The following is a 70815-nucleotide window of genomic DNA, read 5'->3' on the forward strand; positions in this document are numbered from 1 at the left end:
TAACCATCGTCTGTGACAAAGTCAGCGAAGAAGGCGGTAAAGCTATAAAACTCCCTTGTATTATTCACCAACAAGTTCTCTGCGACAAACATCTGAAATATGATCATGTTTTGAAACCGGTAATAAAGGCTATTAATTATAATCGCTTTAAAGTTAGTTAGTCAGATTTGTAGAAAATGAGACAATCCTATTGAAAATGGGTGTAGTCCATGTGCTCCTTTCACCACTTTTTTTTTCTCAGAGCTACAACATGCATGATGATGATGATGATGCTACCACTGGGGGGCGTTGGAAACTTCCAGATGACTCAGGACCTCAGATATGAAGCATGGTGAATGTCCACATGAGTCACACAGAGAGGTGGAAGGGGGTATTAATGATTGCTAAAGCATCATCAGAGCCAGCGCTGCGGTGCTTTCCCAAATGAATCTAATCTACTGTACCTGCAGGGACCAGCCTCATTATGTGGACTCAAAGAAAATATGACTTTGCTTCCTGGAGGGACATCCAGGGGAAAACTTCCTTCGAGAAAGATAACCCTAACAAAGGAAATCTGCTCCAAGTAGAAATGACTCAGAGTAGTAGACCAGAAACAGTTTTACTTGCAGCTATGACTAAATGATGGCGAGATAAGGACCCACAAACAAAAGGAGAGTGGACAGTGATTGTAAAGTAAATGTTTGATTTGGAAAAACTGACCTTTTATTTATGACTTTGTAGTGATTAAAAATATTGGTCACATAGGCATGAATATGGACATAAGTATTTGATTTACTGGAATATTAACATAGTTGTTTTTACCTTTTTTTCCCTGTAATTTATCTGCCTTGGTGTGCTGGTTGGTTGGAGCTGTAACTGTTTGTCAGCGACGCCGTGTTCTTTACTTAATTGTGGAATGTACATATCGTTCCTTACGCAAACGGAAAACGTTTTTATTATTTGTTTTGTGTTGTCATTATACTTAATATATATAATCTAATAATATAATCTGTATATATATATATATGAGTGTGTGTATATATGTGTATATGTATATATATGTGTATATGTATGTATGTATATGTGTATATGTATGTATATATATACTACCGGTCAAAACACCCCAATTTTTCCAGTTTTTTACTGAAATTCAAGCAGTTCAAGTCAAATGAACAGCTTGAAAGGGTCCAAAGGTAAGTGGTGAACTGCCAGAGGTAAATAAAAAAAGGTAAGCTTAACCAAAACTGAAAAATAATGTACATTTCAGAATTATACAAGTAGGCCTTTTTCAGGGAACAAGAAATGGGTTAACAACTTAACTCTATGGAGTCTTGGGCTATTTTGGCCATTTTTTAATTCTTTTCATGTCTTTGTAAGTCATTTTGTGTCTTTTTTTGGTCATTTTGTGTCTTTTTTTTTAGTCATTTTGTGTCTTTTGGTGTCATTTTGTGTCTTTTTTTGGTCATTTTGTGTCTTTTTTTAGTCATTTTGTGTCTTTTGGTATCATTTTGTGTCTTTTTTGGTCATTTTTTGTCTTTTTTTAGTCATTTTGTGTCTTTTGGTGTCTTTTTTTGGTCATTTTGTGTCTTTTTTTAGTCCTTTAGTTCAACATAAAATGTGATTTTGAATCTTTTTTTTATTTTCAAAACACTATCATGCTCAATAAAGAATTTTAAATGTTGCAAATGTGCATTAATTTCAGAGTACACTGAGACATTAAACTGCATCATTTTCAATTAAATTCTGGAAAAGTTGGTGTGCTCTAAAACTTTTGACCGGTAGTGTATGTATGTATATATATGTGTATATGTATGTATGTATATGTATGTATGTATGTATATGTGTATATGTATGGATACATATATGTATATATATATATATATATATATATTTATTTATTTATTTATTTATTTATTTTTCAAAACAGACGTGCAAAGTCGCCACATTGGACTCTCAGTACATTTTTTCTTTTCCCAATATAATAGACATTTAGAACAATTTATAGCCAATTAAATAATCATATAAATGAATATACATATAATTCTTATATTACAATGATCAGAAGATTTGTCAAAGAATGAAATCATAGTCAGTTACAGCCATAAAAATTAAACAAAGGAAAACCTTACCGTCTGAGATCAGAGCTTCGTGATACCTGACAGAACAGAATCCAACTGAGTGATGTATTAAGTGAAACTGTGCGAAGGAAGTCTTTATTTAATTTCAGTGGAGGCGCGGCTGTAGTAAAGCTTTAAAAACCATAAAATGAATAGAAAGAGGTGACATAGTCCCTTATTCAGGGACTTTCCCTGACTGCTGTGATTAAACTTCCTCTACTGCATTAGCTTCTGTTCTTTCCTGCCCAGTGAAAACCATGTATATCTGAAGACAGGCAGGTCTGACCCACAGGATTAATAGCCAATAAGGTTGTAAAAATATACACTACTGGTCAAAAGTTTTAGAACACACCAACTTTTCCAGAATTTAATTGAAAATGATGCAGTTTAATGTCTCAGTGTACTCTGAAATTAATGCACATTTGCAACATTTAAAATTCTTTATTGAGCATGATAGTGTTTTGAAAGTAAAAAAAAGATTCAATATCACATTTTATGTTGGACTAAAGGACTAAAAAAAGACACAAAATGACAAAAAAAGACACCAAATTGCCAAAAAAATAAACAAAATGACCAAAAAAAGACACAAAATGACTAAAAAAAGACACAAAATGACTTACAAAGACATGAAAAGAATTCAAAAATGGACAAAATAGCCCAAGACTCCATAGAGTTAAGTTGTTAACCCATTTCTTGTTCCCTGAAAAAGGCCTACTTGTATAATTCTGAAATGTACATTATTTTCCAGTTTTGGTTAAGCTTACCTTTTTTTATTTACCTCTGGCAATTTGCTCAAAAATGATGGTGATTTCAGGGTGATTTCTGTTTAAAATGAGCTGAGGACCAAAATGCTACTTGATTCTAGATTCTTGATTATAGTTTGTGTCTTGTCTTCCTCTGTGATGGCTCTATAAATTCAATATGTTTGTGCTGCTGGGAATAGGTGTTGTTAAATAAATATTGGATGCTTTGAAAGTGGTTGCTTACTTATTTTTTTGTGAAAATTGAGGACACTTCCTTCCCGATCTTTTTCTGTCTTTTTGTACGGTACGGTGTCCTTGAGTGCCAAGAAAGCGCCTCCCAAATTAAATGTATTATTAGTAGTAGTAGTAGTAGTAGGAGTAGTAGTCGTATCTATGTAGTGGGTAAATGTTGCCAGATTATACTGATGCTGATGTGTTTTGTTTTCATAACATCATATGTGAGTGAGTGGCCTTGACAAGAGGACGTCGTGGTGCATTTGTAGTTCTATGAGCGTTTGCACATCTGTACAAGAAAATGCACTTGATGACAGTTAGTTATTACAAAAGAAATCACAAAGAGCAAAAATACCAGTGCAGGCAGTTGGGAAATATTTATTTTGCAGATTAAATTAACAAACACCTAATGTAGAATTTTGTGTATTTACTGAATGCATCTATTATTTTGAGCTCAAACTGAGTGGTGAACTATAGCTTTGATGTCTAAAGAACCGGTTCTGTTCAGGTATTCTCAGTCCAATAACAGATAATAACAAGAGATAAAAATGAATCCACACCAGGGGTTTTCCATTTTACAGTAATCTGATCTGCTCTGCTTCACAGTGTCTCCATTAATCTTACAGCTTTAACTTCACTTCTCAACCAGACTGGCGACTGACTCAGATTCCTTTTGTACAAACACTGGCCCGACTGTAGAACAACACTTTCCATTACAAAATACTAAAACATGACTGTGGTCAACAACATATTTTATTAATTTTAACATTATTAATGATTCTGGAGTCTGAATAACAAGCTCTTGTTAGATCGCCCAGTGTTACATGTTGTTGAAAAAGAGAAAATAAAAGTTAAAATATTTACTTCAGAGGTCCTGTGAGGCCAGATGTTGAGGTGAGTGGGTTAGATGTTGGAGTGGAACATTAAGATGGAGGTCAAACAAGACTAGAGAGGGCCAGATGTTGATGTGTGAGGGGCAGATGTTGAAATGTATTGTCCAGATGTTGACGTGTGAGGGCCAGATGTTGATGTGTGAGGGCCAGATGTTGAACTGTGAGAGCCAGATGTTGACGTGTGAGGGCCAGATGTTGATGTGTGAGGGCCAGATGTTGATGTGTGAGAGCCAGATGTTGACTTGTGAGGGCCAGATGTTGATGTGTGAGGGCCAGATGTTGATGTGTGAGAGCCAGATGTTGATGTGTGAGAGCCAGATGTTGAAGTGTGAGGGCCAGATGTTGACTTGTGAGGGCCAGATGTTGACGTGTGAGAGCCAGATGTTGAAGTGTGAGGGCCAGATGTTGACTTGTGAGGGCCAGATGTTGACGTGTAAGGGCCAGATGTTGACGTGTGAGGGCCAGATGTTGACGTGTGAGGGCCAGATGTTGAACTGTGAGAGCCAGATGTTGACGTGTGAGGGCCAGATGTTGATGTGTGAGGGCCAGATGTTGATGTGTGAGAGCCAGATGTTGACTTGTGAGGGCCAGATGTTGACATGTGAGGGCCAGATGTTGAACTGTGAGAGCCAGATGTTGACGTGTGAGGGCCAGATGTTGATGTGTGAGGGCCAGATGTTGATGTGTGAGAGCCAGATGTTGACTTGTGAGGGCCAGATGTTGATGTGTGAGGGCCAGATGTTGACGTGTGAGGGCCAGATGTTGACGTGTGAGGGCCAGATGTTGAACTGTGAGAGCCAGATGTTGACGTGTGAGGGCCAGATGTTGATGTGTGAGAGCCAGATGTTGACTTGTGAGGGCCAGATGTTGATGTGTGAGGGCCAGATGTTGATGTGTGAGAGCCAGATGTTGAAGTGTGAGGGCCAGATGTTGATGTGTGAGAGACAGATGTTGAAGTGCGAGGGCCAGATGTTGAAATGTAATGTCCAGTTGTTGATGTGTCATGGCCAGATGTTGAGATGTGAGAGCCAGATGTTGAAGTGTAATGGCCAGATGTTGATGTGTCAGGACCAGATGTTGACCAATGAGAGCCAGACGTTGAAGTGTCAGGGCCAGATGTTGAAGTGCTAGGGCCGGATGTTGACGTGTAAGGGCCAGATGTTGATGTGCGAGGGCCAGATGTTGAAGTGCTAGGGGCAGATGTAGAAGTGCTAGGGCCAGATGTTGATGTGTGAGAGCCAGATGTTGATGTGTGAGGGCCAGATGTTGAAGTGCTAGGGCCAGATGTTGAAGTGCTAGGGCCGGATGTTGAAGTGTGAGGGCCAGATGTTGACATGTAAGGGCCAGATGTTGATGTGTGAGGGCCAGATGTTGATGTGTGAGGGCCAGATGTTGTGTGAGGGCCAGATGTCGAAGTGCCAGGGCCAGATGTTGAAGTGCTAGGGCCAGATGTTGAAGTGCTAGGGCCAGATGTTGAAGTGCCAGGGCCAGATGTTGAAGTGCTAGGGCCAGATGTTGAAGTACGAGGGCCAGGTGTTGAAGTACGAGGGCCAGATGTTGAAGAACGAGGGCCAGATGTTGACGTGTGAGGGCCAGATGTTGATGTGTGAGGGCCAGATGTTGACGTGTGAGGGCCAGATGTTGAGGTACGAGGGCCAGATGTTGATGTGTGAGGGCCAGATGTTGAAGTGTGAGGGCCAGATGTTGATGTGTAAGGGCCAGATGTTGATGTGTGAGCGCCAGATGTTGATGTGTGAGGGCCAGATGTTGATGTGTGAGGGCCAGATGTTGTGTGAGGGCCAGATGTTGACCTTTGAGAGCCAGATGATGAAGTGTAATGGCCAGATGTTGATGTGTGAGCGCCAGATGTCGAAGTGCCAGGGGCAGATGTTGAAGTGTCAGGGCCAGATGCTGATGTGTGAGAGCCAGATGTTGATGTGTGAGGGCCAGATGTTGAAGTGTGAGGGCCAGATGTTGACGTGTGAGGGCCAGATGTTGAAGTGTGAGGGCCAGATGTTGATGTGTGAGGGCCAGATGTTGAAATGTAATGGCCAGATGTTGATGTGTGAGAGCCAGATGTTGATGTGTCAGGACCAGATGTTGAAGTGCTAGGGCCAGATGTTGACGAACGAGGGCCAGATGTTGAAGTACGAGGGCCAGATGTTGAAGTACGAGGGCCAGATGTTGAAGTACGAGGGCCAGATGTTGGAGAGGGGCAGTTGCAGTGTTTAATCTCCGGGTACAGATCAGTCACGGTGCTCTGGAGGGGACACTGAGTTCCTGGAAACACTTGAAATCCAGAATCCGGCGTCCGCAGTTCTTGATGGAGTTCTTCCAGAGTCTTCGTCTGCAGATGTTTGTCCGTAGGTGCAACGTTGGCGCCCCAGTGAGCGCTGGCTATCCATGCCGCCATGTTGGAGCTGTAGCAGCAGAACGCCGTCCAGAGCGTGGCGGGAATATTAACCCTGTTCCGGAGGATGTTGTTGGTGCTGGGTTGCGCTCCCGTTACCACGAAGCCTTCGATGACACCGTTACTGTTCCTGCAGTGTTTGTCCATCACACATTTGATGCACGACTCCATTCTGCTCCAGCTTCCCTTGTTGAACTTTCCCGCCTGTGGAACGATGTTGGTGAGGGTGAAGGTGGACACTTTGTCAGATCTGTTGAAGGCGTGAGAGCTCGGAAATAAATGGCCCCTGTCGAACACTTTATTGCGTCTGTAATTGGTGTCCACAGCCTGGTGATGGTAGGTCTTGTTTTTGTCCCCAGCCTTCATGTTCTTGTCGTCTTCTTCCTCAAGCTGTAAGAGTTAAAAGGGTTAGAGAGTTACTGATGCAGGTAGAGGAGCTATAAGATTAAAAAAGTCTACAGTTAAAACATTCTTTAACCCCTTGGTTAAAGGGCTGTAGCGGGCTCAGTTTCACAGCATCCTGGTTCCCTAAACCAGTAGTTCTCAACCTTTTTGAGTGGCGACCCCCAATTTAACATCCATGTTGTCCGCGACCCCCACTCACTGAACACAATCTCACACGCACAGTTCAGATCACCCAAAAAAGAAACAAAATGACCAAAAAAAGAAACAAAATGACCAAAAAAGACACAAAATGACCAAAAAAAGAAACAAAATGACCAAAAAAGACACAAAATGACCAAAAAAAGACACAAAATGACCAAAAAAAGACACAAAATGACCAAAAAAGACACAAAATGACCCCAAAAAGAAACAAAATTACCAAAAAGACATAAAATGACCAAAAAAAGACACAAAATGACCAAAAAAGGGAAACAAATTGACCAAAAAAGACACAAATTGACCACAGAATGATCAAAAAAAGACACAAAATGACTTAAAAGACACAAAATGACCAAAAAAGACACAAAATGACCAAAAAAAGACACAAAATGATAAAATGTATTAAATATAAATGCGTCCTTGATTTTGAGGCAGTTGTTTGAGTAACTTTAATATAAAATGTTTGAGATAGAATCTACTTATTTTGATCACATTAAATATAATCTTTATGTGTCTGTAATTCTAAATCAAGAGAATTTAGAATTAATCCAACACAATAGAATTAGTCCGTTATTAATTGACAGGCACTTCCTGTTAAGTTGTTATTAACTCAACTTGTAACGTAGTTAGATTTCATTAATAATATTGCGTGCAATCTGTTGCCTCAATCTTTTTGAGTAGCTATTATTTATCTTTTTTTTTTACAGTGTACACATTTATGCAGAAATAACTATTTGTGTCCAAAATTTAATTTAACTTACAAATCCCATAGCACAATTTAGATTTATTATAAATTACACTTCCCAACAATGTATTTATCTCTGATAAATACTCTGATCTCTGTCTATCACTAATGACCACAAGTTAATCTGTTAGAAATCATAGAAAAAGACTTTCTTTTTGAAAGCAGAATTTGACTGCAAAATTCCAAAAATGGGGATGTTGCCTGAGGGAAACACCGTACCATAGAGGGTTAATTTATTCTTGTATCAAGAAACAAGAAGAACCAACCTGTGGCTCTATCTTCCAGTCGTTGGACGGTCTCTTCCCGACTCCTCCTCTGTACTTGTAAGCAGAAAACACCGGAATCTTGTTCTTTTTGTCGTAGAGCGTCACAAACCGTCTCTGGTTCTCGAAGGTCTGGCAGATGGGTTTGTATCGGTTCTGGTCCAGGATTCTCCCAGCCTCCAAAATGCCCGGGACTTGCGGCGGAGTTTCCTGGAGAAGAAACTCTTCACAGTCGCTTATGGACATCACCACCTCGGCCGCCATGGGAACGACAGACAGGACGGTGAAGGTGACGAGGAGGAAGAGAGGTCTCGTCTTCAGGGACGACATCGTCAAACACTTTGGATCATCAGGACAGAGGAGAGAAGACAGACAAACAGAGTTGCATATATTTAGTTTTGATAAATAATCTCTTGAATTGCATAGTTGAACATTTTTCTCATTATCCTGGGACATACATAGTCAGGCGGCTTAGCTAAATAAAGGGGACACGCTGGACAAAAGCACCAAATTTTTTCCACGTGCTCTCTATCACCATAGGTTTCAATTTTAGGTAGGAGCCACTTCATCAAGATGGCCGATCCGAGATGGCACCCATATAAAGTCTATGAGAACCAATACATCTTCCAAGCCACTCAGAAGGTCAATCTTTGTGTCAAAATCTACATTTTCTGGGTCAAGGAATCATTTAAAGCTGTTGAGAATATCACTAGATGATTATTTGATCAAATAGAAATGTTCATTTTCACCCAGACTGGTAGGCAACTCGCTTCAAGTGCTGCAGCAGAGAATCCTGAGCTGAAAATGTTCGGAATCTAATAATTATGTAAATACATGGCCAAAATGAACATATCTATTTGATCATCTAGTGATATTCTCAGTAGCTTTAAATTATTCTTTGACCCAGAAAATGTATATTTTGACACTAAGATTGACCTTCTAAGTGGCTTAGAAGATATACTGGTTCTCATAGAATTTATATGGCTGCCATCTCCGATCTGCAATCTTGATGAAGTGGCTCCTACCAAAAATTGAAACCTATAGTGATAGAGAGCATGTGGAAAAAATGTGGTGCTTTTGTCCGACGTGTCCCCTTTCTTCCCAAATCTGGTCCTAAACCGCCTGACTAATACTAAAAACCTGGATTAATCTGGTTAGTCACATTGGACTGCTATTATATTGAACACTACTGTACCTGTGAAACTTTGTTTTACGTGTTAAAGTGGTTTGTCTGTGGCTGTTATGAGGGTGACACATGTCAAAAAAACTCTCCATCAACTAGAAACTTTATAAAGACTTTCCAAAACCAAAAACACGATGATTAGAAATATGGAAAGAAACCACGAAACGACTCACCATTAAATACCAATTCAGAGGGCTGTGATGCAATTTTTTTTGTTTTTCTCACTGTGTTAGTAATTGCTCCTTTTTAAAACAGTGTATTTCTGATGATGAATACAAATGTTTCCATGGTTCAGCTGTTAAGAACTAACAGCCTGATATTACAAAATTGTCAAAGATGATCTTAATGTAGAGAAGTGGGATTTATTGCTGAGTAAAATACATTTAAAGTAAAATAAAGAACATTATTTATGGAGACAAATGAAGCTCTCAAGGCTTGGATCATGGCTGTGGCTTTTTTCTTTTTAAAGGGAAAGAATACATAATCAAGAAAACGAAGAAGTTCAAAATTTAAGTTAGTTCTTTTAGATTAAAATAACTTCTATGAGTACATTTAATGTTATTTTCAACAAATGAGTAAATGTGACAGTTTAAAGTAGAAAACAAACAAAAAAAAAACAAAAAACTTGGTAACACTTTACAATAACCAACTAAATAATGTTTATAAATGGTTTATAAACCAATTATTAACATCTTAAAAAAATGTCAACCAATTTCTTAGTTATATGAATCATTTCAAAAATCATTAATATACTTAATATGGTGTTAAAAATGTTAAAATGAGTGCAACTAAAACTATTAATAAACCATTAATTTTAATTTGATTGTTTGTTAATGGTAAAGTAACTATAAACTTACATTAATATACCGTCTATTTGCCATTTATAAATGAAGTAGTTAGTTAAACATTAATAAATTATCTATTTACAATTCTAAATGGCCTATATAGGGTTTATAAATTATGATTAAACATTAACAAACTATCTGTTTACCATTTATAAATGATGGTTATTGTAAAGTGTTAGCAAAAACTTACCACAGCATAGACGAGTTCCCCAGAAATCATGCAGACGTCTCGGTGTTTCTGCAAAAGTGGTGGAAACCAAAGAACTTCCTCAGAAACAGTCAGAGTTATACTGAACATTCAGCAGTTTATGACCATGAAGGAGAGGATCTGATAACTATCACATACAGTGCTCTTAATAGTCTAGACAGATTTCAGAAAAAGGCCCTTCTATAAGAAGTGAGGAGCATTTATGGGTACAAGTCATTGGTCATTGCTCAGTCGTTGGACCATTGTCCCCTTAGTTTTTTTGTAAGTAGGCAATCAAAGATGAGGAAATTAATTTTCTGGATCTATAGTCTAGGGTCAGAGCAAGAATATAGTGGAGGCTCAGTGCCTTTTTATGTATATATATATATATATATATAAACAATCTCATGTGAAATAATTACAGCTTGTTTGGGGCATTAGCAGACTGCGTTCTATCATATATGTCAACAGATTGTAATGAATCAGCTAATATGAAATATATTACACAGGCTCACTGGGAAATAAGCTGAATATCACTTCAGGGTGAATTGACTTATAATGCTGGGTCATTTAACACAGATACATTTTTGTTTTTGTAAATATATGCTGTATTCTGAGGGCTGAGTCGTAAGATTGTGATCTATGGTCGACATCAGCATGAAGCACATGGAAACGGCTAAAAGTGTTTTTTTGGGGGGGAGGACATTTTAATGCATGGCTGTGGTGGAAATTTACTTTTTTGACAAAAGCCAAATGCATCTTCTCACAGATCTGAAGTAACCTTCCTGAAACAAACATAATTCCATCAAGTTTTCTACATTGAGGTTCGATGACTTCATCTTGTAGCGTCCTCTTCTTCTGCAGTGATATCAGTGAATTGGCGCCACCTACTGTTCATCTCAAATCCTAATGATCCTGAGAGGATAGAAGAGTATTCACTGGTCATCTACTGGATCAAAATGGGATCAAACATTGGGACATATCTGGGTAGAAACCCGCCTACTTGTAACCTGACCTCCCACAAGCTGATTACTACGGTGGCCCTGAAGTGCAAATCACAACGGCAAATCAGAAAACACAACAACAAATCAGAGAACACAACAACAAAACAAAAAACACAACAACAAATCAAAAAACACAACAGCAAATTAGAAAACACAACAACAAAACAGAAAACACAACAACAAATCAAAAAACACAACAACAAATCAAAAAACACAACAGCAAATTAGAAAACACAACAACAAAACAGAAAACACAACAACAAATCAAAAAACACAACAACAAAACAGAAAACACAACAACAAATCAAATTGTGTTTTCTGTTTTGTTGTTGTGTTTTTTGATTTGCTGTAACTTACGACAAATGCTGGTTAAAGAATGGGAGGCCATCCCACAGCAGCGTGTGATCAGCATGAGGAGGAGGTGCCAGGCTGTTGTGGCTGTATATGGTTATTAGGGCCTCGGGGCAATCGCACCGAGCACTGGTCCCTACAGCAATATCTGTAGGGACCAGTGCTGCACTACTGTTATACTGTGGATTTCTTCTTCTTCCTCTTCTGGACGCAATTTCGTCCCGCTACTAGTCCTACAACTTAAAGAGTTGCAGGACAAATTTTATATCAAAACGTGCGGTTTGATTGGGATCGGTGTGCTATTACTTTTCTCTACAGAATGCGAATTTTTCGCGACGTAAGTCGCTGCTGTGGGATGGCCTCCCACTCTTTAACCAGCATTTGTCGTAAGTCAGCCAACCTGGTTGTGTTGGTCACTCTGGCACCAACAGCACGCCCAGAATGTGGAGATATAGGATTGCCACTGGTTGCAGAATCTCATCTCGATATCTCTCTGCATTGAGATTGCCTCCAATGATGACTCGCCTCGTTTTTCCAGTGAGGGAGATACCGCCGAGATACACCATCACAATGCGACGTAAATCGCGAAAAACTGCCCAAAATTTTGCATTGAAGTGAATGGGACGGCCGACAAAAAATGAGCGAAAAAGAACAATAATTGGAGATTTTTAAACGTCTACTTCTCCGGCATAATTTCACCTAGAGACTCCATTTAAACTTTAAACAGTAGACACAAGTCTTGTGTATCGGTGTATTAATCCACGTTTTGATAGGTCATGTAGTTTTTTATCAATCCCTGTTCAATGACCATGATCATTTTTGGAGAAATTCTGAGATTATAATGGGTGTGTATTGCACGGAATGTTCGTGTCACAGTGTGTGACATCATCACCAGAGTGTAGAGGGAGAGAAAAAACTGTCAAAAAATAAATTTGAAAACTGCGCTCCAGACCGCAAATTCCACTCTACAGAAATAATTTATACATAGAAACGTAGGAAAATTAGTCTTCTCCCTCACAATCCTCTGGTAAAGCTGTCAGTTATAGTTTGGGCGTAGGACGCACAGATGATCCACCAACACCACCAACAGCCTCATTGGCTCCCATATTAAAAACGCAGGGAGATTTCGGGAAAAAGGAAGATGGAACAGTTTTTTTAGATGCTCTAACAAAGCTATTTTTTAATTTTTCTTCTGAAAAATCATATGTAGACATTCAGGAAGAACGCTCGGGGCGCTCAAAGTGAAGTCGGATCAATGATAGGTATTATGGTTTTGCCAAAAATGCTTTCTGTTCGAGGCCAGAAATTCCACCTGTCAATGTTCATTAGCATTAGCAGGTGTCAGTTAATTCTGTTGATTGCTTTGATCTGATTGCCTTTGATCTTTGATGTGATTACAGTTACAGATACACACACACATGCACGTAAGCACGCACACTCCTCACACATGCATACACATGCTTCAAATGTTCCACTATGTTTGTGGGAAAGATTCAGTCACCCAATAGTAAAAAGAAGAATTTTAAACCACAGCAATAAGCAGAAACGTCACACATCTAGAAGTGTCAGCGAGCTTAGGGGGCCTAAAAGTTTAATATAACTGTCAGGTTCGTATCATTGTAATACTGTGACAGAAATCTTCATTTGAGATGAAGTTTGATGCTAAAAAACCTCTTGAAAAAGTCAACAACGCTGTAGATGAGTAGATGAGAACACCTGGTGGACAGAAGGAGAATGGCAGTTTAAAAGGCGTGAAGGCATGAGGGGGAAGTCTGAGACAGACAAACTGCCTCACCAGCTGAGGAAAGCCACAATGTGATAGTAAAACATGCACAAGGAAGATAAGTTTCACATCTGCATCATTTAAGCAGCATTTAGCACACAGAGGAAGACCAGCAGGTAGGAACTATGACTTTAAAATTATTTTTTTATCACTCCTACTATGTTTCATGACTACTGTGGTGGGAAAAGGGATCAAACACTTGCAACACGGAGCAGAAGTCGCCAAACTACAGACTACTCTGCAAATACGGCATTTTATATGTCAGCACTTTACTTTAAAGTTAAAGTAAATATGTATAAGCTGTGCAAAGAAGTTTATGTAAATATGAAGAGTTCTTATTTTGAATAATGGTTCTGTCAGAGTGTGGTGACGCAGTATTTATTGTTGCTGCTGCAGCAGAGAGCTTTACTCTTTGGGGGTTTTAAAATGATGAAGCATGTTGTTCTGGTAAATATCTAGAGTTATACTGCTCATCAGTTGGAGGACTTAAACAGAAAGCAGTGCACATTATAGAACTGGCTTTGTTTGTTTTGAAAGCACCTCGTGTCCTATGTATTTTGGTGCGTCATCTTGAGAGCATGGTGTGAAACAACAACAAACCAAGACAGAGCGACTGTGAACAACCCGTGACTGACTTCCTTTAACTAACCCTGTTGACTGCAGCATGCATTTAAAGCACAATTGTCCTCTGACTTGTAGAAAAGATGCATTACTTGTTCAAAAAGAACCTGTTTTTGAGTTTTACCCATTTTACGAGAGGATATTGGACAGAATGTGAAAAGATAAACCTCGTAGTAAAACAAAGACGTGGAAGGGAAAAAGAGAGAAATTAACCTGAAAACTTTTATCTTGCCAAGTAAACATTATATCTGTCTTTATCTGAAGTGTTTGTATTGTCTGAAAACAAACATTTCCTTGTGTAGAGTTCATAAATACAACCATTATAGTTGTTTCCTTCTTCTCCAGTCACAGCATGTTCAGCTTGGCTGATGCAACTCAGCCATGGACGTCACTGACTACTGCACACTTCTGCTTCTGCATCACGTGACCATCTTCCTCTTCCTATTTCACTCACTCAGAGGTAACTACAGTACACAACATCACTTCCATACCACTGTCAAATGACATGACTCAAGTACATTAACGCTTTAAAGAAATGTATGAATCAAATTCTAGCTAATTCCAAGCAAACAGCCTGAAAGGTGCTGAAAAGTGAAGCCTTGTGAGAGAAATTTCTTATGAAGTGTTGAAAATTACTACTTCCCTGAATAAATACAGACCCACTGTGATGAATCAAAAACTGTAAATACACTCAGCGTGGAGACTTGTATATACCACAAGCAACCTGGTCTCACAGGAATCCGTGAAATAGCCACGGATTTGCTTAACTCAAAATCCGTGGAATAGCCACGGAATCACTCAAATTTCCGTGAAACTGACACGGATTTCACTACAATGCAAGTTAATGCCAGTCATATCCCGTGGCTATTCCAACATACAAAGTGATTATGTACATTCACTGAGTGAATATTTAGAAAATAAAACATATATTTCGCGCTAGAAATGTGATCAAAATCCATTTCAGTCAAAATATTGCTTTTTTTTCACTAATAATGAGAGAACTGTCTGCCATGTTTTTGGTTCTGAAAGTCACGTGACTTGGAACAAACCAATAGGAACAAATATCCATGGAATAGCCATGGGATATGACTGTCATTAACTTGCATTGTAGCGAAATCCGTGTCAGTTTCACGGAAATTTGAGTGATTCCGTGGCTATTTCACGGATTCCTGTGAGACCAGGTTCCCACAAGGTGCCCAATTGAACAACAGAAGTAGAAACACTAAAGGACAGCCATAAAACCATAAAGTATTAAAATAACAGAAAACCTAAAAAAGGCCAAAACATCCTTTTCTCAAGTTTCAACTGCTTCAGTCATTTAAATATTGATGACTACACCTCATACCCCTCACAAAAGAAACTTCAAATATAACCCCCAAATTCCCCACAGCCTTCAAGCCAGAAACTGGCTCCAGAGTGAGTGAATCCCTATAGACCGCCATGTGAAAATGCTTTCACAACCCAAGTCTGTCTGAATCAGTGTGGAAATGTAAGTGGACCAAAAGAAAAACAAAAGATTTGTGGAGGGGCGTGTACGAAGGTTTAGGGCTGAAAATATACTCACAGTATTATTTGTTATTGGTTGGAAAGTTGACAATGGATATAAAAAAAGCAACATGGAGCTGAACACAATATGATATATTGATATATATTTGATGATTTTACCTTGACTCTGCACTGATCTATCCTGTGCATGAATCTTTTCTCTCCCAGTTGATCTCAAATTATTTGATAAACGTCATTGTTTTGTGGACTTTATTCAACATCCCCTGTATTTTTTTCTTCAGGCCAGATGTCAAATGAACATCGGACTTCAGCAGAAGTTTTGGTTCATTTTCTGTAATTGGGTCAGATTGTGTTCACAGTGCAATAGAACTGCACCAGGGTTAGTTTATAAAGCCCTCTCACAAGAGGTCTGGGACCGGATGTTTTGGTCTGCACCAGAGTACGGTTGGATCGTTCACAATCAACCAAACGAACCGTAACAACGATTTAACCGCACCAGAGTTTGAGTAAAATGGAGTGAACTTTGGGTTGTGAAAGCGTTCTGTGTAAATCATTGGTGGGCTCAGGATGTTTGAGGTCTATAATAATCACTTAATCATTGATAATGGAATGAAATCCAACCTAAACTGATCTACAAAGAGCCCTGGAGTGTTAAATGGCTGTCCAGGAATTCAACCACTGATCTGTTTTCTCCGCAGGTCAAATTCAGGTGACTGGTCCGTCCCGACCAATAGTGGCAACAGTCGGAGACGACACAATCATACCGTGCCAGCTGAAACCTGCTGTGAATGCTTCTGGCATGAGGCTGGAGTGGGCGAGACCTGACCTGAGCCCGGGGATTGTACATGTGAGGGCAAACGGTCAAGAATATGCAGCCCACCAACAGCCGTCATACAGAGGGAGAACATCAGTGTCCATCAGCAACCTGCAGCATGGAGACCTTTCACTGAAACTGTCCAAAGTGAAAGTCTCTGATGAGGGCATGTACAGATGCCTTGTTCCAAGACTGGGTCTAGCTGTTTATATACAGCTTGTTGTTGGTAAGTGACCTTTAAATGACATGACATAGAACATTATTGTTCAACTATAACTTAGTACTGTAAGATGTGTCAAGCAAATAAAGCAGACACATGGACAAACATGGACATCTTTATTTGGAAATGTTTGGAAACTGCTGATTTCTGGAGTTTTGGTCTATTTAATCTGTTTTCTTATCCTTTTCATTTTGCCTGTATTTTCCCCTTAAAAAACATTTACCATGCCATGTTGGTATCATTTTTTCAGCACAACCTCACCTATGACCTGATTATTTGTTCACTTTGACTTACTGGATCAACATTTTAACCACAAGAACACATGAAAAAGGATAAAATCGGATTTGGAAAAAATATGGTAAAATGAGGATAAGATCTAATTTGATATTTTTATACAAATTATATTTGACCTGATCTCCGGTTTTACTTGGCTTATCATCATCTAACAAATACTGGCATGGAGTTTGAAACCAGAACATCTGTGGTCCCAACGGGGCGGCTGTGGCTCAGCTGGTAGAGTTGGTTGGCCCCCAACCGAAGGGTTGGTGGTTCGATCCCTGACCGTCGCAGCCTACATGTCGAAGTATCCTTGAGCAAGATACTGAACCCCAAATTGCTCCCGATGCTGCGTTCATTGGTGTGTGAATGAATTCCCAATGCCACCAGTATGAATGTGTGTGTGAAAGGGTGAATGAGCGCAGTCTGTAGTGTAAATAAAAGTGTAGATAAGTGCAGGTCCATTTACCAACATGGTCCATTTACCAACATGGCCATCCACCTGACCCTTATGTGGAGTTATTCAGATTTGGATATGTCAGAAACGAATGTAATGAAAATACATTTAGCTGGAAACATAATTGTTAATGGAGTAGGATAAGGAGACCAGGTTGTACATGGTGACTTATTTTGGACTGGCATCATTAACCAGTCACATAAAGGATGAACGTTATATCTCGTCTCTCTTATTTTAAGGTGCCGTCTCCTCACCGGTTATCCGTTTAATGAACAATTCCAGCAGAAGGGTGGTTCTCCAGTGTGAGTCTTCTGGCTGGTATCCAGAGCCTGAGGTGTTGTGGCTGGACGGTGAGGGAAAGCTACTCTCTGCTGGACCTACAGAGACAGTCAGAGGTCCTGATGACCTCTATACTGTCAGCAGCAGAGTGACTGTGGAGAAGAGACACAGCAGCAGCTTCACCTGTAGAGTCCACCAGAAGGACACCAACCACACCAGAGAGACACACATCACTGTTCCAGGTAGAGAAATTAATAAATATATCGGTAATGCTTTATAATAAGGTCCTTAATAACCATTAATTAACAAGTAATAAGGCATTGTTCTTGCTTTAGATCCGGTAGTTGCAAAAAGCATAGTTAACTTATAGTTAACTTATAATAGATGAGCAATAAAGTATATTTTAATATCAATAAACAAACAAAATAAGATTAATAAAGGCATGGCAAAGACATAATGGGTGGGTCATGGGTGTTTGTAATGCCATTATTAACACTTATATAAGCTTATAAACACACAATAATGTTAATAAGCATCTTGTAAGGACTTACAAGGGCCTTATTACTTGTTAATTAATGGTTATTACAAGGACCTTAATATAAAGCGTTACCAATATATCATATGCTTACTATAATTTTTTTTGTTGTTCAGTGACTCATTGTTTGAATTCATGTCTTCACAGTCCTGTCGAGGTTTGTGAAAGGTGTCATGGTTCCAGGTTTTTTCTGCATCTTGCTGAGTATTTATTTAACAGCATGGAGAAAGAGACCAGGTATTGTTTTGCTCATCTTTTTTAATTTCAAGATACTGTTTCTTTCTTTTCGTGTTGTGGTTACATGCGGCTTAGCCCGGTTTTACATTAGCAAACATTCAGCTCCCACACATTCTGTGCAAGCAAAGCAAAGCAAAGCAAAGCAAAGCAAAGCAAATAAAGATCGGAACATGTCACTCTAGCGTCACACACGATTGCACATGCATGTCGTTTGCAAAAGGATTCAGAAGTCGGCTTAAATACACAAGAAAATCACAGAGTTGTAATCTGTTTGAACATACTGTGTGGTGCTGCCAAAACCGAAAAGGTACTGATAAAAGTCTTTTTATATGTACAGTACAGGCCAAAAGTTTGGACACGCCTTCTCATTCAATGTGTTTCCTTTATTTTCATGACTATTGACATTGTGATTCATCAAAACTATTAATGAACACATGTGGAATTATGTACTTAACAAAAAAGTGTGAAATAACTGAAAACATGTCTTATATTCTAGTAAGCAAAGGGTGGTTACTTTGAGGAATCTAAAATACAAGACATGTTTTCAGTTATTTCACACTTTTTTGTTAAGTACATAATTCCACATGTGTTCATTCATAGTTTTGATGCCTTCAGTGAGAATCTACAATGTAAATAGTCATGAAAATAAAGAAAAACGCATTGAATGAGAAGGTGTGTGTCCAAACTTTTGGCCTGTACTGTATACGTTACATTATTTGTGTTAATATAATCTTAAATATATTATATTTTATACTTGCCTATCCCTGAGTGACAAGTTATTGTAATTTAAGAAGGAAACTGATTGTGCTGGTCGTGGCCGCTGCAGGATACCACGCACAAATATCGACAGTCACTCATCTGCATTGGTGCTTATGTTGCCTTATCTTACACGTACAATTATGTAATATGTTCCTGAAGATTGTTGACTGTGTTTACTGTGTGTCAACATGACACTCAAACCTGCAACTGAACCTTAAAACCCATGCTGTAGCTAACTGGAAGCCAGTGTAAAGATGTAAAAAAATGGAGACTGACAAAAGGCAGCATACAAAGCATTTAGAGAAACAGCGTTTGCATTCTGTCCCGTCAACAGCCAAGCCTGCTTTCCTTGAAGATGAACTAACAAATGACCTGTTTGTTGATCCCTAGGTGGAGGGAAGGAACAGGAAACTGAGAAGAAAGAATCAGCAGTGACGGAGAATCAAACATGACAAGATCTTTGGACGGAGTGAGAACTGGAAGTGGAGCTTTTAAAAGTCTGAAAGAAATCAGAGAACAGCTGTTAAATGAAATAACAAGCACTCTGTAAAAATGTGATAAGAAAATGAGTATTGCATTATAAAAGCTGAATGGGAAAGGCAAAATTAGATTACTTAATTGCTCAAAGAAGTTTTACACTCTGCTTATATGTACTCTTCTTTGAGTATACAATTAGTTTCTGTATCCGGATTGTATGAAACACGGCCAACTCTAGCTGACATGAAAGAACAAATGAGATCTTTCTCTCATTTTTTTTTCTTGTAGATGAGTTAGATGGCCAAGGTGACTTGTTTTCTTCTTGGTTTATGTCAATACCTGTACTAATACCTACAAATTATTACTTATACCTACAGTTTCTAATGGCATTTGTAATTACTATGACCACCTCTAGTGTAGCATCAATTAGTAGTAGTTGTAACCAAAGAGGAAGTCAGGTATAAAGAGCGATAAAGGTCACATAGGGACTAGGTCGTGGTGGACGGATGAGTCCAGAGACGCAGGACTTTCACACAGGAGTCGATGTATAAATGACTACATCACAAACTTATTTCAACACAAACCATGATTGTTTTTCTGAAATCAAACCAAGTAGTTTTGGTGCCTAAACGTAACCAAGTTCAGTTTCACATGATTTGTAAAAAAGTAGGGGTGCACCGATCGATCGGTGCAACGGGCGATTGGCCGATTCCTCAAACCTCGATACGTCAAACCGATCTTTTTTTTCTTCTTGAACTATTCGATTTTTTATGAATTAATGACTATTTGAATATTCGAAAATCGATGCCCTCCCTAGTTCAGAACAAAAACCACTTTATGGTTGCAGTTCTTTTGTTAGTTTGTCCTGTAAATTGTTGCTATTTATTTTAAGTTCAATATTTTATTAACTACCTCAGACATTGTGTTTTCCTTTATTTGTTAAAGAAAAATACTGCTGTGTAATTGTTTTTCAATATAATAAGATTCAAACATTGAAGGTGTATGCTATGAGTTATAAAAAAATCGGTATCGGCCAAAATCGGAATCGGCAGGTCAGGCTTTTTAAAAATCGGTGATCGGTGATCGGCCAGAAAATTGCAATCGGTGCACCCCTATAAAAAAGATCATAAGGACTGTTATATGAGGATATATTGGGACAAAACATGATAAAGAACCTTATAGGTGTATTCCTCCAGTGGAGAAAATACTGATGACCTGACTGTACATAAATACAGTATTATGTATATAGTAAAGTGTAACAGAAATGTAATATTATGAAATGTTTTAGTTTTGTTGCTTGCAGGGTCTCAACACACTTGGGAATCTCTCTATATTGCACATTAACCCCCTTCTGTGAACTTTTTATTTATCCTGGAATCAGTTCTAACTTTTATTAAATGTTTTTGATACAGCCTGTTTTCAACGTCTATGATAATGCACTGACGTATTCCATGATGAGACAACACAAAAGTGGGTTGTTGCACTTTTTCATTCAATGCTTTGATGTAATAAAGGTTTGACTGAGTCTCATTTCATTTATTTATATATATATATATATATAGAATTTATCTTCAGCAGCTACATTATTCTATTGATTTGCCTACAAGAGATAATAGGCTTGGCTTCATTACAGCAACTTTTAGACATAAAAACAATAATAGTTCTTGATTCTGTTATGTCCAGATTTAATTATGTATGCTTTGGTCAATAATACACGCTTTTTAATAATTTTAAAAAGCTTGTAATTAGAACTGACTCTCTGCAGAGGGATGCGTGTACAGTGAAAGTTTTTCCTCATTTCTTGTGAGAAAAAACACAACAACACTCTAGTTCTCACACAAAGGAGTTTGTATTCATGGTGCTGCAGGTAAGAGCTGCTTATTAGAGTAAAATACAATTAAATCTTGATATTTTCATAATTGTTGATAGTAATGTGTGGATCATTTTGTGCAAAGAAAAAGCAAATTACGCAATTTATCACTATTGTCTCTATAAAAGTTTGAGTTTTTCCAGTGTAAAAATGTATCCATATTTCTATATTGTTCATTTTTATTTTAAATATTTATTGAAAACTTCAAGTTAAATCCATTTGTATTAAATAATAGGAGTGACATATTGCATAATGTTTACAACAACCAGGGGAAAAGGTTCTAATAAGTAGATGAACAGCAAAAAAACCCCCAACAAAATCTAATATTTGAGTAATATAAGAAATAATAAAGTTTTTCAACCAGTCAACCCAGAAGAGTTGGCGCTTCAAGCTTTAAATGACACATTTTACAGTTAATGATGCAAAAGTAAAAACAAATAAAGTCTTCTGAAAATGAAAGAAGAGGGAAATAACACAAGTTTTCCAGTTTTTTCAGACATAATTAGTTACTGGTTATGTGACAATATGTGCTTTGAGCTCTCACATGCACGTTCTGTCACTTAGAACCGCCAGGAACATTTCCTTAGACATCATTCTTCTCTAACTCCATGAGTTAAATGTGTGTGGTTCGATCAGTTAAAACAGGAAGTCACACCAGATAAGAAGAACCAATGAGACAGAAGAAAGAGAAAAACCAAAGAAGTTTTGATTAATTGTTTCGGGACTGCTATGGTTGTTTAAATTGCTGTTGTTTTGGTCTTTTAAAACTTGTATGTACATTTTTATGTTATGTGTATGATTTCTATGTGAAGCACTTTGTGACTTCTGTCTGTGAAAGGTACTTACTTAGTAAGTAGTAGTAGTCAGGCTTGGAATTTCGTCATTTTAGGGGCAAGGCCATTTGGCCTTCCTGTTCACACTTATTTTAAGGGCACAAAGGCCACATGACAGGGCATAAAGGCCGTTTGGTTAAATTACGCTGGTTTTACCTTTCAGATTAATACCTTAACATTCTCATTCACCAAGAAACATTAATGCACAATATATTAAATATATTAGAAAGGACCTTTTTTGGAAAATGACAAATGAACCTGTTTTGAAAAGACGGCAAATGCATATATTTTGAAAAGATGGCAAAATGAATCTCCTGCCTGAGTTCATCTCAGAGTAAGGAAAGAGAAATGCCTCCTCCTGCCATAAAAAGGAACCTGCTGAGGTGAAGTTTACATCAGCATAATGTCGACCTCTTGTTCCTGAGGTAGGGAAGACGTTAGCGCTATCCCACCTAGCTAGCTATCACTAGTTTTCATGACGCAAAAATGTAACGTTAACGAGTCGACTTTAAATAGGCAAATACAATGGTAATTACCTATCAATAGTACTTTATATAAACACGTAAATGTTAAGTTCTGTCAAATACTACCACATACTTCAGTCACAACATATCAAAACAGCTGGTCCAGCTAGCTTACCTTCAAATTAGCCATGTGTTGATGCACATGTCTGAAGGACAGGGAGTGGGTCGGGCTAGCGTTGTGTTTACTGGAACGTTCTTTTATCTACAGATCAGTGTCTCCCTGGAATTATCTGCCTCGTATCTCCGCTGTATCTACAGTAAATCAGTTTTAAAAGGAAACTTAAAGTCTATCTAAGACACTAATTCATCTGTTGGGTGTGCTGTGGGAATGATCTGTTTTGAATAACTCAGCTGTATTTAGTTTTTGGGGAGGTTTAGTAATCTTATTATATTATCAACTATTGTGTGGGTTTGTCTATTTTGTATTGTATGTACTTGTTTTGTTTTTATTTGATATTTTTGTTTTTGTATAGTTCTTAATTGTGATTGTATTGTATGTGTTATGTGTTACGGACACCAGGAAGACTAGCTGATTGCTATGGCATCAGCTAATGGGGATCCTTAATAAAATGAATGAAAATGAATGAAAGAAGCAACATGACAACAACATAATATTTTTAGTATAAACATTGTTACTCTCTCTTAAAAAAACAAACCTTACTCTTCTCCTCTTTAGCATATAGCACTCCTGTAGCAGTTACCGATGGCTCTTAAAGTTATGTACTTGGTCCCTGTGGTCTAAGGCTAGTACAATCAGCTTGAATCACTTATTGTAAGTCACTTTAGACAGAAGCGTCAGCCAAATGACATGCAATGCAATGTATTGTAATGTCTTGCTGAAATATTTGTTATTATTATATTTTCTGTCCATGATGACGTCTTTATAGTCGACTGTAAATGTCCTGGATCCAGCAGCTGCTGTTTCCTTTTATGAGGTGATCTCTGAAATAATTTTGGACATTCTTCTTTATTTTTCTTGATTAATGAGCTGATTATGTTAATTACACAGATTGCCAAACAAGTTAAGTCTTGAGCAAGACTCTGACACCATTTACAATGTAAATGATGCTCCGCGTGAACCATTTTACAACATTTTGGTGCCCCGTGTGCATACTTAATGCATTGGAATTGCATGAATGTGTTTTCACTGGAAAATCTGATAGTATTGAAGTCTATGACAAAATGAGCCCACCTCTCACCTGATTTATGACCTCAGTAAACATTCTCATAATGACTTTATGGTCTCAGTTGTTAGTTTCAAGTCTGTCGTTAACTCTATAAATGTCTATAAAAAGACAACACTGACCAGCTTGTTTCAATGCTTGAGACTTTAATTTTGCAGGAGTAAAGAAAGAACAGTTCACAATATATGTAAGGTTGAGCTAAAAGCATTCTTTCCACAACACATTCAGTGTGCTCTGATTAAAGGCACGAGGCCTCAGACACCATCCAGCTTCTCTTTACTTTACATGTTGCTTCATTCCTTGAGTAGCGTTACAGCGATAGAAAAGAAAAATAAAGATATGAAATCAGATATAAGAGCCTTCAGGTTACATTTGAGACTGACGGCATGAAGAGAGATGAGTTTGCAAACACACAGAAACACACATCCACCATCGTTTGTGCTTTTTGCAGGGACTGCATGCTTCTGTGTTACACCAGGAGTCTTCAGATGTTCTTGGCACAGACAGACGGGAGGTGATCGTAACAACTCCGGTCATCCCAGCATTTATTGTCTGTGTGTATCAGAAATACAGGAAATCAGCATGATTGTTTATTACTGACACTAATACTTCCTTGGAGAGAGCTGAACAGCCCTGACATTCATGTACCCTTCATTATCTTCACCAGTAAAAACAAATGGGTTTTACTTTTTAGCCTACCTCCATAATTTATCTGTATACAGTGTTGTCCACGGTAGTTATTCGGCTCTCCGCCGCACCAGTAGGAAAATCTTAAAGGGGTACCATCACTCCAGAGCCAAACACCCTCCTGGATTAGAAAATAATAGAGTGGATCAAAATATAATAGATTAATGTAAACTACAGATAACACACTGTAAATAAGACATACTATTAAAACAGTAGTTCTCAACCTTTTTGAGTCGCGACCCCCAATTTAACATGCATGTTGTCCGCGACCCCCACTCACTGAACGCCATCTCACACGCACAGTTCAGATCATACAAAAAAGAAACAAAATGACCAAAAAAGACACAAAATGATCAAAAATAGACACAAAATTACCAAAAAACGACACAAAATGACCAAAAAAGACACAAAATGATCAAAAATAGACACAAAATTACCAAAAGACACAAATTGACCAAAAAAGACACAAAATGACCAAAAAAAGACACACAATGACCCAAAAAAGAAACAAAATGACCAAAAAAGACACAAAATGACCAAAAATAGACACAAAATTACCAAACAAGACACAAAATTACCAAAAAAGAAACAAAATGACTAAAAAAGACACAAAATTACCCAAAAAGACACAAATTGAACAAAAAAGACACAAAATAACCAAAAAAGACAGAAATGACCAAAAAAGGAAACCAAATGACCAAAAAAGACACAAATTGACCACAAAATGATCACAAAAAGACACAAAATGACGAAAAAAGACACAACATCACCAAAAAAGACACAAAATCACCAAAAAAGACACAAAATTACCAAAAAGGCACAAAATGACTGAAAAAAGACACAAAATGACCAAAAAAAACGTAGTCTGTTTTCAAGCAGGACAAACATGACTGCAGATGTGTCACACAAATGTATTTTGTTGTTCAATTTGGAGGGAATACTTGACGTGAACCTTTCAGATTGACCATAGAAAAAACAAATATTTCAGAATGATAAATGGTACCTCTGCAGCATCATAGCCTCCAATCCATGTCTCTGGATGTCCATGAGTTACATCTGTGATCATCCTTTTAATCCCGTGGTACTCCTCAGCTCGATGTACAGAGGCAAGGTTTGCACCCATGGACTGGCAGTTTCTCTACAGCAAAGATAAACAGACAAAGAGAACTGCTTAGAAACAAATAACATGAGTAATGAGACGAGTTAGAAGGAGATGCCAAGTTACCAAATGTGCAAGTCCATAAAACAAAATAAACTTAATTTAGAAGCATTTTGTAGCAAATTGAAGTTATCTCATACCTCAGCGCGAGCCCAGCTCTGGGCTCGTGGGACGTAGAGGAAACAGCGACCATTGATCTTTCTCCAACCACCAGGACAAGATGTTGACCTCTCAACGACTTGATGCTCTCCTGAGTAAGAGAGTTAGAGATAAGTGGGTAATCTTGAGTTTCCAGACAATTATAAAAGGACGTAAGAATTATGTATTTACCTTCTTCAGGTTTTTCCAGAGCTTCCTGTACATCCTTCACCTCTGAAAGAGCTGAACAGTTAAACACAACAGTTAGAGTTACAGAACTTGAGTTGATCTGTTTCCTCCCACACATTACTACTCACTAGCAGCGGTGGTCAGCGCCATCACGGCACAGAGAAGTGCAGTCACAGTCAGAGTCTTCATGATGGAGATGATGCAGACGTCTCAGTTGATAATAACCTTCAACAAAGAGAGGCAGACATGTTAGTAATACATGATGAAATGAGAGAAACAGAAGAAAAGAGGTAAAGAGAGAGAAAAGCAAAGCAAACCTGCTGGAGGATTATCTTCTCTTCTTCTTTCTCAGTGTCGGTCTGAGTGAGGATGCTGAAGACGACAGAGACCAGCTCTTATATACAGTGAATTATCTTTCCTCCAGTCATAAAATATCATTACAGTACATCACCTTATTCCACCTATGCTGTGCTTAACATCTATAAATGATCATTAGATTAACAGCTGGTCAGTGCATGGAGTGTTGTTTACTTTTAAGGCTGATCTTCCAGGAACTGAGAGGGTGAAGCATGGCAATAAACAGTTTGATAGTAAAGGTGTAGTGTTTGATTCTGGAGAAAGACACGTGGTTGTTCACAGGTTGTCAGATACTGATGCTTTGTGTTGGTAACAATGCTGGAGGCCCAATCCAAGTGTCAGTATTTGTTGATCAACTATATATTTTCTAAAATCACACTTTATAAGTATTACAATTACACCTCCCATGTTTTGTCTATCTGATGCTGTGGCCGACCTACTTGTCTAAGCTTTGAGAAATCAATTAATACCAACATTGTTGTAATATCTTGTCGGTAAGTGAGTGAAATAACACTCCAATGTTAGGCTAAATTTGGGCGAGGGAAAAACTGACATGCACATTGTCAAAGGGCTCCATGACCTCTGACCTCAAACTATCTGAATAAAAATGTGTTCTATAGGAACCTACAAGGCTCCTCTTCACAGACAGGCCCACTTTATGGTTGAGAAATGTTTCTCATGCATCATGAATGTGTTATTTTCACCAATTGTATGTTAATACTTGTGAATACTGGGGACCCTGTGAGCTGCATAAATCAGGTATGACCAGAAAGCTGAGGCTCTTGTGGATTCAATGAGCCCAATTTTCTTCATGTGTGATGATGTTAGTGAGTGAAACGTGAGCTCAGTGTATAAATGATTGTCACCCAATCACATAAAAAAAATGCAATTCTAGTAGAAATTTCCGAATTGTCAAATGTTTTTTTAACTAAATCATAGCATGGATTTTCCGATCGTGTCCCTCAAGTTCTTGGTGTCATTATGTGTTTTGTTTTTGTGGACCATTTTTGATCAATTCTTGAGTAGTCACAAATTCTTAATTTTATTTCTCATATGTGTAACAAATGGTCTCAACCCCAAATTGCTCTGAGGCCATAATTGAGCATGGGACTATGGATGGATTTATACTGACAGTAAGTATATTAATATTAATTCTCATGCAGCCAAAATGGTAAATTTAGGACCTAATCTGTGTCACAAATGGCATCAACCCATCACTTGCTGCAACAACTTCTGAGACATAATTGGACGAGGGAATGGACCACAGACTATAAAGAAGGAATGACATGTCTCCACTTGGCAACTGTTCAGTATCAATATCAGGCCATGTTTGTTCAGTATTAAAGGAGCTCCGGTAGCAGTTCCAAAGAACAGATACATGAGAATCATTAATATAACCCTTAATCAACATCCTGCTCTACATGACAGTTTTATTACAGTGATTGGATGCAATTCTTTAACACTTTGTGCACCCCTTCAGAAAATGTTCATGTATTACCCTGGGTGAAAAAAATGTCCTTTTCCTAAAACGTGCTCTAAAAATATTATATATGAATATTTTTTTTCACTTTCACTGCATTAAATCTTTTGACCAACTTCAGTCCTGATCAGAACTATAAAATTTACATGTATTTCTTTAAGAATTTTAACTCTTTAATGCCATTTTAGGAATATTAACCCAAACGATTTAATGATAAAAACCCCAAATTCAAAACAATTAGCAGTGTGAGAGTTCAGTCAGGAGAGCCGAGCTGCAGATCACTTTCATATGTACTTTCCATGAATACTTGCTGCATTTGGCCTCTTTTGCCAGTAACGGGCCCTTGAAGAGGCGCAAGCAATGCACATTTTGCACACGACATCAAAAGGTCTAGACCCAGTGGTCTGGACCCAGTGGTCTGGACCCGGGGGTCTACTGCCGGTGTGTGTACACAATGAGATTCTTCAGAGATTTCAAACTATGCCCTTTAACCTCAAAATGTGTGTGTGTGTGCGTCTGTGTGTTTGAAGCATGTGTATGCATGTGTGAGGAGTGTGCGTGCTTACGCGCATGTGTGTGTGTGTGTGTATCTGTAACTGTAATCACATCAAAGATCAAAGCAATCAACAGAATTAACTGACACCTGTTAATGAAAGAGTGACAGCAGCCAGAGGTGGACTGGAATTTCTGGTCTCAAACAGAAAGCATTTTTGGCAAAACCATAATACCTATCATTGATCCGACTTCACTTTGAGCGTCCCAAGTTCTTCCTGAACGTCTACATATGATTCTTTTTTAAGAAAAATTAAAAAATAGCTTTGTTAGAGCGATCTAAAATAAACTGTTCCATCTTCCTTTTTTTCGAAATCTTCCTGCGTTTTTAATATGGGAGCCAATGAGGCTGTTGGTGGTGTTGGTGGATCATCTGTGCGTCCTACGCCCAAACTGTAACTCTGACAGCTTTACCAGAGGATTGTGAGGGAGAAGACTAATTTTCCTACATTTCTATGTATAAATTATTTCTGTAGAGTGGAATTTGCGGCCTGGAGCGCAGTTTTCAAATTTATTTTTTGACAGTTTTACCTCTCCCTCTACACTGCGATGACATCACACACTCTGACACGAACATTCCGTGCAATACACACCCATTATAATCTCAGAATTTCTCCAAAAATTATCATGGTCATTGAACAGGGATCGATAAAAAACTATATGACCTATCGAAACGTGGATTAATACACCGATACACAAGACTTGTGTCTACTGTTTAAAGTTTAAATGGAGTCTCTAGGTGAAATTATGCCGGAGAAGTAGACGTTTAAAAATCTCCAATGATTGTTCTTTTTCGCTCATTTTTTGTCGGCCGTCCCATTCATTTCAATGCAAAATTTTGAGCAGCAATTCGTATTCTGTAGAGAAAAGTAATAGCACACCGATCCCGATCAAACCGCACGTTTTGATATATAATTTGTCCTGCAACTCTTTAAGTTGTAGGACTAGTAGCGGGACGAAATTGCCTCCGGAAGAGGAATAAGAAAAAATCCACAGTTCCACAATCCACAGCTTCGCCCCGAGCACTGGTCCCTACAGCTATTGCTGTCTGGGACCAGTGCTCGGTGCGATTGCCCCGAGGCCCTAATTATTAATCAGTGTTCCAAATTGATAGTTCAGTAATTTTTTGAGACTGATTTAGGTGTATTGGCTATAGGTTGCCTCCTGGGCGCCTCCCATTAGAGGTGTTCCGGGCACGTCCAACTGGTCGGAGGCCCTGGGGAAGACCCAGACCCCATTATATTTCTCGCCTGGCCTGGAAACGCCGCGGGGTCCACCAGGAGGAGCTGGACATTGTAGCTGGGGAGAGGGACGTCTACGGCCTACTTAGCCTGTTGCTCCCGCGACCCGGCCCCGGATAAGCAGAGGAAAATAGATGGATGGATGGCTACATTTTTCCTCTGTTTCACAGAGTGGTGCCCCCAACGAGCTATGACTTCGAGAAAATCAAGTCATATCATTTCCTATAGTGAATAATTATTTATGATCATTATTAGGGCCTCGGGGCAATCACACTGATCCCATACAGCAATAGCTGTAGGGACCAGTGCTCAGGGCGCTACTGTTATACTGTGGATTTCTTCTTCTTCCTCTTCTGGATGCAATTTCATCCCACTACTAGTCCTACAACTTGAAGAGTTGCAGGACAAATTATATATCAAAACGTGCGGTTTGATCGGGATCAGTGTGCTATTACTTTTCTCTACAGAATACGAAATTTTCGCGACGTAAGTCGAGAAAAACTGCCCAAAATTTTGCATTGAAATGAATGAGACGGCTGAAGGAAAATGAGCAGAAAAGAACAATAATTGGAGATTTTCAAACGTCTACTTCTCCGGCATGATTTCAGCTAGAGACTCCATTTAAACTTTAAACAGTAGACACAAGTCTTGTGTATCGGTGTATTAATCCACGTTTCGATAGGTCATATAGTTTTTTATCAATCCCTGTTCAATGAACATGATCATTTTTGGAGAAATTCTGAGATTATAATGGGTGTGTATTGCACGGAATGTTCGTGTCACAGTGTGTGACATCATCGCCAGAGTGTAGAGGGAGAGAAAAAACAAAAAATGTCAAAAAATAAATTTGAAAACTGCGCTCCAGGCCGCAAATTCCACTCTACAGAAATAATTTATACATAGAAATGTAGGAAAATTTGTCTTCTCACTCACAATCCTCTGGTAAAGCTGTCAGAGTTATAGTTTGGGCGTAGGACACACAGATGCGCCACCAACACGCACCAACAGCCTCATTGGCTCCCATATTAAAAACGCAGGAAGATTTCAGAAAAAGGGACATTTAACAGTTTTTGTAGATCGTTCTAACAAAGCTATTTTTTAATTTTTCTTAAAAAAAACATATGTAGACGTTCAGGAAGAACTCGGGACGCTCAAAGTGAAGTCGGATCAATGATAGGTATTATGGTTTTGCCAAAAATGCTTTCTGTTCGAGGCCAGAAATTTCAGTCTGTCCACCTCTGCTGTCACTATACCGGAACAGGTGTCAGTTAATTCTGTTGATTGCTTTGATCTGATTGCCTTTGATCTTTGATGTGATTACAGTTACAGATACACACACACACATGCGTGTGAGCGCGCACACTCCTCACACATGCATACATATGCTTCAAACACACACGTGCACACACACACACACACACACACACACACACACACACACACACACACACACACAGTTTGAAATCTCTGAAGAATATCATCATAGTGTACACACACCGGCAGTAGCCCCCGTGGCCCTTTCAGAATTTCCCCAGGGGAAATTTTCTAGTTAATAATTATAATAGCCATCTAACCACACTTTTGAACTGTTAGATCCACACAAGGTTCTTCCCTACATATTTAATATCCTAATGGGAGGGGTAGCATTTATGATAACGCCCTTTTATTTACATATTTGACACCCTGTGCAAGGTATCATTCATCCATAAAAGAGGCATCCTTAATTCCCAATTGTTTGTTTGACCGATCCACCTCCCCTCATATCTGACCTAAGAGGTACTTTTAGTGCTTTATACTCCCTTTCCCTGCTTTCCCCTTTTCTTTCAGACTCTGTAATGTCATTTCTGCCTCATCAATCTGATTCATGAATACAAGGGCTTGTAGGGGGTGCAGCTAAATAACACACATTAATATATTAGCCAATTGGCTGATGATACCCCGCTGGCCTACCAGCTGAGACAGCTTTCCAGTCATACCCGTTTTTTCTCTTCTTATGGATTCAATGAGCCATCATAGTAGCATTTAATTGTAGTGAGAAAACATTATTTCTTCCCATATTGAGCTGCTGTGACCTCTAGGATAATCACAGCCTCATAAAACTTTACAACCACAAACTAGAGACCTAGAGCATTCAGAGGATGGATGGCTTTACACACTATATCCACAATAAAGAATTGCATTTCCTCCTTTGATGTTCCCACATGTCTTGGCGTCTTCATGTGGTATTTTAATAATTTTTTATTAATCGTCATGCAGTCAAAAATGGTAACATTTTGCACCTAATCTGTGTAACAAAGGATCAACCCATTCTCAAAATGTTTCTGTCTTTCAAAAGACTGGTTACAAAGTCACACTGCTACCTTTCAAACATCTTCTTCGTTGCATGGAGACAAGTGAAAATGTTTTGACTTCAGGTTGTCTCAACACTCTAAGAAATACTTAATGCATTGGAATTGTATGAATATTTTTTTAACTTGAAAGTCTATGAGAAAATGAGTCTACTTCTCACCTGATTTATGACCTCAGTAAACATTCTCAGAATGAGTTTATGGTCTCAGTTGTTAGTTTCAAGTCTGTTGTTAACTCTATAAATGTCTATAAAAAGACAACACTGACCAGCTTGTTTCAATGCTTGAGACTTTAATTTTGCAGGAGTAAAGAAAGAACAGTTCACAATATATGTAAGGTTGAGCTAAAAGCATTCTTTCCACAACACATTCAGTGTGCTCTGATTAAAGGCACGAGGCCTCAGACACCATCCAGCTTCTCTTTACTTTACACGTCGCTTCATTCCTTGAGTAGCGTTACAGCGATAGAAAAGAAAAATAAAGATATGAAATCAGATATGAGAGCCTCCAGGTTACATTTGAGACTGACGGCATGAAGAGAGATGAGTTTGCAAACACACACAAACACACATCCGCCATCGTTTGGGCTTTTTGCAGGGACTGCATGCTTCTGTGTTACACCAGGAGTCTTCAGATGTTCTTGGCACAGACAGACGGGAGGTTGTCAGAACACTCTTTGTCATCCCAGCATTTATTGTCTGTGTGTATCAGAAACACAGGAAATGAGCATGATTGTTTATTACTGACACTAATACTTCCTTGGAGAGAGCTGAACAGCCCTGAAGTATGAGCTCTTGGGCCCCAATTTTTATCATTCATGTACCCTTTATTATTTACACCACTAAAAACAAATGGGTTTTACTATTTAGCCTACCTCCATAATGTATCTGTAAACAGTGCTGCTGTCCCTGGGAGTTATTCGGCTCTCTGCTGCACCAGTAGGAAAATCTGAAAGGGGTACCATCACTCCAGAGCCAGAAGCCCTCCTAAAACAGAATGGATTAGACAAAAATTGAGTGGATCAAAATATAACAGATTAATGTAGAAAACTTGTAAACTACAGCTTAAGCACTGTAAAATAAGACATATTATTAAAAAATAATTATTGTTACAGGGTCTATTAACGACTTTCCTTTGAAGAAAAATAACAGCATTCTGAAAAATGTATATATTCACTTGACAAAGGCCTCTAGTGGTCGATGTGCTTATAAATAAAGTCATATTGCACTTGTAGATGACATGTGGTCTCGTACATGAAGACGTAATTTCAACATGTTCAATGTTTCATATAAAATATGTAACTATATAGGCAAACAAGAAGCTTCCAGGACATTGTTATGAGAGTGGTTCTTTACATGAATGTGAAATTAGAAATGACTGAAAATTGAACTTCTCAGTGCAATTTTGATTTCTAAGAGGTGTTATCAACATCTGAATGGACCAACAACCAATCAGAGCAGCAAATGTGTGACGTGGTGCTGTTTGACACATGCAGGTTGGGGGGGTACTTGGTCTGTTTTCATGCAGGACAAACATGACTGCAGATGTGTCACACAGATGTATTTTGTTGTTCAATTTGGAGAGAATACTTGATATGAACCTTTCAGATTGACCATAGAAAAAACAAATATTTCAGAATGATAAATGGTACCTCTTCAGCATCAGAGCCTCCAATCCATGTCTCTGGATGTCCATGAGTTACATCTTGGATCATCCTTTTAATCTCATCCTGCTCCAAAGCTTGATGTATAGATGCAAGGTTTGCACCCATGGACTGGCAGTTTCTCTACAGCAAAGATAAACAGACAAAGAGAACTGCTTAGACACAAATAACATGAGTAATGAGACGAGTTAGAAGGAGATGCCAAGTTACCAAATGTGCAAGTCCATAAAACAAAATAAACTTAATTTCGAAGCATTTTGTAGCAAATTGAAGTTATCTCATACCTCAGCGTGAGCCCAGCTCTGGGCTCGTGGGACGTAGAGGAAACAGCGACCATTGATCTTTCTCCAACCATCAGGACAACATGTTGACCTCTCAACGACTTGATGCTCTCCTGGATACGATAAATGGAGATAAGTGGGTAATGTTGAGTTTCCAGACAAATTTAAAAGGACGTAAGAAGTATGTATTTACCTTCTCCAGGTTTTTCCAGAGCTTCCTGTACATCCGTCACCTCTGAAAGAGCTGAACAGTGAAACACAACAGTTAGAGTTACAGAACTTGAGTTGATCTGTTTCCTCCCACACATTACTACTCACTAGCAGCGGTGGTCAGCGCCATCACGGCACAGAGAAGTGCAGTCACAGTCAGAGTCTTCATGATGGAGATGATGCAGACGTCTCAGTTGATAATAACCTTCAACAAAGAGAGGCAGACATGTTAGTAATACATGATGAAATGAGAGAAACAGAAGAAAAGAGGTAAAGAGAGAGAAAAGCAAAGTAAACCTGCTGGAGGATTATCTTCTCTTCTTCCTTCTCAGTGTCGGTCTGAGTGAGGATGCTGAAGACGACAGAGACCAGCTCTTATATACAGTGAATTATCTTTCCTCCAGTCATAAAATATGATTACAGTACATCACCTTATTCCACCTATGCTGTAATTAACATCTATAAATGGTCATCAGATTAACAGCTGGTCAGTGCATGGAGTGTTGTTTACTTTTAAGGCAGATCTTCCCTGGAACTGAGAGGGTGAAGCATGGCAATAAACAGTTTGATAGTAAAGGTGTAGTGTTTGATTCTGGAGAAAGACACGTGGTTGTTCACAGGTTGTCAGATACTGATGCTTCGTGCTGGTAACAATGCTGGAGGCCCAATCCAAGTGTCAGTATTTGTTGACCTGGATCAACGATATCTTTTCTAAAATCACACTTTATAAGTATTACAATTACACCTCCCATGTTTTGTCTATCTGATGCTGTGGCCGACCTAGTTGTCTAAGCTTTAAGAAATCAATTAATACCAACATTGTTGTCATATCTTGTCTAGAAGTGGGTGAAATAACACTCCAAAGTTTGGGCGAGGGACAAAATGACATGCCCATTTTCAAGGGGGTCCCTTGACCTCTAAACTCAAAATATCTAAATAAATATGTGTTCTATGGGTACCCACAACACTCCTCTTCACAGACAGGCCCACTTTATGGTTGAGAAATCTTTCCCATGCATTATACATATGTTATTTTCACCAATTGCACCAAAGTGAATCAGAGTCAATCAATCAAGTAATTTATTATAATTAACAATAATTTCTGATAATTATTAATAATTCTGACAGCCATCCAATCACACTTTTGACCTGTGAGACCCACACAAGTGTTTCTTAGGTTTGAGGCATATAAACCTTTACATATTTGATTTTCCCATATGAGGGACAGCATTTATGCCAACAACATTTACAACGTAAATAATGCTCCGTGTAAACCCATTAACAACGTGTTGGTGCCCCCTGTAAGGCATCCATATCATTTATTTGTAACCCCGATGTTCCCAACATACTTACTGCATTGGAAATGTGTTTTCACAGGAAGTCTGATTGTATTGAAGTCTATGAGAAAATGCATTCATGGTCTCAGTTGTTAGTGTCAGGTCTATAATTATCGATTAAAAAAACCCCACACAGGCCAGCTTGTTTCAGTGCTTAAGGCTTTAATTTTGCAGGAATAAAGAAAGAACAGTTCACAACAGTTCCAACAGGATGAGCTGGACATTGTAGCTGGGGAGAGGGACCTCTGGAATGCCCTACTTAGCCTGTTGCCCCCGCGACCCGGCCCCGGATAAGCAGAGGAAAATAGATGGATGGATGGCTATATTTTTCCTCTGTTTCACAGAGTGGTGCCCCCAACGAGCTATGACTTTGAGAAAATCAAGTCATATCATTTCCTATAGTGAATAATTATTTATGATGATTATTAATAATTATAATAGCCATCTAACCACACTTTTGAACTGTTAGATCCACACAAGGTTCTTCCCTACATATTTGATATCCTAATGGGAGGGGTAGCATTTATGATAACGCCCTTTTATTTACATATTTGACACCCTGTGCAAGGTATCATTCATCCATAAAAGAGGCATCCTTAATTCCCAATTGTTTGTTTGACCGATCCACCTCCCTTCATATCTGACCTAAGAGGTACTTTTAGTGCTTTATACTCCCTTTCCCTGCTTTCCCCTTTTCTTTCAGACTCTGTAATGTCATTTCTGCCTCATCAATCTGATTCATGAATACAAGGGCTTGTAGAGGGTGCAGCTAAATAACACACATTAATATATTAGCCAATTGGCTGATGACACCCCGCTTGCCTACCAGCAGGTGGAGCAGGCCCCTACTCACCCATACTTATGGACTGATAAGCACTGATGGTGCTAACTGATGGCCAGCAGGGGGCGACTCAGCTGGTTGCAAAAACAAGTCTGATTGTATTGAAGTCTGTGATAAAAGTATCCTACCTCTCACTTGATTTATAACCTCAGTAAACCAATTCATAATGAGTTTATGTTCTTCATAAAGGTTCAACAACTCACTTAAATTTAGCAGACTGCTGTGAAGAAATTAGTTGGAAATTAAGGTGCAACAACTCACTTTACTGCAAACAGAAGTTAGGCAGAAACTAGTTTGAAGTCAAAGCGTAAGAATTTAGTTACTTGCCTATAATGCAGAAGTTCCATATAAGGTAAGTGGTTACAATTCAACTGAAATTTTTCTCATACATCATAAATGTGTTATTTTCACTATTTGTTTAAAAGCTGAGACAGCTTTCCAGTCATACCCGTTTTTTCTCTTCTTATGGATTCAATGAGCCATCATAGTAGCATTTAATTGTAGCGAGAAAACATTATTTATTCCCATATTGAGCTGCTGTGACCTCTAGGATAATCACAGCCTCATGAAACTTTACAACCACAAACTAGAGACCTAGAGCATTCAGAGGATGGATGGCTTTACACACTATATCCACAATAAAGAATTGCATTTCCTGCTTTGATGTTCCACCAAGTCTTGGCGTCTTCATGTGGTATTTTAATAATTTTTTATTAATTGTCATGCAGTCAAAAATGGTAACATTTTGCACCTAATCTGTGTAACAAAGGATCAACCCATTCTCAAAATGTTTCCGTCTTTCAAAAGACTGGTAACAAAGTGAAAATGTTTTGACTTCAGGTTGTCTCAACACAATTCATTGAAATTGTATGAATGTGTTTTTACTTAAAAGTCTGATTGTATAGAAGTCTATGACAAAATGAGCCCACCTCACGTGATTTATGACCTCAGTAAACATTCTCATAATGAATTTATGGTCTCAGTTGTTAGTTTCAAGTCTGTTGTTAACTCTATAAATGTCTATAAAAAGACAACACTGAACAACTTGTTTCAATGCTTGAGACTTTAATTTTGCAGGAGTAAAGAAAGAACAGTTCACAATATATGTAAGGTTGAGCTAAAAGCATTCTTTCCACAACACATTCAGTGTGCTCTGATTAAAGGCACGAGGCCTCAGACACCATCCAGCTTCTCTTTACTTTACATGTCGCTTCATTCCTTGAGTAGCGTTACAGCGACAGAAAAGAAAAATAAAGATATGAAATCAGATATAAGAGCCTTCAGGTTACATTTGAGACTGACGGCATGAAGAGAGATGAGTTTGCAAACACACACAAACACACATCCACCATCGTTTGTGCTTTTTGCAGGGACTGCATGCTTCTGTGTTACACCAGGAGTCTTCAGATGTTCTTGGCACAGACAGACCCGAGTTGAGCGTAACACGTCAGGTCATCCCAGCATTTACCGCCTGTGTGTATCAGAAATACAGGAAATGAGCATGATTGTTTATTACTGACACTAATACTTCCTTGGCAGAAGTATGAGCTCTTGGCTTCCACTTTTATCATTCATGTACCCTTATTATTTACATCATTAAAAACAAATGGGTTTTATTATTTACCTCCATAATTTATCTCTAAACAGTGCTGCTCTCCACGCCAGTTATCCGGCCCTCCGCCGCACCAGTAGGAAAATCTGAAAGGGGTACCATCACTCCAGAGCCAAACACCCTCCTAAAAACAGAATGGATTAGAAAAGGAGATAATAAACAATAATAATAATAATAATAATACATTTTATTTGGAGGCGCCTTTCTTGGCACTCAAGGACACCGTACAAAAAGATAGAAAAGATTCAGCAATAAAATACAATAAAATACACAGAATTAATAACAATAGAAAATATAGAAAATATATCTTTTAAAATGATAAATGAAATACCACTGCACTATCAGAGCCTCCAATCCATGTCCGTGGATGTCTATGAGTTATATCTTGGATCATCCTTTGAATCCCGTGGTACTCATCAGCTCGATGAACAGAGGCAAGGTTTGCACCCATGGACTGGCAGTTTCTCTACAGCAAAGATAAACAGACAAAGAGAACTGCTTAGAAACAAATAACATGAGTGATAAGACGAGTTAGAAAGAGATGCCAAGTTACCAAATGTGCAAGTCCATAAAACAAAATAAACTTAATTTAGAAGCATTTTGTAGCAAATTTAAGTTATCTCATACCTCAGCCTGAGCCCAGTTCCGGACTCGTGGGACGTAGAGGAAACAGCGACCATTGATCAGCCTCCAACGACCAGGACAATATGTTGACCTCTCAACGACTTGATGCTCTCCTGAGTAAGAGAGTTAGAGATAAGTGGGTAATGTTGTTTCCAGACAATTATAAAAGGACGTAAGAATTATGTATTTACCTTCTCCAGGTTTTTCCAGAGCATCTGGTTCCTCCGTCACCTCTGAAAGAGCTGAACAGTTAAACACAATAGTTAGAGTTACAGAACTTGAGTTGATCTGTTTCCTCCCACACATTACTACTCACCAGCAGCGGTGGTCAGCGCCATCACGGCACAGAGAAGTGCAGTCACAGTCAGAGTCTTCATGATGGAGATGATGCAGACGTCTCAGTTGATAATAACCTTCAACAAAGAGAGGCAGACATGTTAGTAATACATGATGAAATGAGAGAAACAGAAGAAAAGAGGTAAAGAGAGAGAAAAGCAAAGCAAACCTGCTGGAGGATTATCTTCTCTTCTTCTTTCTCAGTGTCGGTCTGAGTGAGGATGCTGAAGACGACGAAGACCAGCTCTTATATACAGTGATGCAGGACAAACCCAAAATGTCAATATTTGTTACCTGGATCAAATGTCTCTCTCTAGAATCACATAATGCTCCTTTCCTGACGTAATTGTTGTTTTAGTTCAGATGATGTGGCTGAACAAGTTGTCTAAGCTCTAAGTAAAACATTGACACCAACATTGTTATGATGTCTTGTCGGTAAGTGGGAGGAATAACACTAGGCTAACACTAGGCTAACTTTTAGTGAGGAAAAAACTGACATGCCCAATTTTAAAGGGGTCCCTTGACCTTTCACCTCAAAATATCTGAAACACCGCTGGTAGGTTTGTTTTCCTCCTGGTGTGCGTTCATGTGTTCAGTTTAGGGTTCTCTTTGTTTCAGCACATCTTTTTTCTTTTAAGTTTATTGCACAATCATCTTTGCCATGGTCATGTAATAAGTTATTTTACATTGTAGATAATTATGTTAAGAGGTCCTAGTAAGCACAGTGATGGTGAAGTTACTCTAGTCAGCTGGAATGTAAGGGGGATGAATAGCCAATTAAAAAGAGGGAAAGTGTATGCTCTGTTATGACTGTGGTCATATTATAGTTATTTTCTAGCAAACTGCATTTGTATGTGTGCTCTGTGTTTTTGTTTTCCTTTTTTTATATGCAGATTGGGGTGTGCCATAGCCACGGTGCGATTGGTGGAGAGGTTCCCCTCCTGGGCCGTGATTGGCTGCAGCCGGAACCACATGGTTTAAATGGAGCCAAGATGGCGGCCGTCGGTGGCAGCAGGCTTATTCCTCATCCTCCTTCTCCCAACCGGTTCACACCTTTTGAGTTAACTTGTGGTTTTGGACTTAATTCCCTTGTTTTGAGCAGTAAGGGTGGGTTGCCAGGTTTTGTTTCTAGTTTTCTCTTGTTTAAGTAGGTAGGGAGGTAAGATTTTGTATCTTTTGGTTTTTCAGGTAAATTTCTCATTTTTACGATAGAATTGTTTTGTTTGTTATTTTGGCTTTAGTCCACCCCTAAGTTGAAGAATATTTGTGTTTACCTAAGTTCTCTTTGTAAATAAATATTTAACCATTCTTCAAACTTATCTTTGTTTGTGGCTACTTGGGAGATGGGGAAGATGGGGCCTTTTCATGTTGTGCTCTAGGCCCCTAGACTGGGGCATAACAGCTCATATACGTACACTCAAAGCTGATATGTTCATAAATCTCACTCAAGGATTGATTATTTTATACTGGATTCTAATTTATTGTCACAAGTCAAGGATTGCACTTATCATAACATTCTCATTTCAGACCATGCCCCAGTTTTCTTAAAGCTTAACCTGAACCATAAACAAGGAGAATTTACTTGGCGGTTAAATAATACTTTACAGAAAGAGAAGGAATTTTGTTCCTATCTTTCAAACAAAATAGATCTTTACATTGACTCTAATGATAATGGTGAAGTTAGTGACTCCACACTTTGGGAGGCCATGAAATCTGTCCTCAGAGGCCACATCATATCTTATGAAGCGATGGAGAAAAGAAAATCTAAAGCTAGGTTAACTGAAATAGATAGTCAATTATCTGATCTAGAAGCACTGTATAGAGTGGATAATCAGCCTGAAGTATTGAAGAAGATCTCAGCATTAAGATATAAGTGCAATTCTATACTATCCAAAAATGTTTCACGTTTGTTGGCCCAAGTAAGACAAAAGTATTTTGAGTTTGGTGATAAACCTCAAAGACTACTTGCCCGCCAGTTAAGACAGTCTCAGGCATCCAGGTCCATACGTTCTATGAAGACGAATGATGGGACCCATGTGACGGATCCTGAAAAAATGAATGAATGTTTTGCTAATTTTTACGAAAACGTCTATCAGTCACAGGGTGGATGTGATCTGGGGACTATGGAGTCTTCCTCTTCACTGGATGCAGACATCAATTTGAGTGAGATAAAAGATGATTTCCTCTCTCCCTAACAATAAGGCAGCAGGACCAGATGGCTTTTGTATTGAATTTTTTCAAGGTATTTACCCAGAAACTTTCCCCACTCATTTTATGAATGCTGAATCACTCATTGGTGATCTCTGGGTTGCCTCCCACTCTATATAAGGCCAATATTTCAATTATACCCAAACCTGGCCGTGATCCTGACCTGTTCTCTTCATATCGTCCTATCTCCCTGCTACCTATCGAAACCAAAATTCTTGGGAAAGTCTTCGCCAATAGATTAAAGGAGCGCATTTGTTCTATTAACCATCCTGACCAAACAGGGTTCATGCCAGGTAGACATATGTACTTTAATCTGCGCCGCTCGTCCCATATTTTTTATACAGAACATACTGAAGAGACAGTAATAATATCTTTAGATGTACAGCGTGCCTTTGATCAAGTGGAATGCCCCTATACGTTGTTTACACTTAAAAAATTTGGTTTTGGACCCTCCTTTATTAAGTGGATTGAGCTTATCTATTCACATCCAACTGCCTCTATCATAACCAACCAAAATATATCATGCCCTTTTGCAATCAGTCGTGGAACCCGTCAGGGGTGTCCCCTCTCCCGTTTCTTGTTCTCAATTATTATTGAACTGCTGGCAGTCAGTATTAGACAAAGTCGTCCAATTTCTCCTTTCAACATTTATGGACAAGAGCACCATATTTCACTGTACGCGGATGATATTCTTTTATTCATTACGCATCCTCAAGCTCCAATACCTCATCTTTTTACTTTAATTAGCAACTTAGCTAGGCTCTCTGGATTTTCTGTTAATTGGGACAAAAGTGAGTTAATGCCTATTTCTAACGAAGTTGATATGACGTATATACAGTCTACTTCTTTCGAAAAAGCTTTCAAAGACTTGTCATATCTTGGTATAACTGTGACTAAAGACCCTGAGGACCTTTTACAGAAGAATAGTCATAATAAAATTGAGCAACTTAAACAAAGTATACATTTTTGGAAGACTCTTCCTATTTCTCTTGTAGGTAAGATTAATGCAATTAAGATGATTGCACTGCCACGTTTCCTGCATCTCTTCCAGTCTCTTCCATGGTACATTGCCCAGTATTACTTTAAACAATTAGATTCAATTATTGTACCTTTTATCTGGAACTACAAATCCGTCAGGATCGCCAAAAAACATCTATGTAAATTGAAAAATGCTGAAGGCTTTGCCTTACAAAATTTTAAAATGTATTACTGGGCGGCTCATCTGTCTATACTTGCTTGGTGGAGGAAAGGCCCCCCGTCCTCTTCATATTCCTGCCCTGCCTGGCTTTGCATAGAACGATTGTTTTGTAACAAGACCTCTGTGAAGGAAATTTGGTACTTCCTGTCATGGTGGTACAAGAAGTAGGCGGCGACCTACTTGATATTCCAGACACAAGGCCTTCTGGGAACTCACTAGGGCCTTAACTCTGATAACACCATGATTGAGGGGGACATGTAGATCAGGGGGCTCTGTCCTGATGTGTTGTATAGGGCAGGAAGATAGGGCCGCATTGAGTCTTACCGAAAAGCCAATGCTGAAAAGTGCAACAGTCATAAGTCGAGCGGTGTATGGGGCTTTGTTGTACTGTAAAAGAGCCATTCGGAATTGTGCGGTGTATGGAATTCGAATGTGCTAATAAAACTGGCTGAACAGAGTATTGAGTGCTTTGTGTTTGTCCAGCTCACCCATTAACTTAACCCACGACAGTTTGGGGGCTCGTCCGGGATCACCACTTGGGTTGAACCAGGATAATTCTGCAGGTGAGGAACTGATCCTGGAACTCATTTACCTCCCCCCGGGGAAAAGCTTTTGGACGCCGAAGGGGGCGAGACGCATGAGCGCCTGCTGGACGACCTGGAACTACTCAATGCGTGATTGGACCGAAGGGTGAGCCAATACTCTATTCAACTAAAGCAATTTGATATATGTATAGTTGGGAATTATGCATAGAAGAAGCTGTTGTTTCTATCAAGCTGCCGCAAATGACTCATCAAATATTGTAGTTGTGCTGACTTAGTGCATGGGAAAAACCCCAGGGCATTTAGTTGTGTTCCTTTTGTTGTTTATTTGGCTTTCATAGTTGATCTATTTATTTTTCATAATTCATGGTAGAGGGCGGAGTGGAACTCATTAAGTTAAATACTCATGATTAAGTTAAAGTTAGTTAACTCCAGACACAACCTAATACAGTTAAAAACGCTCCACAGACTCCATTATTCACAGGAAAAGCTGCACAAATTTTATCCTGATATCTCACCAGAATGTAACCAATGTAAATCTACGATAGCTACTCTAGCGCATTCATTCTGTACATGTAGTAAACTTCAGTCATATTGGAAGTGTATTTTTCAGTGTTTTTTTGAGGCTTTTGGTAAGAATCTGGTACCCAGCCCCCTGGTGGCCATCCTGGGGGCCACAAGTGTCCTTTCTTCGGTCAATAAATTTGAAAGAAGAGCTATTCAGTTTGGGATGCTGGTTGCAAAAAGCTGATTTTACGTGTGTGGAAGATGGACTCTGTGCCAACATATAATTTGTGGCTGGGAGAATTGTCAAACACTTTACATCTGGAGAGACTGAGATTCTATAACGAAGGTAGAGGAGATACATTTGATAAAACATGGGAATCAGTATTGAATCATCTTAAAAATGTGATTTTATAAACTGGCTATTGTATAAAACCTCACAGTGCAAATGAGTATGTGATTTTCTAAATGTCGAATTAATTTTTTTTTTTGTTTTTGCTACCTTTAGAGGTTTTTGTTTATAGTATCCATCTTAACTATGACCATGGAATATTGTTGTAATTCAAGATGTGCTGTGTTCTGTATGTTATGTGACCTTTGTTAAGTGTTCTTTTTTTGTTTTGTTTTGTCTCTTGAAAATGAATAAAATCAGAATAAAAATTGATTCCATGGGTTGCCACGGGTCTCCTCTTTGCAGACACAATATGCTACAAAAAAATAAATAAATGTATACTTTTCACCAATTATATTCAAATATTTGTGCATATGGGGTCCCTAAACAGTCTGTGAGCTGCATAAATCAGGTCTGACTGGAAAGCTGAGATCCAATTTTCTTCATGTGTGATGTTGTTAGTGAGTGAAACTTGAGCTCAGTGTATAAAATGAGCTGCTGTGACCTCTAGGATAATCACAGCCTCATGAAACTTTACAACCACAAACTAGAGACATGGAGCATTCAGAGGATGGATGGCTGGCACACTAGATTCACAATAAGCAGCAACACAACACAAGAGCTGCCATACAATCCCCAAACACGCAATTCCTCCTTTGATGTTCCTCCATGTCTGTGTGTGTCTTCATGTGCTATTTTGATCATATTTGTTATTTCTCATGCAGTCAAAAATGGTAAATTTAGGACCTAATCTGTGTAACAAATGGCATCAACCCTTCACTTGCTGCAACAACTTCTGAGACATAATTGGACAAGGGAATGAACCACAGACTATAAAAAAAGAATGACATGTCTCCACGTGGCAACTGTTCAGTATCAATATTCAGGTGAACTCAGGCCATGTTTGTTCAGTATTAAAGGAGCTCCGGTAGCAGTTCCAAAGAACAGATACATGACAATCATGAAAATAACACTCAATAAACATCCTGATCTACGTGACGGTTTCATTCCAGTGTTTGGAGTGCAGTACAAATGTAGTGTTGCATTTGGTTAAACAAGGAACATGGTTTCTGTTCTAAACTGTTTGTCTTTCAAATGACTGGCAACAAAGTCACACTGCTGCCTTTCAAACATCTTCAATGTGGCATGAAAACAAGTGAAAATGTTCTGACTTCAAATTGTCTCTACAATTAAAAAATACTCAATGCACTGGGATTGTATAAATGTTTTTTCACTGGAAAGTCTGATTGTATTGAAGTCTATGAGAAAATGAGCCTCCTTCTCAGACATCTTTCTGTTGAAGAATTAGTTCCTTGCCTGCCTGCCTGTCTGACTGACTGACTGCCTGTCTGTCTGACTGCCTGTCTGTCTGTCTGACTGCCTGTCTGTGGCCCTGCAGCTACACTGTGTGGCATGATGCTATTCATCTCTTTTGGCTCTCTTCTTTGATTGTCTTGGATCTGTTCTCTGTATTTACAGCTCAAGTTTCCAGAGGAAGGGTGTTGTGGCCAGATTTATGAACATTCTCACATTTACAGGATATGTTTCTGAGATAATTGGTTGATGAGGCTTGATGATGCATGAAAATGAATCAGGTTATTCCCTAAATTACCGAAATTGAGAATCAAATATGCACAAATGTTACAAAATAGAATAAATATGACATCTGTATTCTGTCATTCTTACTGTATATCAGAAACGTTTTCATTAAAATCATGCACAAGTCTGTGTTTCAAGAAGTGTTGTTGTCCTCCATTGTTTTACAGATTTTCTTCAATTTAAGAGTCTGTGCAGTAGTGACATAGAGTGGAGCTGTGGTTTGAAAGAGTTCTCGCCTAAAACTCACCTCTAACCAATCAGGAGTCAGTTACAGCTGTAAATCATGATGTCACAGTGCCACTAACATGGAGGGGCGGGGTTTTTAACCTATACTGCAGCTCCCATACTTTTGAATGATGGACAGCATTTCTATGTGCCATTTACTGACCTGCCATCCAGCCCTAAAAACACCACTTAAAAAAGACAAAAATTACACTGTTGTAGGAGGGTTTGAGGGTTTAAAGAGGTGAAAAATAAACCTGTCAAATCAGACAGGACGACCAAACCTGTATAACAATACAGCTGATGGGACGATCAAAGCAACTTCATGTGAAACATTCAAAGACACCTGGGTGTTACGTGTATGCCTACAAGAAAAAAATATTATTATAAGTTCTGTTCATTGATTGGCTAATCAAGGGATGTGCAAACGGACCAGGACTCTAATTTCATGTTGCAAGTGTTTGCTCAAGTGCTGAAGTAACTCAATATGAAACAGTGTCAGTCTAGTGCATCCCGCCCTGAGAGTCCAGGTGCACTGGAGTGTGAACAGTCAACATCCTGCTCCACATGAGTGTTGTTTCTGTTCTCAAAATGTTTCTGTCTTTTAAAAGACTGGCAACAAAGTCACACTGCTACCTTTCAAACATGTTCTTTTTTGCATGAAAACAAGTGAAAATGTTCTGACTTCAAATTGTCTCTACAATTAAAAAATACTCAATGCACTGGAATTGTATAAATGTTTTCTCACTGGAAAGTCTGATTGTATTGAAGTCTATGAGAAAATGAGCCTCCTTCTCAGAAATCTTTCTGGTGAAGAATTAGTTCCTCACCTGCCTGTCTGTCTGACTGACTGCCTGTCTGTCTGTCTGTCTGACTGACTGCCTGTCTGTCTGACTGACTGACTGCCTGTCTGTCTGTCTGACTGACTGCCTGTCTGACTGACTGCCTGTCTGTCTGTCTGTCTGTCTGTCTGACTGCCTGCCTGTCTGTCTGTCTGACTGCCTGTCTGTCTGTCTGTCTGTCTGTCTGTCTGACTGCCTGTCTGACTGACTGCCTGTCTGTCTGACTGCCTGCCTGTCTGTCTGACTGTCTGTCTGACTGTCTGTCTGTCTGTGGCCCTGCAGCTACACTGTGTGGCATGATGCTATTCATCTCTTTTGGCTCTCTTCTTTGATTGTCTTGGATCTGTTCTCTGTCTTTACAGCTCAAGTTTCCAGAGGAAGGGTGTTGTGGCCAGATTTATGAACATTCTCACATTTACAGGATATGTTTCTGAGATAATTGGTTGATGAGGCTTGATGATGCATGAAAATGAATCAGGTTATTCCCTAAATTACCGAAATTGAGAAATAAATATGCACAAACCTTACAATATAGAATAAGTAGGACATCTATTCTGTCAACCTGACTGTATATCAGAAACCTTTTTATTAAAATCCATCACAAGTCTATGTTTCAAGAAGTGTTGTTGTCCTCCATTGTTTTACAGATTTTCTTCTGTTTAAGAGTCTGTGCAGTAGTGACACAGAGTGGAGCTGTGGTTTGGAGTTCTCGCCTAAAACTCACCTCTAACCAATCAGGAGTCAGTTACAGCTGTAAATCATGATGTCACAGTGCCACTAACATGGAGGGGCGGGGTTTTTAACCTATACGGCAGCTCCCATACTTTTGAATGATGTACAGCATTTCTATGTGCCATTTACTGACCTGCCATCCAGCCCTAAAAACACCACTTAAAAAAGACAAAAATTGCACTGTTGTAGGAGGGTTTGAGGGTTTAAAGAGGTGAAAAATAAACCTGTCAAATCAGACAGGACGACCAAACCTGTCTAACAATACAGCTGATGGGACCATCAAAGCAACGTCATGTGAAACATTCAAAGACACCTGGGCAATACGTGTCTGCCTACAAGAAATAAATATTATTATAAGTTCTGTTCATTGTTTGGCTAACCAAAGGATGTGCAAACGGACCAGGACTCTAATTTCATGTTGCAAGTGTTTGCTCAAGTGCTGAAGTAACTCAATATGAAACAGTGTCAGACTGGTGCATCTCCTATCACAAACCCATACCCGCTCTCCATTCAATAATGCTGTCGCATTAGCCCTTTGGTCATATCGCTGTTTCGCCCGTTCGGCTGCTATGGTCATTTTTTGTGTGCCAGACCATAAGCGTACGTCAACTTTTGGTGATGGTCTCGAACCCAACCAAAAAAACAAAGCAACACAAAAAAACACTAAAAACTGACCCCGTCAAATCTGCCAACATATTAGGTTGCCAGGTTTGATATCACTGTGTCCATACAGACACCAAAACCTGTTCATCATGTCCATATCTGACACACTCTTGCCCTGTAGTGTTTGTTTTTTACTGTTTGACTAACATTAGAACCCGCAGTGTCCACCTGTTTTAGGAACCAGTAGGTTTGGTACTATTCACTGTCTTCTTTATGTTATTATTCATGCATATTTTTCAAGTCAAAATCACTTTAAGGATAACAAAATAGTTTCACAGAAGTCACAGGGATCAAGAAAAAGTTACTCTGTGTTTTTCTGTGTAATTTTAGCTCGTACAGACAGAACACTTCAGACTCTTTTAAAGTGTTTGCAGTATCTTCAGTGACACAAAGACGACACCTGCTCACACTGAGGTTACACAAAGTCTTCATTGAGATTAGTTTCATGCACGGATGTCTGTTTTCATCTGCAGACTACTGGGATCCTCTGTGCAACAGTTTTCCTATTTGTCCAGCTGATGGCACTATAATACTAAGGCATGCAGTATACAAGATTGACCTAAATGTAGCTCTTTATTAAGATTTGTAATGTTGTGACAGCACACATGATTATAGCACAAATTGTCCATAATGTTTTGCAACAGCAGAAAATCTGCATTTTAAGATGATATCTCTAAATCCCAAAAAATCAACCCAAGCAATCTTTGTTGTGCATCAACAACAAACCAAACCACTGTTCAAGTTGACGAAGTGCCCCTAAAACTCACTGAAGATGTGATAAAGTCTCAGTCTTTAACAGCATGTCATCATGGGATTTGTTGTCAAGAAACCCAACAATCTGTCAGCCCATCTCTCAAAACTTACATAATAACTGAAAAAGGCTCAGTAATTCCTGCCGTAGTTTCTAGCAAGTTGTACACAAACAACAGGAAGTACCATTGACCCAAATAAGTGTTTCCTATTCAGCGTCTCAACTGTTGTCAGAAGATGAACACATTTTCATACCTAAGCTTGAAAGTCGCTGCTGTAACGTGACTAATGTTGTGAAAGTGTCACAGTTTGGTTATAAGAAACTTTATTTAGTGCTTTCTTACTGTAACAACTTAACAAAGTGCTTTACAAAACAGAATTGGGCAAATATAACCTGACAAGGCAGATAAAATCAGAATAAGGAAAATAATTTTCATATATTACTGTAAATGTGCTTTTTTCAAGTATTTTCAAATGAATTGCCGAGAGGAGACCCTGAGTGACCTCTACCCATCAGTGTGTGTTTACTGCAAAGACTCTTTCACTTTAATCTTATCAATATTCAAACATTCCAGCTACAACAAAAACTACTTTTATCAACTCGGTTTGTCTTTTTCATTTGTGAAACAACAATAACTGACGTATGTTTCCATGTTATCAGATTGTCCTTTTAGTCAAAGCCATTAAAAAGATGTAAAAAGTCTCCTGGCTCCTGTTGATCAGCAGCAGAGTTTCAGGCTTTATAAGTCAACACATGGCGCGGTGTGTTTTTACACCTGACGGGGTTCAGTCTGTACACAGCGACAGAGGAAAACAAGGAGTGGCTCTTCAGTGGCAAACCTGGAAAAAAAATTGGAGCAAATTACCAGACAAAGACACAGTATGTTCAGTAAAGTTCATTGTATGTGTTTTTGTGTTTCAGTCGCTAAATTGCTGTCTGTATTCCACAAGAAAGTACATTCATGAACCTGGAAAAAAAAAAGTTCAGCTTACAGCAATATTCATGATCCTAGCAGCAGCTGAAGCTTGCTAATCATAATAGTAATTAAAATAATAATAATAATAACTATATATGCGATCAGGTATTAACGGGGGCCAAGACTCCCACACAAGTCGCACCTGGTGACCCTTGGGGGCAGTGCAAGTCGGACCTGCAGGCCTACGTGCAGGACGCAAGAAACAGGTAGAGAGCCACTTTGATTTTCAGTCAATGGGATCTTGGTTGCCAAGTACAAAAGTCTATGCAATAAAATGAGTTGGAAAAATCAGGTTTGGCAATTTATTCTACTAATATGCACCAAGTTTGGTTCAGGGCCAAAGATCTTTTGATAATGTATTTGTCATGTGTTTCCACAGATTCTGTGAGCCAAATTTTGTGCAGATCGGACGCTGAGCCTTGAAGGAGTTTGAAAAAGTGGATTCTGTGCTTTTTTTTGTGATTTTGTGAAGATAATATTCTAGGCAAAAATGGATGTGGTCTATACCACGGAATCAGCTCCTAATGGTGGTCATTTGTCATTGTTGGTGCCTGCCCTGTAAATGTATCTGACATAACTTATATCATTAAAATCATAAATACTGCATAACCACGTTCATGAATGGAAGACTAGAAAAGTCTGGTTACCAGCCAAATTTGGGCTTTGAGACCTAATGATAACTTTTCTAACAGAGGTTACTGTAGTGTACGGCTGTATGACAGGTTAGAGTCATGACGGCATGACGTCAGCCGCAAGCGTAACGTGTGACGTGTGTTCTGAGTGTCACCTGAAGTTGCTAATAATAAAGCACGGAGTTAGCACACAGTCGTTGTCAGCGCCTCCTTAAACATAACATTGGCGACAAGGATGGAGCTTCCACTTTCACCTTTGCCTCTGTTCCTCGCTCTGCCCGGTGAGCCACCGGTCCCGTGGTCCCGCTGGTATGAGTTGTTCGAGACGTTTGTGGCAGCCATGGGTCTCGCCGACGCTCCTGAAGCTAGGCTAAGAGCAATGCTAATCCACAGCCTGGGCAACTAGGGACAGTGCATCTTCCGGACTCTCGCCGGAATACACGGACTGTGTCACCCTGCTCGAGCGACATTTCGCAGCGCCACAGAGCGTCGTGGTCTGGCGGATTATCTTCCGTCAACGCCGACAGCGGCCGGGTGAGTCGGTTCATCAGTACGTCACCGACCTCCGGTGTTTGGCCAGCCTCTGTCAGTTCGGCTTCTTAGAAGAGGAGATGATTCGGGATCAGCTAGCAGAGCACACAGTTGACCCTAAGCTATGTGAGAAACTGTTTATGGCGCCGGACGACCTGTCGCTGTCAAAGGCGGTGGAAATAGCCTTCCAGCTTGAGTCGGCTGCTCAGTTAGCATCGCGGCTAGCGGCGCCAAGCCCGACGCCCCCACTCACAGCGGCCTTGGCACAGACAGTGGCCCCGTCTGCTCAACCCTCCTCCGACCTTGAGGTAAACGTTGCGGGACGCCGGGGGGCTACAGGACGCCGGCCGTGTGGAAATTGTGGCTCTTCCTCTCACCTCTCACGCGCACCAGTGTGTCCAGCCATGGGGCAGAGGTGCCAGCACTGCGGTAAGCTAAACCACTTCGCCAAAGTATGCCGCTCCGCACCTGCCTCCGCAAACCCCCAACCCCGCTCACCCCGCCCGCCAAGCCCGACCACCATCCATTCTGTGGACTCCAATGCCAAGCAATTCACCTGGTGCACGGTGGAGCTAGATGGAGTATGCCTGCCACTGTTGCTGGACACTGCTGCCTCCAGATCTCTGCTCAACGAGTCCACAGTCCGGTGGCTCTTCCCCCATCAGGCGATCAGAGCGGACGCAGAGGAGCTCTATGGCTATGGACACACTAGAATCGGCATGGTAGGCACCGCCACTTTCTCTATCCGCTACGGCTCCAGGGCTCTCCCACTACTCTGAGACCACTGCACCGCTGCGCGCCCTTCTCTAGCAGGACGTACCCTGGGCTTGGACCCCCGCATGCCATGCCGCTGTCCACCGCCTCAAGTCCCAGCTCACCTCTCCACCGGTGCTGGCCCACTTTGACCTGCGGAGTCCTACGTTCGTGACCTGTGACGCATCCAACACAGCCGTCGCCGCCGTCTTGTCCCAAGCGGCCGGTGGTTTGCTTCGAGATCTCTCACTCCGGCTCAGTGCAAGCACTCGGTGGGGGAATGGGAAGCGCTGGCCTGCGTCTGGGCCTGTGAACGTTGACACATGTACCTGTACGGGCGGCACTTCACCCTGCGGACGGACCACCAGGCCCTCACCGCCCTGCTGGCCACAACTGGATCTGGCCACAGGCCACTGCGCCTTTATCGGTGGTCTGAGAGGCTGCAGGCGTACGACTTCACCACACAGTTTACGCCTGGCAGAGAGAACGTTGTTGCAGATCTCCTTTCCAGAGCCACGCCCGGTGCGGTGCCTGACACCGTCCAGGACCCCTCAGAGCCAGAACTGATTCTCATGCTGTAAACGCCCCTCCAGGCAGCCGTTTCTCTGCAGGAGCTCCAGGCTGCTTCCGAACAGGACCCTGTGTTCGTCCAGCTCCACATGTTTATCCAAGAGGGCTGGCCCGCCAGAGTCTCGGAAGAACTGGCACCCTTCAACCGCGTCAAGGGTGAGCTCTCTTGCTGGAATGATGTCTGCGTTGCACGGGGATTGTGTATAGTGGTTCCCAGCACCTTACGTGCACGGCACGCGTCCTAACCATGATGCATGAAGGTCACCTGGGCGTTGTGAAGGTTAAGCAGCGCTGCAGGGGCTCCGTCTGGTGGCCGGGCATCGACAGAGAGGTGGAGGTGATGGTGAAAGACTGTACAGCCTGCCTAACCAGCGGTAAGACTGGTCTGCCCCCACCTCCGCCTTTACAGCCTCTGCCGTGGCCACAAACGCCGTGGACCCACATTCAACTGGACATCTGCGACATCGGCGTCCCCCAGCACCAACGCTTTCTGCTGGTCACCTACGATCTCCACTCCAAATGGCCTGAGGTCCTCCCTACCGGTTCTGTCACCACCAAGGTGGTCACTGACTTCCTCTCCTCCCTGTTTACACGCTGGGGCTTTCCTGATACCATCACCACTGATAACGGGCCCCAGTTCATCTCGGCCGACTTCACTTCCTTCGCGGAGGAGAGAGGAGTCAAGCACATTAGAACAGCCTTCTACCACCCGCAGGCTAATGGCGGCGTGGAAAGGTTGAACCAAACGCTCAAGAACGGGCTCAGAGCACATCTGGCAGAAAGCCTCCCGTTTCCATCGGCACTGCAGAGTACTCTGCTCCACTACAGGGCAACACCAAACAACGGGCAGGTCTCCAGCTCTCTTGATGTTGGGTCGTGAACTGCAGCTTCCCCTGGATCGTCTGCGCCCTACGACAGGGAACCCTTCAGCAGCAGCACCATCCTTGAGGAACAGAGTGGCAGGGCAGCAACAGCGTATGAAGCAGCGGTTTGACAGAGGACATCGAGCGAGATTCCCTGCACTCACAGTGTCGGACTGGGTGCGCATTCGTCGTCCCAGTCAGTCCCACAAACTGCTCTCATTCTGGTCTGCACCACAGCAGATCACAGCACAGCTGGGGCCGGCTACCTTCCGCCTAGCCGACGGGTCGCGTTGGCACGCCAACCGCCTTGAGAAGGTGGCGGCGCCATCTGACTCTGAGCAGGCCGCTGCAATCGAGCAGCGTCATGCAGACGCTGACTGGGACATTACGGAGGCACAGCCTGAGGCACGGCTGGAGGCCCCGGCTGCACACCCACCTGAGCCGGATGCACCGGCTGAACCACTGCAGCTCGGGCTACGCCCGGCTCGGGCCCACCAGAGGCCATCCTACCTCAAAGACTACGTTACAGACTTTTGAAGTTTAGCTAGTGCATAGTCTGTCATGTGGCAGAATAATCCACAGGGCTATGCGGGCAAACCGGTAGTCTTCCCGGTTTTGTCAGCCAGGTTGATTTGTTAAGAGAATGTTCTGCTGTACTGGTTCGAGTTATTTAAAAGGGGAGGGGGTAAATGTAGTGTACGGCTGTACGCCAGGTTAGAGTCATGACGGCATGACGTCAGCTGTAAGCGTAACGTGTGACGTGTGTTCTGAGTGTCACCTGAAGTTGCTAATAATAGAGCATGGAGTTAGCACACAGTCGTTGTCAGCGCTTCCTTAAACATAACAGTTACAAAGTACTTTAACAGAACAAAGAAGAAAATCAAAACCGCACATGGTGCATACAGTAGAAGTGAACAGAAAAACATCAAAACATGACGCTCTTACAAACACTAAAACCAAATCCGCCTGTAGTTATTGAACAGCCAATTTAAAGAGGCGTGTTTTATATGCTTTATATGTAATTTAACTGTCTACAGACTTGAGAGTTGATTTAAATGCGTATGTAGGACCGGTAGTGGTGGTTCAACATTCATATTCAGTGTATTGTTATACGTCTAATGTTGTCTGTAAAGCTAAATAGATAGAAATGCTGCATTTTCTGTGTTTGTGTACTTCATATTTTGCGTTTGTGTATCTTACCATGTGTCTGTGTGTGTGTGTGTGTGTGTGTTTGTGTGTGTTTACCTTTTTGTTTCCATGAGCTGGTGACATCAGTGTACAAGACAACCGAAGGATCAATTTCATCTGCAGCACAAAATGTGATACAGTTTGGTTTAAAAATGTACATTGAGATTTTTAAGGTGAATTTTGGATTTAAAAAAAATATATATTTTTTTTCAATGTTTTACTCCAAAATGTTTGAGTCCCCATAACTTCAACACATAACAAATTCACTTTTAAAAATTCAGAGCCACATGAACACCATGACCCAAACTTGAGATTTAACCCTCTGCACACCACCATCCTGCTGGGATTGAAATGTATGTTTTCTTTAAAAGATTGCCAAAAACTTAATGTAGAGATAAACTGTAAAACAGGCATTATCGTTGGAGTTTGAACTTTCCAACGGTCTTTGAATGGACAAAAGGTTTCCTTTGGAAAAAGTGACAAAAATGAAGCTTAAAATTGTGATATTTCTATCAGAATCACTTCATTCTACATGTCTATAGATTCTGAAAGCTAAAGACCACAGCCTGCAACTTTCATGTCTTCTTTAAATTGATGACTGAATCACAATTTAGTTGAATTGTCTTGCTGCAGTTAACCTGTGACAAGTATGTTACTGTCATGACATGAAAACAGGCTGACCTTTGTGGCTCCTCCAGAGGCAGAGCAGCATCACACAGACCAGCCAGAGGTCGACGCCCACCACAGGAAGTAGAATGTGTGTGAGGGGGGAGTACGGCGGCTCAGGATGTCCTGCTGCAAAACACAAATAGCCACAGACCGACCTCAAGTTCTGTCTGTATGGCTGGTTCACACAGCTATAGATCAACCCTCATATCTGACTCACAGCAGCATATTTTCATAGGTTTTGGAGTCGTTCTTTGTTTCATGGTGGATGTGTATGAAATATAACTAAAAGTAAATATTTGTGTCCATCTTGGATAGACAGCACAGGCTTATCAGTTGTTAAAAAAGTTACGGCTCCTCTCACCTCTGACAGCCAACCAGCCGTCTGGAGATTCTCCACCTCCAGAGACGTTACACTTGTAGAGTCCTTCATCAGATTTAGAAACACTGTGGATGGTCATCTCTCCTGTAGAGCTGCTGCTGATGAAGAGGCCGTCTTTATAGAAATCTGCTGAGATGTTGTTGGAGGAGAAGGTCGACTTGGTTCTGCAGCTCAGAGTCACAGCGTCTCCCTCCATCACAGGGACAGCAGGACTCTCCAGGATCACTGGACCACCTGAGGGACAGAAAGACAAGGAGACAGTCAACACAGGATCATTTACAGAGCGGAAAACTTCCTCTTCTTGACCTTTTACACAATTTTTCTCTTCTGCATGTACATTGAAATTGTATATCCACTCTTCTTCTACATAAGGTTACAAGACATGTTTTTTGTCGGTGAAATGCATCATTTAACGTCCTTAAATTAATGTTGTAACACACACAGACTACTAAACAAATACAAGAAGTTGAGGTAGAGTGGTGTATCCAGGCGGCAACCACCAGGTTTAAAAAGTGCAGCTGATGCAGAATCGCTTTTAAACTGTATTCTTTGTAATGTCCAGCAGGGGGCGACTGCACTGGCTGCAAATAGAAGTTTGATTGTTCATGAGTCTATCAGAAAATAATCCTACTTCTGTCTTGATTTATTACCTCAGTAAACATCAAGTTCACACCTGTCAATCACACGGTAGCCAAACCCTAAAGTCTCCCCTGCTGTATGGTCTTTTTTACCCTAAATGGGAGCATAATTTACGAAACGAACATCATGCTGTATTGAAGAAGACTTGAAATTAACAATTGAGACCATGAACTCACAATGAGAACGTTGACTGAGGTCACAAATCAAGTGAGGAGTAAAGTCATTTCCCTTGATCTAAATACATTTATTGACTTCTTTTTGCAGCCAGTAGAGTCGTCCCCTGCTGGACATTAGAGAGAATACAGGCTTAAGGTTCTTCTACATCGGCTGCACTTCTGACCAAGAGGTTGCTTCGTGGAATGGAGGTAAAACAAAATTATTCTCCCTAAAGAGCTACAGCTCATCTTTTGGTTAAACCCACCTGTCACCAAGATGTTGACGGCATCGCTGCACTCTCCAGCTGCAGATTCACACCAGTACACTCCACTATCAAATATGTAAAGGTCGTCACTGCAGCAATGGGATTCATTTATTGTATTCCCAAACACGGAGCAGTCTTGGTTGAATTGTTTGGATGTGTTCCTCTTCACGCTCCACTCAGAAGAGTTTCCCTGATGCTCACAGCTCAGAGACACGGACTCGTACTTAAAGAACTGGGATCTGTCCGGAACAACTCTCAGATTGGCTGCAAGAAAAGAATGACAAAGATGAAGGCAAATTGAAAAGACAAGCAAGCAAACCCAGCTGATGTGTAGATGCTCGGCAAGCTCCAGCGGCATTTCCTGTTTCAATACATGGACATGGAACAATATGTGGTTGGTTTGAGCTGCACAAAGCTTCATGTTAAAGGCAGAAACAGTGGTGGAAGCTGTGAAATCCTTTTAGATAGTTTTAATTTCCATTAATCTTCCACCCCAACATTTGCTAGTGGGATAAAAAAAAGTATGTTTTCTTTATAAAAGATCTCCAGAAAGTAAGTATAAAATGGAACTTTCCTACAGTCCTTGGACGGATAGTCGGTTTCCGTCAGAAAAAGTGACCAAAACTAAGCTTAAAATAGTGATATTTACACTACTGGTCAAAAGTTTTAGAACACACCAACTTTTCCAGAATTTAATTGAAAATTATGCAGTTTAATGTCTCAGTGTACTCTGAAATTAATGCACATTTGCAACATTTAAAATCCTTTATTGAGCATGATAGTGTTTTGAAAGTAAAAAAAAGATTCAAAATCACATTTTATGTTGGACTAAAGGACTAAAAAAAGACACAAAATGACAAAAAAAGACACAAAATGACTAAAAAAAGACACGAAATGACAAAAAAGACACCAAAAGACACAAAATGACTAAAAAAAGACACAAAATGACCAAAAAAAGACACAAAATGACTTACAAAGACATGAAAAGAATTAAAAAATGGACAAAATAGCCCAAGACTCCATAGAGTTAAGTTGTTAACCCATTTCTTGTTCCCTGAAAAAGGCCTACTTGTATAATTCTGAAATGTACGTTATATTTTACCCTTTTTTATTTACCTCTGGCAGTTCACCACTTACCTTTGTACACTTTCAAGCTGTTGATTTGACTTGAACTGCTTGATTTTCAATAAAAAACTGGAAAAATTGGGGTGTTCTAAGACTTTTGACCGGTAGTGTATGTCACAATCACTTTCTTCTGCATGTCTCATTTAAAATGTGTCCAAAAAGTGGTTGGAATAACTAGATCCTGTTAAAAACACTACAATTCATGGGAGAATGTTTTATTTTCTTATGATTTCTGTCATTCTAACTGTGTTATTCTGCACACGGACATGTTTGAGTTGTTCCCATTGCTAGCCATGATTGTGCTGATTCCATAGAGCTGCATGATTTATAGATTTATATATATTTTACACATTTCAGTGAAATACACAGAGGGGAGAATGTGAAAAAACACCCTGAAACAGCTGGTTGGTTCTTTAGCACCACAGCTGCATCACGTGTTAGCCACGATATGACAGAAAATAGTGAAAAAGATCAATCACAACTCTCTAAGGTCTAAAAGATGAAAGATAGAAGTACTCACCAACAACAGTGCACAGTGTTGTGAAGTCCATGCTGACTGACTGACTGAAGAGCAGCAGCATCACACCACAGGCCACAGCTTCCTGTCGTTATGATGAAGTCCGGCTACAAATGTGTGAAGAAGTTTCTGCAAGATGTCCTCATTGCCCCTGAAATAACAACATTGACCCGAAATAACCTCCCAATTACTTAAAATGTATCGACAAATCAACTTTCCACTGGTGCACAGGAGAAATATTATGCACTACGCACTTATACAGGAACCTCGCAGGTGTTCACCTTTGTGCCCTGTAAGGAAATGACGAGCATGAAATGGAAGTAAGAGTTGTTTAGGGTTAGAAGCAGCAAATTTAAACTCTTAGTGGGAGTTTCAGATCAGAGGCAGATTGATTGCTGTTAATATTGAAAACGAATGGCATAAAATGCTTCATCAGGATAAAGTTAACAACAAGCACTTAAGCTGAGCCTAATAATTTGGTTTGTGAGCTTTATAAACCATTTGGGTCGGAACAGCAACAGCCAAAAATCTCAGATTTCCCTTCTAACAGAAGAATGGACGAACCTGTTGGCTGGTGATCGGTCATTTGTGTATTATCATGTTAAAATCAGACAGCAACCTCAGATAAAATGTATCACAAAAGAAAACTTATAGTTTCCAGATTCCATAAACAGGTCGGACGCTGTGTAAATAAATATGGACATGTTTATGGGTTTTTAACATAAACTATACTGTTTTGTTTTTGTTTTTTTTAACTTTGTGTTACAAAGGATTAGCAAATGATCAGATTCAGTTTTATATGCGACATACCAACTTTATTTCCCAACCTTATGTTGATTCTGTTTCCTGTCTGTCGTCCTCAGCTGCTCTTCCTGAGGTTTTTGAGGTTTCTGACATTTGTTTTCCCATGAAAGTTTTTTGTTGTTGTAGTTTTTCATCATATGAATCAATGATCAACGCTAAAACTGACTGTAGGTTTGCTTTTGTCCAGGACCAGGACTGTTTCCTTCATGTGGCTGGTGATGTCTCATAGTTTGTCTGCCACTGGTTGAGGCTGGTTGGTGTCTCGCTGCCACCTTCAGGACAAAGTTTGACACTACAGAAACATGAAAGAATCACAGATTTCCACTCTGACTCAGAGATGATGCACTGATTTGCAAAAACATTGCACTGCAGCTAGTGATAAAAAGTAGGCCTTTGAGTCAGCAGAGCATTATATTACTGCCAAATATCACTAGTTTGTGCTGTGAACTATTTTTTTAAATCACAGAGAACATGAAGAGAAACATTCTCTTACTGGTACAGATAGAAAGTCCAAACTGCAGTTACTCAGAGTCCAACAACAAACAGGAAAAAGGTGCAGACAGGTAGAGCTTTAGGTTCTGCAGTAAACTGCTTAGAACATGACAACATGGCAGAGTGTGGGTGGGAATGATTGATGAGGACAATGAGACACAAGTGAGGATGTGGGAGGAAGATCAGGAGGGAGTGGCTTCACCTGAAGAGACTGGGACAGGTGGTGAAGTCCTTTTAACTATTTATTAAGCCAGTAATTAAAGAGTGAATCATCTACATGGACCTTAATCTGATCAGAAATCACAGTCTGTAAGACAGTTTGCTGCAACCACCGTGAGAGAAAGGGTGCCTTTACTTTTACACAGTTTTATAATGTGAATGTGCAACTATCTAATTAGGGCCTCGGGGCAATCGCACCGTGCACTGGTCCCATACAGCAATATCTGTAGGGACCAGTGCTGCACTACTGTTATACTGTGGATTTCTTCTTCTTCCTCTTCCGGACGCAATTTCGTCCCGCTACTAGTCCTACAACTTGAAGAGTTGCAGGATAAATTATATATCAAAACGTGCGGTTTGATCGGGATTGGTGTGCTATTACATTTCTCTACAGAATATTAATTTTTCGCGAGGTAAATCGTGAAAAACTGCCCAAAATTTTGCATTGAAATGAATGGGACGGCCGAAAGAAAACGAGAGAAAAAGAACATTAATTGAAGATTTTCAGACGTCTACTTCTCCGGCATAATTTCACCTAGAGACTCCATTTAAACTTTAAACAGTAGACACAAGTCTTGTGTATCGGTGTATTAATCCACGTTTCGATAGGTCATATAGTTTTTTATCAATCCCTGTTCAATGACCATGATCATTTTTGGAGAAATTCTGAGATTATAATGGGTGTGTATTGCACGGAATGTTTGTGTCACAGTGTGTGACATCATCGCCAGAGTGTAGAGGGAGAGAAAAAACTGTCAAAAAATAAATTTTAAAACTGCGCTCCAGGCCGCAAATTCCACTCTACAGAAATAATTTTTACATAGAAACGTAGGAAAATCTGTCTTCTCCCTCACAATGAAAAAAAAGGGAGATGGAACAGTTTTTTTAGATCGCTCTAACAAAGCTATTTTTTCATTTTTCTTAAAAAATAAATCATACGTAGACGTTCAGGAAGAACTCAGGACGCTCAAAGTGAAGTCGGATCAATGATAGGTATTATGGTTTTGCCAAAAATGCTTTCTGTTCGAGGCCAGAAATTTCACTCTGCCCACCTCTGGCTGCTTTCACTGTGCCAGAAGATTCCACAGCTGTTAATGCTGTTGATTGCTCTGCTCTGATTGGTCGACCACAACGCTTTGATGCTTTGATGCTTTGATGTTTTGATGCTTTGATGCTTTGATGTGATTACAGTTACAGATACACGCACGCACACACACACACACACTGGTCATTTAATGTAACGACAGTTAAAGCTACATACACACACGCACGCACACACACACACACACACACACACACACATGCACACACACACACACACACACACACACACACACATATGCGCGCTTAAGCGCACACACTCCTCCAGATACAAATGTTTCACACACACACACATTTTGAGGTTAAAGGTCATAGGTTGCTGTATAAATAAATACTTGTAAAGGAATGCTTGTTGTAGGTGTGCTCCTTGTATATTATATAGTATCATAACATTACTAGTATTAATTGTTTGAAATCTCTGAAGAATCTCATCATAGTGTACACACACCGGCAGTAGCCCCCGTGGCCCTTTCAGAATTTCCCCAGAGGAAATTTTCTAGTTGCTAAATGTTATTAATCTCTAACAGACCTCTGGTGGATGGATGCAGGAGCTCAAAGGGAGAACAGTGAACAGTAAGAGTCACATGGAATCAGATCTTTAAAGAGTCAGACCTGGATCTCTTTCAGATGTGACCTCAGTCTGAACAGTCACTTTTACACAGACTGGTCTCCCCTCAAAGACGTCAGGCAGCAAAATATGACTCATATTTTCTGGTGGGAGGTGGATGGGTCGATCAAGCCCAGGACTTTCACTGAGGCTTAAAGAGAAAGATGTGAAATGACCAGAAAAAAAGACAAAAAAACAAACAAAAAAGTAATGTAAGACCAGAAAGATGTAAATTAACCAAAATATATATAAAATGGCAAAAAAATACATAAAATGATGAAAAAAACTAAAAATTAATAAATAGACATAAAATGACAAAAAAGACTTAAATTTCCAAAAATGATATAAAATTACCAAAGATGACATAAAATGATAAAGAAATACATAGAATGATCAAAAAGACAAAAAAATACATGAAATTACCTAAAACACATAAAATCACCATAAAAGACATAAAATTACAAAAAAAATGACATAAAATTACAAAAAAAGCCATAAAAGACCATTATGACATAACATACCAACTGTGTCGCTTTAAGGCTTTTTTGTAATGTTTACTTTAGATAATTTATTGGTATTTAATTTAAGTTAGAAACAAGAGGTGGATGATTACTTAAAGTTTACAAATTTAATTTGTAAATATATTATTTGTTTACTTAATATTATGATGTCACATCCTGTTTAGTCACTTCCTCTGGGATCAACCCCTATTTAGTCACTTCCTGTTTAGTTACTTCCTGTTTGACTGGGACAAAGGAAGGCAGACATGTGTTGCATGAATCTGCACATCCACTCTGAAGCATCATAGAGGCAATGCCGTAAGTTTGATTTTCCATTTGACATGTTTATATATAAGCAGTGATTTCATAAATTAATGTATTTGATAAATTAAGTTAAAAGTGTTTTCATTTACAATTATATACAAGCAGGCAGCAATGTGTATCATGTTTACAGCTGTGTTTGTTGCAATGTTTAAGTTAAAATACGTTTTGTATCGCTTTATTTGCAGTTTTCACCAACATGTTAATGAAGAAGTGTGACAGTAAACGATCAAACTTACTACGGCTCTGTCTTCATTGGCAATGGTTTAACTTGGTGTTTAGTCAGAGTTGCAACACTCTGCACGAGAACACTACACCAACAAAAGACGTAAATTAACCAAAAAAAAAAAAAAAATGATCAAAAAGTCATAAAAGACCAGCATGACATAAAATACCAACAAAAGACGTAAATTAACCAAAAAAATATATAAAATGATCAAAAAGTCATAAAAGACCAGCATGACATAAAATACCAACAAAAGACGTAAATTAACCAAAAAAATATATAAAATGATCAAAAAGTCATAAAAGACCAGCATGACATAAAATACCAACAAAAGACGTAAATTAACCAAAAAAATAAATAAAATGATCAAAAAGTCATAAAAGACCAGCATGACATAAAATACCAACAAAAGACGTAAATTAACCAAAAAAATATATAAAATGATCAAAAAGTCATAAAAGACCAGCATGACATAAAATACCAACAAAAGACGTAAATTAACCAAAAAAATATATAAAATGATCAAAAAGTCATAAAAGACCAGCATGACATAAAATACCAACAAAAGACGTAAATTAACCAAAAAAATATATAAAATGATCAAAAAGTCATAAAAGACCAGCATGACATAAAATACCAACAAAAGACGTAAATTAACCAAAAAAATAAATAAAATGATCAAAAAGTCATAAAAGACCAGCACGACATAAAATACCAACAAAAGACGTAAATTAACCAAAAAAATATATAAAATGATCAAAAAGTCATAAAAGACCAGCATGACATAAAATACCAACAAAAGATGTAAATTAACCAAAAAAATATATAAAATGATCAAAAAGTCATAAAAGACCAGCATGACATAAAATACCAACAAAAGACGTAAATTAACCAAAAAAATATATAAAATGATCAAAAAGTCATAAAAGACCAGCATGACATAAAATACCAACAAAAGACGTAAATTAACCAAAAAAATATATAAAATGATCAAAAAGTCATAAAAGACCAGCATGACATAAAATACCAACAAAAGACGTAAATTAACAAAAAAAAAAAAAAGACATGAAATGCCCAAAAACTACATTAAGTTAACCAAAAAAGGCTTAAAATGACAAAAAAAAGAGGTTCTTAAAAAAACAGCCCTGTGTGGGATTTAATGAAAAGTATCAAAAACAGATCCAAACAGCAAAAGCAGGTCACTTTCTATTCCTCATTCTTTAAACTTCGGGTTGGTGCGTAAGATCTGACTCATGACTTCCTGTTTTATTCCCATCTGGTGCATTGGGAAATCCTAAATCAGGAAATTATTTAGGATTTCCCAAAGCACCTGAGTCAGATCTTAGGCACCAACCCGAAGTATAAAGAATGAGGAGAAACTCTATATTGTTATTCGTTTCCTCACAGAGAAACATCCAAATGAGTGAATAATCCCTGACACTTAAACTCTATAATACACTAAAATAAGACATGTTACACAGGGAAACTGAGTGTGTGTGTGTGTGTGTGTGTTTTAACCAATTTGTGCCTTTTTCTGCATCACTTTATGGAGGAAATGTCTTTATTTAGCTTCCAGCTCTCTTGCTCTCAATGCACAGAGGTGTGATATAGTAAATATAGTGCAAATTCTGGAGATTTAAATAATATTGACATATAAAGATTGCATCATCAGTGCATGGGAGGTATTGTACAGAGATTAGGCACTCTGTTTAGAGTTATTTATTATATAGACTTTAGATTTACAGATTTTTGTCAAGAGAACCTTGAGACTTGATGCTGAACTGCCTCTAGAATTAATCCTCAGGTTCTTTTTCTAATAATTGTGTGTCTTTTTTTGGTAATTCTGTGTATTTTTGGTCATGTTGTGTCTTTTTTGTAATTGTGTCTTTAAAAAAAAAAAAAAAATTAGTGTTTTTTCAGTCATTTTGTGTCTTTTTTTAGTAATTTTGTGTCTTTTTTGGTCATTTTGTCTCTTTTTTTAGTAATTTTGTGTCTTTTTTTGGTCATTGTGTCTTTTTTGGGTCATTTTGTGTTATTTTCTAATAATTCTGTGTCTTTTTTTGGTAATTCAGTGTATTCTTTGGTCATGTTATGTCTTTTTTTTTTTTAGTAATTTTGTGTCTTTTTGTGTCATTTTGTGTCTTTTTCGGGTCATTTTCTAATATTTTTGTGTCTTTTTTTGGTAATAGTGTATTTTTGGTCATGTTGTGTCTTGTTTTGTTTTTTTGCAAAAAGGGATTTTATTCAAAAATGAATAAAGGAAAACATAAAATTAGGATGTGAAATGATCAAAAACAAACTAATTGAGGAAAACCTGGAATACTGAATGATGACAATAATTACTGCAAAGATATAGAACATAAAAACTCAGTCGGGTCACTTTAGACCCATGTTGTGCATCAAGGGGTTAAATATAACACTTTTCTTTTTTTTATACCTTCCTTCACTTTAATAATCTTATTCTTCTTGTCCTAATGTACTGTTTTTATAAATTAATTATATACAGCATTACATTTTATTGTGAAAAACAGACATAACTTTGTCCACTAAAGCACATTTGGCTGCTGAAACATGACACAGAACTCTCGCAGTATCTGGCGAGAACTTACCTACCGTGCGAGGCAACTCCCTGCAGCATACTTTGAGGAAAAGACATGTAGAAACAGGTACGCAGACACTTTAAGAAGAGTTGGGTATCATGTATTTTACTCACGGCTTTCAGATTCTGCACATTGTTTTGAGTTTATGATTAAAATAAAGCCTGAATGAACGGAGTCCTCTAAAGCTCAATCTGTTGCAGTCTGGAGGTAAGTCATGGAAATTAAACTGCATTATTTAGAACAAACAATCATTTTTTAATCAATATAACAATGACTAAATATTGTCAATCTCAGTAATGATATGTTGATCTTATGATTTGTAATCTCTATACTTCAAATAGTGATATTTCTGTCAGAATCACGTTATTCTACATATACACTACTGGTCAAAAGTTTTAGAACACACCAACTTTTCCAGAATTTAATTGAAAATTATGCAGTTTAATGTCTCAGTGTACTCTGAAATTAATGCACATTTGCAACATTTAAAATTCTTTATTGAGCATGATAGTGTTTTGAAAATTAAAAAAAAGATTCAAAATCACATTTTATGTTGGACTAAAGGACTAAAAAGAGACACAAAATGACAAAAAAAGACACCAAAAGACACAAAATGACCAAAAAAAAAGACACAAAAAGACACCAAAAGACACAAAATGACAAAAAAAGACACAAAATGACCAAAAAAAAAGACACAAAAAGACAAAAAAAGACACCAAAAGACACAAAATGACTAAAAAAAAGACACAAAATGACCAAAAAAAGACACAAAATGACTTACAAAGACATGAAAAGAATTCAAAAATGGACAAAATAGCCCAAGACTCCATAGAGTTAAGTTGTTAACCCATTTCTTGTTCCCTGAAAAAGGCCTACTTGTATAATTCTGAAATGTACATTATTTTCCAGTTTTGGTTCAGCTTACCTTTTTTTATTTACCTCTGGCAGTTCACCACTTACCTTTGGACCCTTTCAAGCTGTTCATTTGACTTGAACTGCTTGAATTTCAATAAAAAACTGGAAAAATTGGGGTGTTCTAAAACTTTTGACCGGTGGTGTATATACCCAGAATAACAGATGATATGATGGGGTAACATAGAAATATGCAACCTTGCACTTAAACTTCCAAATATGTGAATTCATATTAAATAAATACATTTGCATAAAATCAACATTAAATATGATTTTTTTTTAGCGCTATCCCATATAACACAGGATTTTATTTACATCAGTAAGCGAAAAGGGTACATTAAACACATTTTTAGAGAGCCTTTCTATCCTTTCACCATTTTTTGGCGCTCCTTCAGTCTTCTTGATTGTGTAACATTTTATTGCTCAACATTGCTTGTTTTCCCGGATGACGTTGGCTTGCTGTCAGTATTGGGAAATAATGCTCAAAAGCAGAGCAATTAATTGGATGTCATGTTTTTTGTAATATTTAGGGACCGAGCACTAACAGTGCGAGGACCCCATTGAAATTGGTCCGTTTCTTGTTCTTATTTTTAGGAAAAAGTAATCGCCCTTTTGGGGGCTTTATCATATTCAAAAACTCACCAAATTTGGATTATACATTAATCTCACGTGAAATTGACGTATTCTGGTATTCACGGGAATGGGCGTGGCAAAATGACTCAACAGCGCCCCCTTGAAAGTCAAGAAAATTCAGCCCCTCGCACAGGAATGTTGTACAGACACGAAATTTGGTACATACATGTATCATGGCCAGCCGCACGAAAAAGTCTCAAGAACCCATACCCTAAAACGTACAGGAAGTCGGCCATCTTGGATCGAAAATGGCGTTTCCTGCTGTTTTTGCCCATTTCCATGCCGCATATTTTAACTAACTCCTCCTACAGATTTCCTCCAATTGACTTCAAACTTGGTCAGTACCATCAAAAGGCCTTTGGGATCAAAAGTTATATACATTTTTACCGACAGTCACACTATGTGGGCGTGGCATGGTGGCAAAATATGGCGTCTCGCCATCTAACACCAGACTGCATAACTTGACCATACATTGTTCAATCTGTCCCAAATTTCACACACATGATTAGGGTCCAGCCCGGGACACACCCACGTGTCAATAGTGACACACAGTCATAGCGCCCCCTGCTGGCTACAGGAAGTAACATGTTTTACACCTACCCCAAGCACAGTGGTAGAAGACACGCCATTTGGGATGCATAGGGACTGAGGCCACAGCGCCACGGCCCGATGTGGCCTCCTCTGACGGCTCCACTCTGCTCGGTCCCGTTCAGTCCTGCTTGCAGGCCTCGTTTATTATATAATTGGAAACACTCATACAGTAATGCTGGTGGCAGAGATTTTAGGGTTCTTTGATTTTTAACACTTTGTGGAGCATATTTGCATTTCATGAGATTTGGACAGTTATCCAGTGTGACATTTTGTGGCATTAACGTCTAATAATTCCTGAAACTCTGTATTACCCTCAATACATTTCACATAATTTGATAAAAAGATATTTATAGAATTTATAAATGTAGAGTTTTTTTATGAACATTTTCCTTATTTTTTACTTCATAAAGAGCTTTGGACATCAAAATTGAATGTCACGTCAATGTGCCATGTGTCATTTAAAACGTCTCCAAAAATAAAGCGTTTGCACTAACCAGATCCTGTTAAAAACATTAAATTCTCCTCAGAGACACTGAAAATCTTCTTCTTTTGCAATAATAATTACACTTTGGCACTTGGAAAAGTGTTGTGTGTCCTTCGTTTTGGTCACTTTTTATAATTGAAACTTTCACAACCTATGATCGGTTTAAGGATATTTTTTCTCCAATACACAGTGCATTTTGTTTGCATTTGTATTTGAAATACTGTTGCTGTTATTGTTTGTCTGTGTTCATTATTTTTGTTTATAGCGGGCAAATTTTTATTACGTCCACCCCAACAACCACTCCCACTGACCTCCATGATGCTTCATGTGAAGGTTCGTCAGTCTGGTGCCTTCACTGTCGTCTTCCTCGCCCTGATACACTCATGTGGAGGTAAACAATACAAGTTTTTAACTTAATGTTAACATGTGAAGTTAGTCTTTAACCCTCCTGTTATGTTGGGGTCAAATTGACCCATTTCAAAGTTTAAAAATCTAAAAAGAACTAATGAAAAGTACTTGTTCCACAATATACATATATATATCTACACTACTGGTAAAAGTTTTAGAACACACCAACTTTTCCAGAATTTAATTGAAAATGATGCAGTTTAATGTCTCAGTGTACTCTGAAATTAATGCACATTTGCAACATTTAAAATTCTTTATTGAGCATGATAGTGTTTTGAAAGTAAAAAAAAGATTCAAAATCACATTTTATGTTGGACTAAAGGACTAAAAAAAGACACAAAATGACAAAAAAAAAGACACAAAATGACTAAAAAAAGACACAAAATGACTTACAAAGACATGAAAAGAATTCAGAAATGGACAAAATAGCCCAAGACTCCATAGAGTTAAGTTGTTAACCCATTACTTGTTCCCTGAAAAAGGCCTACTTGTATAATTCTGAAATGTACATTATATTTTACCTTTTTTTTGTTTACCTCTGGCAGTTCAACACTTACCTTTGTACCTCTTCAAGCTGTTGATTTGCTTGACTTTCAATAAAAAACTGGAAAAATTGGGGTGTTCTAAAACTTTTGACCGGTAGTGTAGATTTTATTGAAAAATTGTGAATATATCCTCATTGAACCTGATCTGTGAGAGGTAAAGAACATCACTGCAATAAATATTGATTGACATGGTTAGTAATGGAGTTATTAATGACATATAAACAATGCTTATATGCTATTGGGATTTTTTAGTTTTTGACACTTTCGGATAATTAAACAAAGTGAGTCAAATTGACACACAAACATTACTGCTGTTCCTGAGAAACGAACAAAACAGGAGGGTTAAAAAGTGTGTAATTCAAATGACACAATATGGCTGTTTGCATTGACTGTAGCCTCTGCTGCAAATGCAAATTAAAACCTGTTGGTTTTTTTCAGGTTCTCAGGTGATTGGTCAATCTCAGCCAATAGTTGGAACAGTTGGTGATGACATCATTCTACCATGCCACCTGGAGCCTGCAGTGGATGCTTCAGGTATGACTGTGGAGTGGACGAGACCAGACCTGGACCCTAGATTAGTTCATGGGAGGCGCGAAGGTTTGGACCTGAAGAGTGAAAAACATCCGTCCTACAGAGGAAGAACGTCTCTGTTCACTGATGAACTGAAGCACGGAAACATTTCACTGAAACTCTCCGAAGTGAAAGTGTCTGATGAAGGAGTGTACAGATGTTTCATCCCAGAACTGGGAAAAGAATCATTTGTTCACCTTGTTGTTGGTAAGTGGGCAGATTTTCTTTCATTTCAATACAAAAAAACAACAACCCATGATTATTATAACATCAGTCTACGTTGGAAAAATAAGTAAATGCATCACCATTGTTTTCGCTCGTATTATTCACGAGTTTTGTGCAAAAATGTGAGTGAGCCCTTCTCCTTCGCCCGACAGGAATGGGTTATTAAAATGCTGTTCCTGGTCCCAATGAAAGGCCAGTTTTATCACACTACACAACGGGACTGTACCATCTTGTTATAAAATATTTCTAACCGCACAATCCCCGACCATGTGTACCCACACCAACCCACCAAGATTACACCTGAGGACATTCAGACTGATTCTGCAACAGACTAGTGTTGGTGTCCATTCACATTTCAGTCCCACGTCGCAAACAAAGTGGGAAGAGAAGCAGGGCTTGAAGACCTCCGGCACGGTGCCGGAAATCCGGCTCGGGATTTTTTTTGGTGTTTTTATTTATTTTTTAATCATGTTTAAAAAAACAAAAACCCACCAAAAACTCTTAGTTAGTTAGATCTGGGTATGACCGGGGAGGGCAGCATTACGGTGGATAGTGTATAGCCTGCCGGAGAAGAAGAAGGCGGCTCATCGGCGAGCGTGCTTTAGACCCACGTCTACTATTTCTCAAGAAAGTGACTGGAGACAAATCCAGCGACTCCTTCTTACTCTCTTTTTAACGACCCGGAGGCCGGCTCGTTAAGAAGAGCCGCCGTTAGCGGCAGTTAGCTCTGTAGCAGTACAGTGTGTATGTGCTGCTGCTGCAGGAGAAACAGCGATCTGTTTGTTTACAACGAGCACCAGACACTCGGTGCGCAGTTAGCGTGTACCGTTAATTCACGATCACTATGTTTATGATCAGCGGAGACACTGTGCATAATAATTAGCCATGCTGCTTTGTTTATGATCATTTGCTGTGCACAGTTAACGACGGCGAAAACCATACGTCACCTCCAGAGTCTCTAAATCGCTCTGGGGGCTAACTTGTTGTGGAGACACGCAGAGTGAGCGGACATTAGAGAGGGTGTGGCCTGAGACTTTCCCGGTGGTAGTCGAAACACGGTTATACAGTCCGTTCCCACACGTCAACCTTACTGGGGATTTCCACCGGGTGCGGAACGGCTCCGCCGCGGGTTAGCTCCGTCCTCTGCCCGGCGTCAGTTCCCTCCGGGCGCGTAACGGCAGCGTAGAGAGCCGGCCGTATACACGCGAGATAACGAGTACACGCGATAATCCTGAACGTACGGGAGACCACGAGATCCCGTGATAAACTGTGTATAAGGTAAAGAACAACAAACAGCTTACTTTGCTTCTCCGACGTGGAAGATCTGTTGAGCTGACCATCTATCCTTATAGAAAGAATATGTTATGTCATCAGTGGCTAGGGTTGCCAACCGTCCCTTGAAAAACGGAATCGTCCCGTATTTAGAAACAAAAGCACCCGTCCCGTATTGAGGTGAAAAGGGACGCACTTTGTCCCGTATTATTGTGACAGTCAAAAAATAGTCAGTAAATGCCAATGAAAACGTAATAACAGGGCGCTTTATATGTAAACTTACGGTAAACTTGTTCCCAGGCCCCGTCCTGCTCTGTGACCAATGAACAGACAGCATATTCACACACGAGTATGACGATACAGAATACGCTCATCCCATTGGTCGAGGAGAAGAGAGCAGAAG

At 39.3% G+C, this 70815-nt stretch overlaps 7 protein-coding genes across 7 annotated transcripts in view; 2 read left to right on the plus strand and 5 right to left on the minus strand.

The window, feature by feature from the left end:
• Positions 1–5468: 5468 nt before the first annotated feature.
• LOC131989304 (uncharacterized) lies at positions 5469–10784 on the minus strand. Its single transcript, XM_059354496.1, has 5 exons — positions 10718–10784; positions 10206–10253; positions 7991–8326; positions 5879–6766; positions 5469–5777 (listed from the first exon to the last, which is right to left on the minus strand). Exons 2-5 carry the CDS (start codon positions 10233–10235, stop codon positions 5469–5471), a joined length of 1563 nt encoding a protein of 520 aa, XP_059210479.1. The 5' UTR covers positions 10236–10253; positions 10718–10784.
• Positions 10785–13336: 2552 nt separating this feature from the next.
• On the plus strand, positions 13337–21040 carry LOC131989140 (butyrophilin-like protein 10). The gene is made up of 6 exons (XM_059354337.1): positions 13337–13456; positions 14307–14421; positions 16166–16507; positions 17474–17755; positions 18196–18285; positions 19435–21040. Exons 2-6 carry the CDS (start codon positions 14343–14345, stop codon positions 19494–19496), a joined length of 855 nt encoding a protein of 284 aa, XP_059210320.1. The 5' UTR covers positions 13337–13456; positions 14307–14342; the 3' UTR covers positions 19497–21040.
• A 3355-nt stretch (positions 21041–24395) lies between these two features.
• LOC131989147 (ladderlectin-like) lies at positions 24396–26365 on the minus strand. Its single transcript, XM_059354346.1, has 6 exons — positions 26234–26365; positions 26109–26159; positions 25919–26028; positions 25623–25757; positions 24632–24740; positions 24396–24484 (listed from the first exon to the last, which is right to left on the minus strand). The coding sequence occupies exons 1-6, from the start codon at positions 26292–26294 to the stop codon at positions 24417–24419; spliced, it is 534 nt and encodes a 177-aa protein (XP_059210329.1). The 5' UTR covers positions 26295–26365; the 3' UTR covers positions 24396–24416.
• A 6348-nt stretch (positions 26366–32713) lies between these two features.
• On the minus strand, positions 32714–34717 carry LOC131989149 (ladderlectin-like). The gene is made up of 6 exons (XM_059354348.1): positions 34535–34717; positions 34346–34442; positions 34031–34140; positions 33735–33869; positions 32958–33069; positions 32714–32781 (listed from the first exon to the last, which is right to left on the minus strand). The coding sequence occupies exons 2-6, from the start codon at positions 34404–34406 to the stop codon at positions 32714–32716; spliced, it is 486 nt and encodes a 161-aa protein (XP_059210331.1). The 5' UTR covers positions 34407–34442; positions 34535–34717.
• A 2758-nt stretch (positions 34718–37475) lies between these two features.
• Positions 37476–39028, minus strand: LOC131989148 (ladderlectin-like). Its single transcript, XM_059354347.1, has 6 exons — positions 38968–39028; positions 38843–38893; positions 38655–38764; positions 38359–38493; positions 38040–38151; positions 37476–37886 (listed from the first exon to the last, which is right to left on the minus strand). Exons 1-6 carry the CDS (start codon positions 39026–39028, stop codon positions 37819–37821), a joined length of 537 nt encoding a protein of 178 aa, XP_059210330.1. The 3' UTR covers positions 37476–37818.
• Positions 39029–49331: 10303 nt separating this feature from the next.
• Positions 49332–58014, minus strand: LOC131989143 (low affinity immunoglobulin gamma Fc region receptor II-like). Its single transcript, XM_059354341.1, has 6 exons — positions 57906–58014; positions 56261–56524; positions 55183–55434; positions 54834–54947; positions 54210–54269; positions 49332–49478 (listed from the first exon to the last, which is right to left on the minus strand). The coding sequence occupies exons 1-6, from the start codon at positions 57964–57966 to the stop codon at positions 49372–49374; spliced, it is 858 nt and encodes a 285-aa protein (XP_059210324.1). The 5' UTR covers positions 57967–58014; the 3' UTR covers positions 49332–49371.
• Positions 58015–64379: 6365 nt separating this feature from the next.
• The window catches only part of LOC131989305 (butyrophilin-like protein 10), a 12637-nt gene continuing 6201 nt past the window's right edge, over positions 64380–70815 (plus strand). The window contains exons 1-3 of the mRNA XM_059354497.1: positions 64380–64979; positions 67658–67783; positions 68784–69122. Coding sequence (XP_059210480.1) covers positions 67708–67783; positions 68784–69122 — 415 coding nt within the window. The 5' untranslated portion in view covers positions 64380–64979; positions 67658–67707. The remainder of the gene's footprint in view (positions 64980–67657; positions 67784–68783; positions 69123–70815) is intronic.

Source organism: Centropristis striata, chromosome 17 (assembly GCF_030273125.1).
Source record: "Centropristis striata isolate RG_2023a ecotype Rhode Island chromosome 17, C.striata_1.0, whole genome shotgun sequence".
NCBI classification, from domain to species: Eukaryota; Metazoa; Chordata; class Actinopteri; order Perciformes; family Serranidae; genus Centropristis; species Centropristis striata.

What these genes read in the sequence shown, in the direction of transcription:
- LOC131989304 (XM_059354496.1), bottom strand. Translation starts at nt 10,235, where the DNA reads ATGATTTCTGGGGAACTCGTCTATGCTGTG. An exon ending in GGGAACTCGTCTATGCTGTG is followed by an intron (nt 8,327 to 10,205) that starts GTAAGTTTTTGC and finishes GATGATCCAAAG; the next exon opens with TGTTTGACGATGTCGTCCCT. An exon ending in CATCTGGCTCTCACACATCA is followed by an intron (nt 5,778 to 5,878) that starts GCATCTGGCCCT and finishes TGGCTCTCAAAG; the next exon opens with GTCAACATCTGGCCCTCACA.
- LOC131989147 (XM_059354346.1), bottom strand. Translation starts at nt 26,294, where the DNA reads ATGAAGACTCTGACTGTGACTGCACTTCTCTGTGCCGTGATGGCGCTG. An exon ending in TCTGGAAAAACCTGAAGAAG is followed by an intron (nt 26,029 to 26,108) that starts GTAAATACATAA and finishes TCTCTTACTCAG; the next exon opens with GAGAGCATCAAGTCGTTGAG. An exon ending in TATACAGATAAATTATGGAG is followed by an intron (nt 24,485 to 24,631) that starts GTAGGCTAAAAA and finishes TGATACACACAG; the next exon opens with ACAATAAATGCTGGGATGAC.
- LOC131989143 (XM_059354341.1), bottom strand. Translation starts at nt 57,966, where the DNA reads ATGCTGCTGCTCTTCAGTCAGTCAGTCAGCATGGACTTCACAACACTG. An exon ending in CGGCTGGTTGGCTGTCAGAG is followed by an intron (nt 54,948 to 55,182) that starts GTGAGAGGAGCC and finishes TGTGTTTTGCAG; the next exon opens with CAGGACATCCTGAGCCGCCG. An exon ending in CAGCTCATGGAAACAAAAAG is followed by an intron (nt 49,479 to 54,209) that starts GTAAACACACAC and finishes TTTTTTTTCCAG; the next exon opens with GTTTGCCACTGAAGAGCCAC.
- LOC131989149 (XM_059354348.1), bottom strand. Translation starts at nt 34,406, where the DNA reads ATGAAGACTCTGACTGTGACTGCACTTCTCTGTGCCGTGATGGCGCTG. An exon ending in GGCGCTGACCACCGCTGCTA is followed by an intron (nt 34,141 to 34,345) that starts GTGAGTAGTAAT and finishes TATCGTATCCAG; the next exon opens with GAGAGCATCAAGTCGTTGAG. An exon ending in AGAGCTGGGCTCACGCTGAG is followed by an intron (nt 33,870 to 34,030) that starts GTATGAGATAAC and finishes TCTTTGCTGTAG; the next exon opens with AGAAACTGCCAGTCCATGGG.
- LOC131989148 (XM_059354347.1), bottom strand. Translation starts at nt 39,028, where the DNA reads ATGAAGACTCTGACTGTGACTGCACTTCTCTGTGCCGTGATGGCGCTG. An exon ending in GGCGCTGACCACCGCTGCTG is followed by an intron (nt 38,894 to 38,967) that starts GTGAGTAGTAAT and finishes TTAACTGTTCAG; the next exon opens with CTCTTTCAGAGGTGACGGAG. An exon ending in TCTGGAAAAACCTGGAGAAG is followed by an intron (nt 38,765 to 38,842) that starts GTAAATACATAA and finishes TCTCTTACTCAG; the next exon opens with GAGAGCATCAAGTCGTTGAG.
- LOC131989140 (XM_059354337.1), top strand. Translation starts at nt 14,343, where the DNA reads ATGGACGTCACTGACTACTGCACACTTCTGCTTCTGCATCACGTGACC. An exon ending in TTATATACAGCTTGTTGTTG is followed by an intron (nt 16,508 to 17,473) that starts GTAAGTGACCTT and finishes TCTTATTTTAAG; the next exon opens with GTGCCGTCTCCTCACCGGTT. An exon ending in GACACACATCACTGTTCCAG is followed by an intron (nt 17,756 to 18,195) that starts GTAGAGAAATTA and finishes ATGTCTTCACAG; the next exon opens with TCCTGTCGAGGTTTGTGAAA.